Source organism: Rhinoderma darwinii, chromosome 4 (genome assembly GCF_050947455.1).
Source record: "Rhinoderma darwinii isolate aRhiDar2 chromosome 4, aRhiDar2.hap1, whole genome shotgun sequence".
In the NCBI taxonomy this organism is placed as follows: domain Eukaryota; kingdom Metazoa; phylum Chordata; class Amphibia; order Anura; family Rhinodermatidae; genus Rhinoderma; species Rhinoderma darwinii.
This window is the reverse complement of record NC_134690.1, coordinates 218,463,145-218,535,233: the sequence shown is the minus strand read 5'-3', so window position 1 is coordinate 218,535,233 and position 72,089 is coordinate 218,463,145. Positions and strand designations below refer to the sequence as shown.

Genomic DNA, 72,089 nt, shown 5'->3' with positions numbered 1-72,089 from the left:
AGTGTGCTTTGCGAAGGGCATATCTTTTTTTTTATCATTTTCAACTGTATTGATGCGCTAATCACACACCGCACACGCGTGTGCGGTGCATGGTTTTCACGCACCCATTGACTTCAATGGGCGAGTAGGTGCGTGATAACGCACCTTTATAGGACATGCAGTGAGTTTCACGCAGCGGACTTTCCCTGCGTTAAAAATCATGCATGTGTGAACGGCCCCATTAAAATCAATGGGTCCATGTGCTGTGCGTTGTTTCAACGCACAGCACACGGACATGATTCATGCTCCTGTGAATGGGGTCTAAGAAGGTAATGTGATGAGATGAAATGTATCCTTAGACTAGACTACAAGGGACCACAGGGAATGGGAAGGCATAGAACCCGGTTTGGAACTGCCCTTGTTATCATCATTCAAATGCAAATTGTATTTGTTAAATGGAAATTGCACTTTCAATAAACATTGGGGTAAACATTTTACAAGAAATGCTCCTGTTGACTCTGTCACGTTTTATGTTTTCATTTAGCAGTGTAGGGTCGTCTCATATTTGTTGGGTTTTTCATCAGAATTAGATTGAGCAGATTTTTTTTCCTACTAAAACTAATGGATTTCCAGGTTGTGTGATTAAATTCTTATACCTAGATTTCTAAGGGGAATTAAAATGCCGGGATGCTTGATATAGTAATATTCACATTGAATTCTGATTAAATATAGTCCGATCAGCCTAAAGGCACAGAGGAATTATGCAATTAGTGTCTAAATGCGCCACTAGAAAATAATTTAACTATAGTATATATACGGTAACACAATCTACAATTTATGTGTCATTTAAAGACCCTGCTAGTTCAATGTGTATCATAAGGGCACATCGATCGCTGAGTTGTATCTTTGTACTAGTTTTCTCTCTTTTCAACACTACGAGCCCAACTCTTCCTCATCTGCAGGTCAGCAAATTTGACATCCATTGTGAGAAAAGCCATTTACAATGAGTAATTCAAACCTGCTGACATTGATCATATTATTCAAGGCAGTGTGTACGATTGTATGCAAAATGCTCGTATCCACTACCCCACCCCCTCTAAAATGTTTTGCTTTGCAGTTAGATACAATGGAAGCAACCTCAAAAAGAGCACCCAATACAGTCCAGTTATATTTTGTCCAAAAGCGACTCCAAATCTGATTATTGAGACTTGGGGTGTGTCACTGCATAACTAGGCAGATTTGACAATCAGGACTTTAGGAAACCTGAATTGCAGCCTCTATGGGAGCTATAATGGTTGATAAACAGCTTTCCATGAATCGGATTTCGGAACTTGACAGAAAAGCACACATGACCTATGACACATGACTGGTGATGTTTTTAGTTTAGGGGAAATGCTTGGAAGACCTGGAGCAGCTGGAATGTTGACTCAGGAATTGCATGCAGACTACATTGTGTCCTCTGCTGGGGTGGTTCCTTGGCAGATGGATGCAATACAAATTGATAAATATTTGGATATGGACAGTTGTCATTCCTGTGTTAGTTCTGGACAGTTTATTATGTTATCGAATTAGTTGTTCCTGGTTTTAGTTATTAGTTAGAGACTCACAAGAGATTGAGGACCCTTGACGTGGGTTGTGAGCTTATGTAGTTCTGTTCAAATATCTTTTTTTTTTTTTATTTCAACTTTTTGTTTAATATTTTTAAACTGCTAAAGGTATTGTGTGCAGAAATCGTGTATTGTGTGCAGAAATATATACCAATACCTCACTGCATATGTGATATGAGAACTTTATTAATACTGAAATTTGGAACTTAATAAAAAATGCAAGAAGACTTTATAAAAATTGAGCAAAACAAGAAGAGATGATCAGAAAAACTGTAAATAAAATTCACGCATAAAATGACTGGTGTTAATAAAAAAAATGTACTGTGTAGTGTGCTTTTCATGTCTACATAAATTCCGCATAAAGTACACATACCCATATATTCCACATAGAGTTAATGTGCCTAATCATTACTTACAGATACCCTAGACATAAAAACAAATAAATAAAAAAAATTAAAAAATTACAAAATCAATAAATTCATGCGAGATGGCTCCAGGAACATTGACACCTAGATGTACCCTCACCCTGCCCTTGGCTGAGAGTAGGTGTAGTGGCCACCGAAGTACTGGCTGGGGACATGAAACATGGCCCTATCCTGTCCTGGGAGAAGAGTGGCTGGGAAGGGTGATAACCCCTGTATTGTGAGGTCAATGTTGTTGGTGGTGGTGGCGGCGTTGCAATAAGGGATGCTTGCACACCAAGCCTGCCCTATGGCATTGCAGAGTTCCACCGAAGCAAGATTGGAGACCATCACATCAAGGACCTCTAAAATCTCCATCTCGCACCTGAGTTGCCTTTCGCAGTACACTTGCCACAAATGCATGGCGACTGTCTTCCCAAAAATGTCCTCAACCGTCTGCTCATTCCATTGGATCAGATGGGCCAGCACCTGGGCATCAATCATTGCACCTGTATCTTCCTGCTGGAGTCTTTTTTTGCGCCCTCTTGTTCTGGGTGTTGGGATCTCCACAGGGTCTTTTTGGCCTGCTGGCTCCACTACAAGAGGCTGTGGGGCTGGCTCGGACGTTCCTGCAGATGGTGACTCAATAGTTGTTTTATCCAAGTATTCATCCTGCAGACTATTGCGTGATCTATGATTGTAAACATAAATTTAAAATAAAAAAAAATTCAAAAAAGAAATAAGTACTCCCAAAATAAAGATAAATAACACTAGCAACACACCTAGCAGCATCACATTGTGTGACTGATGGAGGTATGCTATGTCCCACAGCTATGTTGGGGACGTGGCATAGCCCGATGTGTCCAAATTAGGCCTAGCAACATCACATTTTGTGACGGATGAAGGTATACTATGTCCCACAGGTATCTGGGGGACATTGCAAACGGTTGAAAATTTTTTAAAAAAAATGACAAAGTGATATACTTACGGCTCAATCTCCATCACATCATTTAGGAACCGGAGATGTTGAGTGTACATGTAGGACTTCTTCTATGATCGCCCATCGTCGCTCCGGCCCTTCGCCATTAGTTCTCAACTGTACTGGTCGCGGCAGGTGTTCCACCGCGATTTTGCATCGTTGGCTGTGAAAAGAAGATAGAAAAATAATTTTAGTATTTTAAAAACTATACATATTTACAAGGGGGGACATTTTGTCCGGTGGGGACAACTTCCTATTATTTCTCTGCTGCTTTTATGACGCTGCTTACCACCACCACCTCCGTCCCCGCCTGCTCCTTTAGGATCTTGTCCTTATAGTCCTCCCTTCGCTTTTCCCATATGACTGGGTGGTCTTGGACACTCTGGATAAGGGTCTCTACCTGTAATCTCATCAGAGACATGTTTTACTGCTGTCATTTGAATAATCTGATGTCTAACTTTGATCTGCACCTTGGGGAAGCCCCTGACAAATCACATCCGTAGCTGTACGCAATTGCGTAACCACCCATAGACTACTATGGAGAGTCTGTGCTTGCGGACAAGAATCGGACATGTTCTATAATTTTCGGATCATTTCTACAGCCCAGTCACACATCCGTAAATATACGCAAAGGTGTCCGCAATTTCCTCCGTAATTACGGATCAGGAATTACAGATGAAAACTCAGGTCGTGTGTATGGGGCCTTAGCAGTCCCAGATCAGCTATGTAATGTTGGCAGGGGTGCTGAATTTGCTTCTGTAACTGGGGCTGATATGACAGTCCCACTTACAGGGGAAAACAGCTATTTCAAAATGAATGTAAATTCAGAACACCATGACCAGCTCAAACCTCAGCAATAAACCCACTCCAATGACAAAAAACATTACAACCCTATATCAAAATGATCATTAAATGAAAATAGAAAAAAAATATGAAAACCTCTTTTGAACATAACATGGACTGACAAATCCTCAGAAGTGGTTGACAGGAATGTAATAGGATAAAATTAGAAATGCATTATTAAAATGTACAATTTGATCCATTAAATATGGTCATAACATATCCTGACAAGGAAATGGCAATACATCTTGGTAAAGTAAATATAACTTAAAGGGAACCTGTCACTAGATTTTAGAGCACTTAACCACCATAATGTTGTAATATTGCTGGGGTTTAGAGCCCTAAATATGCCCCTCTCAAAACTCTCTGTTTTAGTATTTAGCAAGACGATGTAACTTATCGGACAAGAGACCTGAGATAAGTCCAGTGCAATCAGACTGCTAGAACTCCCACTGATTCTGAGTACAGGCTTACCTGGCCGTCCCTGTGGCCCCCCATATGTGTAGCTTTTTTTCATGCCGCATCAACAGAAAATTTGGAATAGTTATTTTATTTTTTACAGTGTTCACCATGCGGGTTAAATAACATAACTGCTTTATGGTTCGGTCGTTATTGATGGCACAATACCAATTATGTGTAGCTTTTTTTTTTTGCTTTTTTTCCATACTAAAGCATTTTGCAAGGGGAAAAGTGAGTTTTTTCATTATCTTACTTATTTCAAAAATATATATATTAATTCCCACTATGGGACTTTACTATGCATTAGTTTGATCGCTTTTATAATACACTGCAATACTTCTGCATTATTGTGTATTATGCCTGTCAGTGTAAATCTGACAGGCATCTTACTAGACAATGCCTCTAAGGGTTTAAATGGTGGGGATCGGAGGTAACTCCGATCCCGCCCAATAGAGCAGGAGCCAGGCTGTCTTTCGACGGCCCGACACCTGCTCTAAGCGACACAGGACATCCATGATGGGCTTATGACTCAGTGGCGTGAAAAGTTGGCGCTGTGGCGTAAGTGCCCTTAATGACCAACGTGAAAAGACATATGGGTGGTTATTAAAGGGCTTAATTGGCCTCTAGCCAAGATGTGAGGCAATGCTTTACGGTAGAAGGTCTCAATCTTTGCATTGTATAGTCTCCTATTCTGTTCATTAAAGTAACAGTAACAGTTGACACCATGAATACATACAAATCATGTTACACAGGGAAAGTAAATCCAGATTTTTTAATGTAAAAAATAAATACAAATATATATATATATATATATATATATATATATATATATATATATATATAAAACAAAGTTGTAGTAGTCTACTACCGGTGCCATATTTTGGAGTTTAGAAGACTCCGTTTTGAATTCTACTTTATGGCACACGGTTTTTACATTTGCATAACAATCTTCTTCGTATAAGCAGAGATCCATGCTAATTGTGCATTAATTCCTTGGACGCATAATTGAGATATTGAATGCAGCAACATAAAAATGGAATCTTGTTCTGCACTCGACGTAACATGTCCTAAGCAATGAGTGAATCATGACAACCATACATAAGTCTTCATTAATCAGCCTTAAAACCAGCAGGGCTATTAGAATCAGGAAAAGTGCACATTTTGTGCATGGTCCAATTTATTTCCAATTTACATACATTGAACCTATGGAAACATTAATTTGTAAGGTAAGACAAACACTACATTCTTTAAAACAAAAATGCCTGCTGACAAATATAAGTACTGCAACTGTATTCGAACATGGGTCAGTTTATTGTTAATTTTTACAAATATTAGTTTTTGGCTTTATTTATAAAAGTTATAGAATGGAATGAATAGAGATTTCTATTTGTTTGAATATGGTAACATGAAGATACACTTTTGGAGCCCATTTAACCCCTTTGTAACTCCAGTATATAAATACTTGTACATTTGCATATAGCCAATGCAGCAGGAACTTGAATATGGTGGGCTGTTAGTGTAATGTGACAGGAGGAAGTTCCAAGGCACTCAAACTCTTTATAGTGTGTCCCAAAAAAGATGATCTACAGGTAGGTAGCTCTATGTGTGCGTATTTCTGGACATACACGTGTATTTGTATGTACATACACCTAGGTAGATACAGACAAGTGAGTACACAAGCCCCTGGCTCTTGGTGTCTGTACAAGTGAGTGAGCACCCGAGACTTGGTGTCTCAGCAGGGGAGCAAGTGGCAGGCCCTCAATGCCTAACTCTGGATGGACATCTTAGTAAGTGAATGTCTGCCTCTCGGTGTTTGAATGAGAAAGTGGCCTTTTTGAGGAGCTTGGCTTATATAAAAGGGAGTAGTTAAATAGACCCACTACATTAATATCAGATCCCAAACCAGCCCCCTAAATATATTCAAATTCCTGATTTTAGTATCAGACCCCAGACCAGAACCCAAAATAATTTCAGACCCTCTAAATATATTCAGACCCTAGACTAGGCCCCCTAAATATTTTTAGACCTCAGACCAGGCCCCGTAAATATATTCAGACCCCAAAACTTAATTTAGACCACAGATCAGACCCTTAAATTAATTCAGACCCCAGATCAGACAAAAAAAAAATATTCAGACCCCAGACTATATACTTACCCGATATATCACCAGGTGACTGGATGAGGAAGTCTAAAAATAGGATGACTCCTGGTAAAACCAGGAAGGTTTACATGTCTGTATGTGGCCTTTGTATTTTCTCATTGTAAGGACATGTTTGGCTCTGGTTTTATGCTCTGTATGCCCATGTTGTGTGTGAATTGTGGGCCTCATTTATAACAAATAGGACAAACAAAACCTGAAGGTATTTCCCTTAGCAAGCAATCACACTTTTTAGCTGCCATAAAATCAGTTATCCACTTGATTGTTACAAGCAATGCTTAGTTCTGTCTGCACCTCACATTGTTTTTTGGGCACCGCATGGTAGTGATATAATGGCTCTGTATGACACTGTATGGCTCTGTGTAGCTCTTATGTAATCACAATGGTTTGAGCACTCAGCAAATATATTGATTATACAATAGTGGGTTGTATTGTGGCCAATGTTTTCAGAGGGGAATGTAGATGGGGTAAAAACATTTTGTAAATCAGATAAACATTGTGTGGCGTTATTATTTAAAGTGTAACTAAACTTTTAAAAAACTTTTCACATGTCATAGTGACATGTCAGACATTTTGATCGTTAGGGGTCTGAGTACGGAGACTCCCAACGACTGCTAAAATGGAGGGGCAGAAACGCTCAGGTTTGCAGCTGTGCTGCTTCATTTCTGATTGACTTTCCTCGGAGGGGTGTACGAGCTCAATAGAAATTACACGCGCACGCTCTCACTCACTCTTCAGCTCTCGGCAGACAAGGACGACAAGACTGTGTGATCCCACGAGAGAGATCACACAGCACAAGTCGCCCTGGCACTGTCCATAGCAGATTGGACAGTGTTATAGTGCTAAGTATCACCCCACCCCTGCCATTTACAATAAAAGAAACGCCCCATTGACAGTTCAGGAGGTTATTTACATATCGGGCACCAAATATGACGGCACCGATATATAAATAACGGAGGAGGATGGAGACCTAGTTTAAAGTGACACAAGGTTTGTGCAGCAGTGCCTAGTACATGGTGCACTCAGCTGCACATGTATGGGCTTGTAAAAGGTTCTCTTTAACTTTATTCTGCGGGTCAATAAGATTACGGCGATACCAAATATATATAGTTTTTTTTAATGATTTACTACTTTCATAAAGAAAAAACTTTTTATGAAAAAAAAATTATTTTGTGTTGTCGTATTCGGAGTGCCATAACTTTTTTTTTTCCTTCGATGGAAAGGTGTGAGGGCTTATTTTTTGCTTAGCGATCTGTAGTTTCTGAGCATTCCATTCCGATGGTGCAAGGATTGCTTTCATAGTCTCTCTCCTTACTGGCAAGGCCCTAGCATGGGCGAATCCAATCTGGGACCAGAGACCCGTGACTTCTTGTGTTTCCTACAGACTTTTCGTATGGTATTTGAGGAACCTGGACGAGTCTCGTCAGCAGCTGCATCTCTGCTGAGCCTTCGCCAGGGAGACATCTCCGTGGGCGATTACGCCCTTCAGTTCCTCATCCTGTCGGCAGAGCTGTCCTGGAACAACGAGGCCTTGGTGGTTACATTCTGGCAGGGACTGTCTTCTGAGATTAGGATTAAGGACGTACTTGCCCCTAGTGATCTGCCACCTACCCTGGATGACCTCATTCTTCTAGCCACCCGGATTAACATGAGGGTCCGGGAGCGATCCCAAGAGGTTCGTCAGGAGAGAAGATTCCCCAGGCTGGCTCCTACTTGGCAGCAATCTCTATTGCCCTCACCAGTTGTTCCACCAGAGGAGCCTATGCAGGTGGTCCGGCTCAAATTGTCAGCCCAGGAGAAACAACGCAGAAGCACTTTGGGACTTTGTCTGTATTGCGGCCTCGGAGGCCATGTTGTGCTTTTGTATCCCCAGAAGCCCAAAAACTCCAATGCCTAGGATTGGTTGGAGAGACAACCCTAGGCGGAACGGCGATAAATAAAAAATTCTCTTCTAAACTGTCCATCCCCGTGACAATAGTGTCCGGCGAAAAGACGTACCGGATCTCTGCCTATCTGGACGCGGCAAACTTCATCCAAAAAGACCTAGTGGATCATCTCCAGTTAGCCACAGTCCCTCTGGAGACGTCTTTGGCTGTTGCCTTGGTGAATGGACTGCCTCTGCCCGACCCGATCGTATTTGAGACTATGCCACTGAAGCTCCAAGTTGGAGCCCTCCATACTGAACTGATTTTGCTTCTTGTTTTGCCCAAAGCTGTTAATCCTGTCCTGCTGGGCCTGCCTTGGCTCCGGTTACATGCCCCAGTCCTGGACTGGAATTCCGGAGAAGTTCTCCAATGGGGCTCCAAATGTCTCAACCGCTATCTGTTACAGATCCATCCTGTCCAGCCTCCTCTGTCTCAGTCATTAGCAGGATTACCTCCCCATTTCTCTCAGTTTGCGAACGTCTTCAGCAAGAAGGAGGCTGAGATGCTTCCTCCACACCGGTTACGACTGTCCAATTGAACTGGTTCCAAATGTTTTCCCTTCCTGTGGACGGGGATATCCTCTATCCTTGCCAGAGACTCAGTTCATGTAGGCCTATATCAAGGAGAATCTGGAGATGGATTTCCTATGAAAATCCTCATCCCCGGCCGAGGGCCGAATTCTTCTTCGTTAAGAAAAAAGATGGATCTCTTCGACCCTGCATTGACTACCGTGGTCTCAACCAGATCACGGTCAAGAACAAATATCCGTTGCCACTAATTTCCGACCTATTTGACCGCATACGAGGAACCAGGATTTTCTCTAAGCTAGACTTGCTGGGGCTTACAATATGAGTCGAATCTGTCAGGGTGATGAGTGAAAGACGGCATTCAACACCCGAGACGGGCACTACGAATACCTGGTGATGCCATTCGGTCTGTGTAACGCTCCCGCGGTCTTCCAGGAATTCGTTCATGATATCTTCCAAGATCCCCTCTATGTCTGTGTTGTGGTCTATCTCGATGATATTTTGATCTTCTCTCCAGATCCGACGACTCATCGGAGGCATGTCCGTCAAGTTCTGCTACGATTAAGGGAGAATCATCTGTACGCCAAGCTGGATAAGTGCACTTTTGAAAATAATTCTCTGCCCTTCCTGGGCTACATCATCTTGGATCAAGGCCTCAAGATGGATCAGGAGAAAGTAAAGTCCGTCCTGGAATGGCCACATCCTCAGGGTCCGCGGTTCATACAGCGTTTTTTGGGATTCACCTTTCGGCAGTTTATCCCAAACTTCTCTTCACTGACGGCTCCCATCTCTACCCTTACCAAGAAGGGTGTGAACGACAAGTTGTGGACTCCGGAGGCAGAATCAGCAATTAATAGCCTTCAGAGTGCCTTCACTTCAGCCTCCATCTTCCATACGTGTCTCGACAGTTCTCATTGGAGGTGGACGCTGCCTCTATTGGTGCAGGTGCACTTCTGTTCCAGAGAAGCGTCAAAGGAAAGCCAGTAGTACTCTAGACTTTTTTCGCCCACAGAGTGCAATTACTCCATTGGGGATCAGGAGTTACTGGCCATCAAATTGGCTCTGGAGAAGTGGAGACATTACTAGAGGGCGCACCTCCCCCAATCCTGATATATACCGACCACAAGAACCTCACCTATCTTCAGTATGCTCAGCGGCTGAACCCCCGTCAAGCCAGGTGGTCGCTGTTCTTCACCCGGTTCCAATTTGTGCTCCACTAACGTCCCGCTGACAAAAATGTGAGGGCCGATGCCCTGTCCACATCATTTAAAACTGAGGACACTGTGGACTCCCTTCAATGTATCATAGACCCGTCCTGCATTATTTCTGGAAATCCCTTGCAAGTTAGAGACATTCCTCCGGGGATGACTTTTGTGCGATTGGCAGACAGGAGGAGAATTCTTCGCTGGGGACACAGTTCCAAACTGGCTGGGTACGCGTGTGTTCGTAAGACTCCTACCCTCCAGATCCCCAAATCCTTTCATGTGTCCCTCCTGAAGCCTGTGGTCCTGAACCGATACACTGAAACTCCTAGTCCTGCATTTGCTCCCAGCGGTTCTGCCGATGTGTTTGAGGTTAAGGAGTTCCTGCACTTCAAGAAAGTAGGAGGTATTTTTTTATTTGGTGGAATGGAAGTGGTTTGGTCCAGAGAGGTCCTGGTAGCCAGAAGAGAACCTCAATGCCCCTACTTATAATGAGTTTATAAGCTTTTTATGATCACATATACGATATTGTATAATGTGTCTATGGAATCGCACGTCTGCAAATGTCCATGCACACATCCACCATTTCATAATCGCAAAAAGTCCAAGTATTGGATTTTCGGTCACTATTATACCAATACAATAGTCCTGCCTCCTATTTGCTACGATCACGTGCATGAAGATTTGTGCTGTGATCTTGCATGAGATCGCATTGCAAACCCATTGCCTGTGATATGTTACCAGTCTTTAGCTGGCCGTATACATAAAAGTTGTCCGAAACGATGGTTCGCAATGGCCGACGGGAGACTAGTCTGCTAAAATTTTAATCTGTCAGGTTGTATTTTTTAGTCCGACTACAAACAAACGTGTACTGCATGATCGTCCAAATACGACCGATCATTTGCCACTTTGTGCAAACCCACTGTTTTTTTTCTTAAACTCCCTCCATGATCTGCCGGATTAGTCTGGCATGATGATACGCCGATCATTTATATCAACTATCCGACCAGCGACCGATCGCATTGAAAGCCACATCCCCTTTTACCGACACGATGGCGAATATTTGTATCAGTCAGGGTATGTTCACACGCTGAGTCAAAAACGTCTGAAAATACGGAGCTGTCTTCAAGGGAAAACAAATCCTGATTTTCAGACGTTTTTTTAAGCCACTTGCGATTTTCGCTGCGTTTTTCTCGCAGTGTTTTTTACGGCCGCTTTTTGAGCTGTTTTCAAAAGAGTCAACGAGAAAAGGCTCCAAAAACATCCCAAGAAATGACCTGTACTTCGTTTTCACGGCGGTTTTTTTTATGTGGCCATTTTGGAAAACGGCCACAAAAAAAACGACCCGTCATAACAGAACGCTGTTTTTCCCATTGAAATCAATGGGCAGATTTTTGGAGGCGTTCTGCTTCAGATTTTTTGGCTGTTTTTCGGCTGTTTACGGCCCAAAAAACAGTTGAAAATAAGCCATGTGAACATACCCTAATCGTGTAATGGGATCTAGTCTTTTTAATACAATTACACACAATCCTGTTCTAATTGTACTGGCTATATCCACACAACAATGAAAAAAATACGGCCGTTAAAAACGGATCCATTGACATGTATACACCCATAGGGTATGTTCACACGTACAAAAAGAAGGGGCTGAGAATTACACAGCTGTTTTCAAAGGAAAACAGCCTCTGATTTCAAGGCATTTATTGAAGCTGAAAATGAAGGCGTTTTTCATTTGAAGCTTCTTTTGAGGCATTTTTCATAGAGTATGTTCACATATAGGCCGGATTCACATGAGCGTGTTCAGTCCGTGATATACGGTCTGTATGTCGGCAGAATTTCCCGGACCAAACACACTTCAGGGAGCCGGGCTCTTATTGTCATAGTTATCTATGACGCTAGGAGTCCCTGCTTCGCTGCGGAAAAACGGTCCCGTACTGTAATCATGTTTTCAGTACGGGACAGTTTTCCCGCGAGGCAGGGACACCTGGTGTCAGAGAGAACTATGGCGCTAGGAGCCCGGCTCCCTGACGTGTGTTCGGTCCGGGAAATCCTGCCGACATACGGACCGTATACGCTCGTGTGAATCTGGCCATAGATTTTTCAGGCGTATTTCTGAGCGTAAACACCTTGAAATACGCCTGAAAAAACACTAGCAAAACGTCTAAAACAGCTTCCCATTGAATTAAATGGGAAATACACTGTGCTATTCTCATAGTATATTTTAATGCTGTTAAATTAAAAAAACGCCTTGTAAAAAGAAGCCTCGTCACTCCAAAAACGCCTCAAGCAGTGGCAAGCGACTTCTTTTTACGAGGTGTTTTTTTAATTCAGCGGCGTAAAAATACACTTTATGTGAGCAGCACAGTATATTTCTCACTGGAAACGAATGGGAAACTGTTTGCAGGCTTAGGGCCGGTTCACATCAGCGTTCGCTTTCCGTTCCGGGGTTCCCGTCGTGGAACCCCGCAAAGGAAAGTCAAACTAAAACAACAGCCGGAACGGTGACAAACTGAAACCATTTAGCAGTTTTTCCGTCACTATTGATATCAGTGGTGATGCAAACAGAAGCTGTGGTTTCCATTTGACTTTCTGTTGTGGGGTTCCACGACGGAAACCTCCGACGGAACCCCTGAACGGAGAGCAAACGGTGATGTGAACCGGCCCTTATTTCAAGTGTACTTTGGAGCATTAAGGTATGTTCAAACGGCTTATTTTTGGCTGTTTTTCGGGCCGCAAACGGCCAAAAAATTGGAAGCAGAACGCCTCCAAACATCTGCCCATTGATTTCAATGTGAAAAATGGCAATCTGTTCCAAAGGGCCGTTTTGAAAAACAGCCACGCAAAAAACGCCCGCAAAAAAGTGCATGTCACTTCTTCAGCCGTTTTTCATTGACTCTATAAAAAAACAGCTCCAAACACGACCGTAAAAACCGCTTCGAAAAATGCGAGTTGCTAAAAAAACGGCTGAAAACCGTATTTTCAGATGTTTTTTAATAAGTGTGTGAACATACCCTAAAACGTGGGTTTTCTGCTCCAAAATCAGCCAGAATATAAGCCGTGTAAGGGTATGTGCACAGACAAAATAAAAAACTTCTGAAAATACAGAGCTGTTTTCATGGGAAAACAGCTCCTGATTTTCAGCAACTCACATTTTTTGATGCGTTTTTTATGGCCGCTTTTGTAGGTGTTTTTATATAGTAAATGAAAAACGGCTGAAGCGACATGCACTTTTTCGCAGCCGTTTTGAAAAACGGCTGCGCGTCGGAACAGAGCACCGTATTTTTTGTAGGTGTTCTGCTTCCGATTTTTCATCCATTTTTCGGCCCGAAAACACTACGTGTGCACATACCCTAAACATACCACTAGAACTTCATAGTTCTGAAAACGGCCGTTTTTAACTGTCACGTGAATAGAGCCTATAAATCCAAAGCACAAGATGAGATACACAAAAGTGATCGACTCTATAACATTCCAGTGACCAATCACGACAAGTTGTCAGTAAAGCAGCCTCATCTCCGCAAACAACAGAGCCTGGAGACGGCTCCTTTAAATAAGATAAGCGAGCGCCATTCCCACGTCACTCAGAAGAGCGAACAGACACGCCCAAACATCAGTCATCACGTGCTTCCAGGAATGACCAATCATAGCCTCCCTCCTATGATCTAGTCACTTCTATTGCAAACCCCCTATTTGTACAGGTGCTCGGCATCCTGCACTGTCATTGGCTGCTGCTGAGTACGGTAGGCGGGCCTGGGAAATGTTTTGCAGGGTTAGTGCTTAAACTACTTCCGGTAGCCGGTGTGCTGTGCCGTTACTCAGCAGCTCTGTACCGGCTGGCTCGGTACAGCTGGAAGGTAACGGGAATAGGCAGTACGTCGTTGCTTAGTCCGGAAGCGGCAGCAGGCTTCCCGTGTAGTGTCAGTGGGAGAGGCTGTGTAAATAACTTGCTCTGTGCTTCTATTATTGCCGAGCAGGGCTTGTGATAAAGTCTTGTGAGTGGCGTGTGTTGTCGTTGGCTTCGTCCACGTATAGAGTTCTAGAAGGAAGAGTATGGCGTGGTAGAAGTACATATCATATGATAGTTTATAGAACTGCTGCAGTGACCCCATGGGTGGCACTCCTGGGTGACCGCTCATATGTGGGCTTCCTACAAGTACTCTGACTTCCATCTATTCCCCACAATAATAGGTTAATGACATCTATAAGATACCCCAACGAAGAGATATTAACGGGTCCAGCACACCTACTGGTTTACCCCACGTGCACCTACTTCTGTTATTTCTATGGGTGCCAACTACTAACACTCATCAAGGCAACCCCTTCTGTAAAGGTAACTGCCCGGGTGATCATCTGGTGGTGGCGCGCCTCCGACTCCAGACCATCAGCTGTCACCACCAGTGGACGTTCCCGAGAGGCCACGCGTGCCCCCTGTGGGTGGGTGGGTACAGCCTTGGCTTCATGGTGCAGATTACAGTAGACTAACTAGTATCATAATATTATTTATTTTTATAATGCCTTCAACTTCCAGTATTCAAGTAACACATTGTAACACTGACCAAGGACAGTTTGGTACAGCTTGCACTATGTTCACATGTTGCAGATTTTCAGTGCAGAATTTCACACTGTTTAATCTGGGAGAATTGACAGGATGATGCATGGGGGTAAGGTTCTCAAAACCACATCTAAATGTAGCGGGAAAGAAAAAAAATCCACAAGCAGTTCAGGGAATGAATCAGATTTATAAATCCACAGCATGTCAATTTTGTGGCAGGTCCACAGCAGATTTCACACTTTGCCGTTCACAGGGGGAGATCCGCAGCAAATCCACAGCAAAATCTGCTGCAAAATCCATCTGAATTTACCCTATAAGTAGCCTTAACGGTGGGAACACACAGCGTATACAGTGCGGATTTCTTTGCAGAAACTCCGCAGCCGAAAAAAACATCCATAAAGTGACCTGCGGTGCGTTTTTTTTTTTTTTTAAGCTGCTGTTCTGTTGCGGGTTTTCCCTAGTGAATTCAATGGGGAGGTAAGACACACAACAGAGCCACATATTGCAAATTTTGTGGTGAAAATGCTGCGATTCCCGGCCTCCTAGAATGATGTTTCATCCCACGTGACTGCTGCAAGTCCAATCAAAGGCTGCAGCAGTCACATGGATTACAGTCATCCCAGGAGGGTGGGCTGTGCGCAGAACAGAGGGATGCGTGACCATGACAATGCCTGGGTGGTAAGTATAAACTTTTCCTTCAGCATTTCCGCATCGGATATTCCGCCTGAAACACTGGACCACAACTCGGTGCGGTTTTTCTGGTGGAATTCCCTGCGTCTTCCAGGACGAATACGCGGTTTGCTTTTACGCAGTGTATGCGCCCTGTGTGTTCCTACTCCAATTGTTAATATGGTGGTTCTTATGTACTTGACACTTCATAGCTGCACATTAGGTGGTTTTAGCAGCAATACTTTAAGGTTTTAATCTAAACTCCGCTTCTTTTTCCGCAGGGATGCGTTTACCAGGTCATCTATCAGTTACTACAAGAAACAAGTTAGACCACTCCATTCACTGGTCCCGTCTGTTTGAGCTACATGTCGTCTTGGTTTCCCATGCTAACAGTCCTGAGCATGTTTTACTACATTTGCCTCCGCCGCCGAGCCCGGTTAGCTAATAGAGGGGAAATGATGAACAGTCGCAGAGCCATTGAATCCAACAGCCGCGCTTTGCCAATGTCCACTGAAGCTGTACAGTATTCCAAGGAGATTTTGGATTTCAGTTCCCACTATGGAAGTGAAAACAGCATGTCTTACACCATGTGGAATTTAGCAGGTGCTCCTAATGTCTATCCGAGTTCTGGAGATTTCACCCAGACGGCTGTATTTCGGACGTATGGAAAGTGGTGGCATCAAAGTGCAAACTCTGCCCTTCATTTCAAGAGAACATCACCAAGCTTCTTTAGTCAGGATTACGTAGAGCTTGCTTTTGAGGAGCCCGTTTATCCTATGGCGGTTCATATTCTTGAAACTTACCATCCGGGATCCGTTGTGAAGATTCTTGCTTGTTCTGCAAATCCCTACTCTCAGATCACTCCTACTGAAGTAAGGTAAGGTCGCTATGAGTTCCGACCATTGTTAATAAGCTATAAACGTCTGGATTCTAAATCGTTCTTTTTGTCGCAAAGGTTTTAGTAATGAATCCTATTGTTGATGCTAAGATTACTGCACAAAGTCTTGATACTGCAGTTTCTATGAGTTTCCTTTACTCATGGGAAACACTTGGGCTCGTATCAATTCTCATAGGACACAAAAATAAGGTAAATATATATGACTAGTTGATACCACTTATTGCTATTTTTATGTATCCAAGTCACTGGTATATAATAACATAGGTATAAACGTGTACATCATTTTGTTCCCCCCAACAAATTAATGGTGTACACATATAACCGACTAGAAGGAATTTCCAGTTTGTTTCCATAAGTTCACAAAGGCTCTTACCAAACAGTCATTATCATCAACATTATAAGTACAGTGTCCGCATAACCGAAAAATAAAAAAATTGGTGAAACGTACACAGAATGGCAACATCGCAAATGAACAATGCCCTGTACGCAACCTGGTTATGCAAATATAATGGCACCTTTTCAATGCTGCCGTCACTTGCTGGATGGCATGGAAATGGACAGCCACCGGCCTCTATTCTTAGTGGTCGCAGGATCGGTTGAGTCATGGAGGTACGTGCTGTTTTGCAGCTTGTACCACTGTGACAGGTTCCCTTTAACGTTCTGTTAATGTTGGCCACAAGGGGTATTTTGCCCCTGTGTAACCATTCTGGCATGGCTAATTTTGATGGTCCAGTAACTGGTGTTGTATGGGCCTGACCTACAGGACACCAGAGCGCTCATGCAGACTGTTTAGAATTAGTGCACGTTGTGACATGTCCAATATGCCAGCATTTTTGTAAAGCACTTTTTAAAATACAGATGTTTTTGACACTTTTTCGGCGTGTTTTTGAACTCCTTTTCTGGCGCCTATTTACGACTCCCATTAACTTTAAACTTCAATAATTAACTTGACCCATTTTTCTTTTAGCGGGAAGTCGTAATTTAAATACGCTAGCATAAAAAAAGAACTTGTATGTACTAATAGCGTGCTTGCCCGTTGATGTCATTGGAAGCTTAATCATCGTATTTTGGCGCTATACCAGTCAAATACACGCCGTGTCAACAGGTTCTTATAAAAACATTGTATTTTGCTTAACCACATCTATTTGTTGTGGTGTTTTTTTTTGTTTTTTTTTGCAAGACCTGTGTTCACATCTTTCTGAACCTCCGTCACATGCAGCGCTATTTTTCACGTCAAAACGACGGACACCTCAGCCGAATATGATGGACCGCATTGATGGTATCCGTCGTGTGACAGACTTGGCTATACTTTGTAGTTTCCTTTATAAACAAAAAACAAGATGCAAGTGTAAACACAGCCTAAATTGATCCAAACGAATGGGTATAAGTGTCTGTGCCAATTGTTACAACATTTTTTAAATATAATACCGAACATCTGGGATCTATTTTGTTTTTTTTCTTGCCTATAAATAACTGATCCTCCACCTATCAGGAGAATGGGGTTGCCCTAACCTCATTTCCATCAGTTGAGTTGACTAATGGCTGCTGCATAAATGGAGAGGTGGCTTGTGCATATTCAGAGCTTTTTCTGCATCGGAGACAGTTTAAGGAAACAGCTAAGCGAGTTTGCTTGGCTGTTTCCGCAACTTTTGTAGACGTCAGGCCACCGCTGTTCTCTTGATGCTGGACATTTATGGCATGTCCTGTAGAAATGCCATAATTATCTAAGATGGGAAAACCCCTTTAAGACACTTTAAACTACAACTTTCTCTATGAAAACTTCACCTGAGGTAGGATAGGGTCTGTACAGGAAGTTCATAACACATTGTCACTCATGAAGGCCCTTTAAAAAGTTGTTTTGAGCCTATACAGACGTTACTGATGCTATAATGCGCTAGCAATAGGTCGACCTTTTGGACACATTTTCACAGTTTAGAATTAATCTACATAAAAAGGTTGAGCAACTTAAATTCATTGTATTGCACCTGTTACAGCCTGTATTATAGTCTCACATTTCTGCACGCTTCAGAGCTGAAATCTAGCACTTCTTGCTGGTTCAGTGTCTGCACAGTATTCTAGCAGGTTTTATCTTTGCAGCAGATGCTGTACAGCAATCTGGTGTATGGAAAACCCACTCCCATTACATAATAGCATCTCCGCTAAACTGTTAGGCCCCATTCACACGACTGTAAAAAACTCTAACTGCGGATTGCAATCCGGTCCGCAATTACGGACCCGCCCGGTTCTATTGGCGGCGGACACCTTTTGGTCTCCCTACTGAAGGGTGTCCGTAGAACCATGCCGGGAATTATGGAGCATGTCTTACTTTTTCGATTTCTTATTTCTTTTTTTTACGGGGCCGTGCTACCATACTTTGTATGGGAGCATGGCACGAAAATGCAGTCGGCGGCTAACCGTGCTCCCAATCGCGGGACGTGATTACAGGCACGAGGCCTCAAAGAGTATCTTTCACCAATATTTGTGAGGTCACATGATCGACCAATCTGCTTCTAAATTAGGCGTAACCCATAATATTTAACAGAAGTCATTAAAGAGAACCTTTCACCTGCCCATACATGTGCAGCATGTAATAGGCAGGGATGCACAAGCCCTGTCTCACTTTACATTTTTTCCTATCCTCCTCCGTTATTTAGATATGGGTGCTGCATATGTAAATAACCCCCTAAATAACCCCCTGAATTGTCAATGGGGCGTGTAATTGGAAACGGGGCGTGTAACATCGCTGTGACACTGTCCAATCAGCTAAGGACAGTGTGACAGCTGCTTCTGCTGTGTGATCTCTCGAAAGATCACACAGTCTTGTCGTCCTTGTCTGCCGAGAGCTGAAGAGTGAGAGCATGCGCGCGCACAGCTCCGACGCTGCTGCCGACGATACTCCCGCCACCACGGAACAGAAGAATAACTCACATTTTTCTTCTTCTCTTCTGTTCCCTGGCAGGGGAGCGCGGCTACACGCTCTCCTCTCTCCAGCCCTTGTGAAGGAAAGACTAATCTCGCGCGAGAGATCACACAGCGCAAGCAGCTGTCACACTGTCAGTAGCTGATTGGACGGTGTCACAGCGATAGTAACACGCCCCCTTGCCATCTACATGCCCCATTGACAGTCCAGGGGGTTATTTACATTTCGGGCGCCAAATATTACGGCACCGATATCTCAATAACGGAGGGGGATAGGAAAATGGGAGACAGGGTTCGCAAATGTATGGGCAAGTGAAAGGTTCTCTTTAAATTCAGGACAGCAATGTAAATCACTGAAAGAAAATGGAGAATATATTCATCATATTGTTCAATGTTTGCTCCAAAGACACAGCATTAATGCCTTTTGGTAATAGATTCTCTTTTAATATGTCTGTGCCTGCTGACTGTTTCCAGTGACGACAGGGAGAATTGTAAATTCAGTTCTAGACTATAATTAATAAAGGCTTTGACTTCTAGATATTAAACACATATTGCATTGTATTTACAAAGTTGTTGAACTTTTTATGTAGTTAATAAAGGCGGAGATGCAGACTGTAAGGCCTCATGCACAAGACCGTATTTTTGCGACCACAATTTATCCACATTTTTGCGGATAAATTGCTGACCCGTTGTTTTGTATGGCCCCATACACACGACCGTGATTTACACGGATTGGTGCGGGGGCCGCAAATCCGGACCGCAAAAACTCAGGACAAGTCATTTTACGGTACGGATTTGCAGATTCACCAATACTAGTGAATTGTTGTGGATCCGTCAGTCCGGATGGCACACAGTAGCATGAAAGTTTTTTTGCTGTCCGACGGACTGCAAAACAAATACGGCCTTGTGCATGAGGCCTGAGGGATGGAAGCTGTCCGGTTACCATTTTTGACAGCATAGGTGGTCATTTCATTTGAGTAGTTTGTGCCCAGCAGTGAGATGACCGGGTTTAGAAAGGCCTGGTGTGATCTATAGTATGTATTGAAATCTATCAGTTATTATGAACAGGTGAAAGTGGTAATGTACTCTTCCTCGCTTCTAGATGGGAAACGATCTGGTCGGCAGAACCCACACGTGTTCATTCTCCTCAGGCTCGCCAGTTCACCCCCTGTATAAAAGAAATCGATTTCCCAACGAATCTCTTACGCCTGGAAACCAATAGCTCTCTTTTGGAATATTACACGGAGTTAGATGCTGTGGAATTACATGGTGTGAAAGAGAAGCCAATGCTTTCATTGAAAACCGTCACCATTGATATGAATGATTTGGATGAAGACGACTATGATGATAAAGATGGCTGCGGAATTGACTGCCTTACTAATCAGTTCAGTAGCGCCACCCTCAGGGATTGGACAAATAATGGCTATTTTGACAAGCTGCCTTATGAGGTAAGATTACAGGGAGTCTTTTTATCATGTATGTGGTGTTATGCCATTGACATTGTATTTAAAAATATTTCTACGGGGGAATGTGATGCTCATAAATCATACGTCAACAAAGCTACACTTGGGTTGCTGAAATAAAGGTAAGGGCTTTCTCGGAAGTTGATTTCAACTTTGCCAAAAAACATATTGTAAAATAATGGGTCATTTATAAAAAGTTTCCAGTGGAGAACTCATGTCATCGTATTCACCCCGCTGCCTCTACCTTCTGTTGCATGTGATTTGCCAGGGTGAACACAATTTAATGAAGACCTGTCACCAGGTTTCCCCTCTGGAAATAAAGACATTGTAGCACATTTGACCTGGAATCCAAACTATTCAATATCTTTTAAAGGGAATATATACTCAAGATTTTATTTCCTGATTAAAACGAGATAGTAAAACTTGTTTTTATTTTATTTTTTTATTTTTTTCTATTTTCTGTACATAATTATGGGGGCAGCCATCTTGCCTGAGCTGCTCTGTTAACAGCATTTAGAGATCTGCTTTACAACAGCCATGTGGACCATAGGAACCAGTGGGGGACCCATTGACTTCTGTGGGAGAATTTTCTAGGCATGCTCTGTGACCAGTTCAGAGGTCGTTGTGCATGGAGGGGGGGGGGGGGCGTGTCTATCACATGTTCTCAATGGTGGATCCTGTGTTATCTACACTTTATGGACAAAAGCATTGGGACACACCTAGGGCTGGGTGATTTTGCCAAAAACTAAAATCGAGATCTTTTTTTAACACTTTGGGCGTTTTCGATTTTGAATCTCGATTTTTTTTTTTTTTTTTTTTTTTTTTTTTTTTTTTTTTTTTTTTTCTTTTCTGTTTATCAAGAGATAATTTAATAAATTTTCTTTATATAAATAACTTTTTAATATATATTACTAGAATTGTAAGTAACTTCACAACTTTTAACCTTTGCAAATACTTTATCAGAGATACAATTGGAAAAATGTCTATATAATAGATTACAAATTCTGTGTTCCCCGACAGGGAACAAATTAACAGAATCTATAATCAATGATGCGCTGCGTGCACTAACATCCCTCTCTGCCCGTCACTACCTCAGCCGGTCTCCGACATTGCAGGCGAGAGCAGTGTAAATTGCTGCAGGGCCAGGCAGATAGTGCAGGCACTCTGGGGGCGAGATTACATTATCGTGTCTGAAGTGTGAGCGGGACCCTATACAGTATCGGCTACACTATGGGGTTTTAAATAAATGACGTTAAGGTCCGATTCACACGACCGTGGTTGGACCGTGAAAAACCGTTGGTCTGTCAGACGCCAGCCCGACCACGGTACGTGTGAAAGGGACTCTTGGCATCCTAGTCGTTTTGGGACATGACAGTGAAAATAGATGGCCATTAAAAACGGATCATTTGTCAGTTTTTCATGTCCATTTTGCATCAGTGTCTCCAAATTTTCATCCATTTGCCATCTGTTTTCATGGCTGCTAATAAAAAAATAAAATATGGATTTAATTGGTCAGGTTTTTTTTTTTTGGTCACAATCCCCTGAAAACACCAGTTTCCATGTAGATAGTGCCCACATATAGTGACTGCCCATGTAGATAGTGCCGCAATGTCCCTGTAGATAGCGCTCACATAGTGCCACACTGCCCACATATGGTGCCACAGCACCCACATCAGTACCACAACATCCACATGTATTGACAGTGCCACAGAGCTCACATGTAATGACAGTGCCCACTTAGTGTCACCCCCCCCCCCAATATAGTGCCACAGTGCCCATGTAGACAGTGCCACACCCCTAGCAGATAGCGCCCCACCCCCCTAGTAGATCGCTGCATCTCCTCCCTTTTTTGATCGAACCCTCCTTCCTTGTAGATTGCGCCGCTGTAGCTGCCACTACCAGCTGAATCCCCGGGCAGACGTGTTCGACTCTTTGGCCGGGGATTCCGCTCCTAGTGGGAGCTACAGCGGCGCAATCTACAAGAAGGGGTGGTGGTGGTGGGATATATACGAGGTGTCTCTGCTTCCCCACAGAACTGCTGTTCCAATGGAAAGCAGAGACAGGACAGGACGGGGCGGACCAGGCGGCGGGGCGGAGTTTCCACCTGCAGTACTACTCGACGGTGCCACTAAAGAATCATCGATTCTGTAGAATTGTGAATCCTTTGGGGCGAATAAATTGAATGAATTTGATCGCCCAGCCCTAGACACATCTCCTATATCCTTGTATTTAGGTGATTCATTCAGTCCCATTGTCACAGGTGTATAAAATCATGCAACCGTTTCTAATAGTCCATGATATTTCACGATCAACTGTAAGTGGTATTATTCCAAAGTGGAAGTGCTTCTGAACCACAGCAACTCCACCGTGAAGTGGACGACCACAATGTTATGGAATGGGGTTGCCGAGTGCTGAGGCGCACAGTGCATAAAAGTCGCCAACCCCCTGCTGACTCAACTGCAGAGTTCCAAATCTCCTCTAGCATTAACTTCTGTGCAAAAACTGTTTCATGGCATGGGTTTCCATTGCCAAGCCCTACATCACCAAGCCAATTGGCAAGCGTCGGATTGAGTGGTGTAAAGCACGCCGCCACTGGTCTCTAGAGCAGTGGAAACATGTTCTGTGGTGAATCACGCTTCTCTATCTGGCAGTCTGATGGATGAGTCCGGGTTTAGCGAATGCCAGGAGAATGTTACCTGCCTCACTGCAGTGTGCCAACTGTAAAGTTTTGTGGAGAGGGATAATGCTATGGGGTTGTTTTTCATGAGTTGGCTCCTCAGTTCCAGTTAAGGGAAATGCTTCAGCATACCAAGACATTTTGAACAATAGTATGCTTCCACCTTTGTGGGAACAGTTTGGGGAAGGCCCTTTTCTGTTCCAGCATGACTGTGCCCCAGTGCACAAAGCAAGGTCCATGAAGACATGGTTGGGTGAGTTTTTGGTGTGGAAGAACTTGACTGGTCCGCACAGAGCCCTGACCTCAACCCCATCAAACACCATTGGAATGAACTAGAACAGAGATTATGAGCCACCCAATGACCAAAAAGAATTTTCAGTTATTTTTAAACGTCGCATTTCAAAAGCCATAACTTTTGTTATTTTTCCATAGATATAGCAGTGTGAGGGTTTTTTTTGTGGGACCAGTTGTATTTTTTGACTGGTACCATTTTGGGGAACATACAATTTATTGACTTTTTTGGGGTGTAATGTCGTTTTTTAGTTTTATTTTTGACGGCGTTCACTGTGCGGGTTAAATTTTTTTTATGGTTTTATAATTCAGGTCGTTACAAACGCAGCGATACCAAATATGTGTAGTTTTTTTTCATCGTTGAGAAAAATGTGTTTTTTAATTTTATTATTGAAGTGTAGCTAAACGTTCGACAAACTTCTGACATGTCAGAAGTTTGTATTGGTGGGGGTCCGAGCACTGAGACCCCCATCAATCGCTAGAACGAAGCAGCTGAAGCGTTCGTGTGAGCACACTGCTGCTTCGTGTCTGTTCGGCTATTTCCAGAAATAAATGTATCATGTACGGACTCAATAGAAAGTCTATGAGCACGTGCTCCGCTACATCAGCTTTCCGGAAAAAGCCGGACAGAAACGAAGCAGCTGAGCGCTCACACGAACGATTCAGCTGCTTCGTTCTAGTGATTGGTGGGGGTCTCAGTGCTCGGACCCCCACCAACACAAACTTCTGACATGTCACTATGACATGCCTGAAGTTTGTTGAACGTTTAGCTACACTTTAATAATAAAATTAAAAAACTAATTTTTCTCCACTATGAAAAAAAACTACACACATTTGGTATTTGGTCTCCGTGCTCGGGCCCCCACCAATACAAACTTCTGACATGTCACTATGACATGTCAGAAGTTTGTCGAACATTTGGCTACACTTTAACTTTAGTAAACTATTTTTTTACTTTTCTTTTTTAATTTTTATTTTAGTCCCACTATGGGACGGTACTGAGCAATTATTTGATCGCTTTTATAATACACTGCAATACTTCTTTGTGGCAGTGTATTTTGCCTGTCAGTGCAAAACTGACAGCCATTCTATTAGGCCCTGCCTTTTGAGTTTTATTTTTTTATTCAACTTTTCCTTGTTTTACATTCGGGGCAACCGCTTTAAGCACTTATGTCATGCTCACCGGATGAAAGATACCAGTTCCAAATTTAGGACTTTCAGGAGAATATGAGGTTGATTCATTGCTGCCGCATTCTCTATTTACTTCAACGGATAGACGGCCGCTCCAATTGCATGTGCCATTTGGAAAATAAAAGTGGTGATCAAACTGTTTCCTATTGACCACTCCCTTTTCATGTAAAGCACACCATTTATTTATTTTAAATGAAAGTTGAACATATTGGTAGGAGATCTGTTAGTTTATATACATGGTACTCCCATGTTAGCAAGGTCCAATACTAAATATACCTGACCAGCAATGTCTAGCTTTAAAGCAGTTGTCTCGTGACAGATGTTTCTGGCATCTCGCAGTGCTACGCTGTTTCCGTACCTCCCATTCACTTCACAGTTCAGCTGTTTCTGGAATCCCGTCCTTCTCTGCACTGATTCTTCGACTGGATGAGGCGGCCACCTATACTAGGCGGAACTTGGTTGGGGGACCCCATTCGGGAGATAGATGTGGGTCCCACCTCCTGAGATTTATGCCTATCAAGACATTTATGGTATATTCTGTAAATATGCCATCAATGTCTGTCATAAGACAACCCCTTTCTAAAATAAGAAATTTGTTTGGTGTTTGCCATTTATTAGGAAGGAAAATGTTGCATGTTACCATTAAAAACCAAAAACGTTGGTCCTTTTTGACATATTTCTGGTTGGCACATGTAATCTAGCTGCCACTGTGTTCTGGAACTTGGCAACAATGGTTACAATACCAGAATGTAAATACTGTATACCACTGCAGCATTTAAAAGCTATTTTCTGCTAAGTTATTCAGCTGAATCTACTGAAGAACTGTTTAAATACGATCTGTCACCAGATTTTACAATACAAACTGCATACATTATAAGAAAGATCTCGAAGACCCACTGCACACGACCGTACCCATATTTGCGGCCGTCTTCCTGTAATCACGGACAGTGGACAGCCACCTGCATTTGCGGGCTGTGCTCAATATTAAAGTATGGCAGCACGGTCTGTAAAATGCAAAAAATAGTACATGGCCTATCTTTTGCGGAGCCTTTCTATGACACTGACACCTACCCGTAAATATATGGAAAAGTGTCCGTGGGCAATAGAAGTGAATGGGACCGTACGGATGAATTCTACGGTCGTGTGCATGGTGCCGAAGACCTGATACTTAATGTTTTCCTGCTTGATATTTAAATGCTGAAATCTCACATATACTTAGTAAAAGCTGCAGTCTCCTGGCTCTGCAGTAAAAAAGCATCAGAAACTGTAATTACACACGAAGGGCCAGTTCACATGGCGGATTTTGCGTGGCAGGTACTGCCGTAGAATCCGCTTGCGGAACTATTCCTGCCAGACGGCAGGAAGATTCCTCCCTCCCATTGACATAAATGAGAGGTTTGGGCGGAATCCGCCCGAAGATCGAGCAGGGCGCCTCTTTTTTTCCCGATAGCTGAAATAAGCCGCTAGCAGGAAAGTTAAGTGTCCAACTCTTATTGAAATGAATGGGAGCCGGAATCTGCCAAAATTCTTCCTTGAGAACATACATAGTTTCTCACTGCAGAGCCAGGGAAACTGCAGCTTGTACTCAGCAGGTGTGAGATCTCCGCATGGTGCGGGGGAGGGGGGGGGGTCACTGTTCGGAGCTTGTTAGCTTTAGGTGGGAGGAGATTGAGATTACATCGTTCATATGCTTGGTCTCCTAAAATGTTCATTTTAATATTAAGCAAAAAAATGTAGAAAATCTGTGTGGCTGTATAATCCTTAAATTAGGTACATCGACCTCATCCGGTCTAAGAAATCTATTTAATAATGTAAGCGGTTTGTATTGGGAAATTTGACAGATTTTTCTCTTTTTAAATGAAGCTATAAACCTTGTAGAAATTTAGCCTTAGGGCTCCTTCACATGAACGTAGCCCACCTCGGACGTGAAAAACTGCCTTTTCCACGTCGAAGGTGGACCCATGGGGGACGTGTTGCGCTGATTCCCTTTTGAGAGGTTACCTATAAAAATCTTTCGATATTAAAGGGACACTCCGGCCCTAACTAGACTTTCCCATGTGTACCATTATGATATTCCATGTGTCCGTCTCTCACCTATTATTTTTTGTGCTGCTTCTATCTCTATATATCAGTTGGTTGCTTAGCAGCAGTGTGAATCAGGCTCGGTGATACTCTTTCTCTACTTGAGTCTATGTGGAGCTATGAGTCACCCATCACAGGCTTCAGCAGTTCCTGTACCACACTAGTTTTGCACGGGTGGGGAGGTCATAAACTTTTATGATCAGCCACCACTGATACTTACACACCTGTATAATGTAGAAGAATATAGTGTAGCCTTTCTGTATACTTATGGTTTTTCATCTTATTTAGGAGAATAAAGAGAGAATGATAATACGTGTCCTCCAGCATGCAGAAATGGTATGTTCTTTAGCTGGTCATGTGATGTTGTGCTGAAGCACCATGGGATTGATAGCAAAGCAGAGCGGAAGAGAAAGCTGGGGAAAACTAAGAATTAACATGGAGGTATTTTTAAAGCACAGACAAGGCAGCAGTTCAATAAATAAGTACAGAATATATAAAAGAAGTGTAGAATGTGGTGGTAGGGAATGCAGACATGGAAAGTTATGTTACCACTGGAGGTCTTCTTTAAAGGAGATCTGCAAACACTGATGGCTGGTAGAATAGAGCTCTATTTGGCTAACAAATCCCATATACCATACACCGTGCAGTGTCTACTGAGAAATGTACTTTAACACCTGTACTTTTTTTTTTTTTATTATATTTTTTTCCTTGTAGCTAATCCAGTTGATCATTAGCCACTTATCACTTCCAGACTTGTGTCGGCTGGCACAGACTTGCAAGCTCCTGTACCAGCATTGCTGTGATCCTCTTCAGTACACCCACTTAAGTTTACAGCCTTATTGGGCCACTCTGACTGATGCTTCTTTGGAGTATCTCTTGCCTCGATGCACACTAGTCCAATGGCTGAATCTGTCCTGGACTGGAAACAGAGGCTTTATCACTACCTCAGGATTTAGCAGGTAATTGAAGTTAACTTCTTAATGTACTTCAGAAAAATCTATGGCTGGTGATACAAAGGCAGGGCTACAACTTTTTATCTAGAAATTGGATACATGGTTTCAGGGTATAACTAGATAAGATGACTAAGACAATTCAAGAAAGATGTTAAGTTGGGACAGTATTTCCGCACTCTCCATGCAAATGACATTGACCCTGCCACACACCGTTAAGTGGGCAAGTTGTACTCCTAGAGTTTTATTATCTAAGTGTTTAACAATGGGACACAAATAGATCATAGGAATTACTTCCACTGTGTTAATATCTGGTGTACGTTCCCTCCTCTTCAGCAGCCATCTTTGAAAATGTGCATAACGGAGATGACTTACAGGTGGGAAGAAGGACGACGTTGCTTGCTGTGGTTTCCGTATCTGCTCTGTGTGATCACCAGCTTCCTCTCGCTGTCATTATTCTTGCTGTTTCTCATTTTTCAAGAGGGTTACAGCTGCGCTCACTCATCTGTGGAACAACATTTTTACAATAATACAATAGTAGGTGGGCACCTTTGTGGGTTCAGAACAGAGAACCTTGAAGGATATATGTACTGCAGAGAGAGCACGGTGTCAATTACTTTACATCATTATCTATGGTATAACCCTTAATTACTTTAGCTAGAGTAACCCGCGCTGGAAGGATTGGTTTTATTTTCAGTAATAGAATTTCGGGGTTGGCAGCAGGTCTTTACAATCCGGTCTGGTCGGAACTTGTCTCGGTATATAGAGAAATACAGAAAAGGGGGTAAGAACAGCGCCTGTAGTTTATGCTATTAGCCATATAAAGAGTTAGTACTTACACAATCCCGTATTGGAAAATCTGCTCGTCTGGTTTTCCTGGACCTCGCTGTTTCATCTTCTCCTCTGGGTGTGGTTGAGATTACCAGAAAGATATCCAAAGTATCTCCATAGTAAATTACGTTTTTTTTTATTTTAAACTTTTTAAAAGATATAAAAGAGCTCGATGTTTTGCAATACACTGATTGCATCCTCAGGAGTCTGACCGCAAGTTGAAATGGTGGTCTCTTAAATAGTACAAAGGAAAAGAGGGAGGAGTTAACATAATCCCACCGTTTTTTTGCATATAAACCGTATAAAACACTATATAAAGAACTATAAAAAGCATAAAACTATCATAGGATCAGAGAAATGGGTATAGTCCCCTCCATGTAATGAAATTATACATAATATACAGATTGCAAACTGTAATGTAAAGCCATTCATGTATTGGCTCATGTGCTGTCGGCGCGTGCGCCAACTTTATCGCACTTCCCTTTACAGGCCACAAGTTGTATTACCTATGATCCCTGTAACATGCTGGATAAGGGATCTACCTACAGTTTTTATACTGTTTTTACTCTATTTTGATACAAATTTATACTCCTTTTAGATGGTGTATAAATTTTGTATTAAAAAATAGTATAATACCTGGAGGTAGATACCTTATCTAGCATATTACAGGGATCGTAGGAAATATAAGTTATGTGGACCGTAAAGAGAAGTCTAATATATTCGGCGTATCCTTTTATACATATTCTATCTTCCTCTGAGAAGCTGGAAAGTAGTAACTTCTTATTGGTAGAGCAGTGGGTCTGTGCCTAAACATATTAGGTTATCAGACCAATCAGGGCTGCGGTGTAAAGCATGGGAAAAACAAGTGGAGAAAGAACCTTTTAACCTCCAATAGAAGTCATTCTAGATTCAATAAACGAAATAAAATAGGATCCGTGATCTTAGACACCTTTTATATCACGTATCAGGAGACTAAAAGAGAAAATAGACACAGCACTCCATAGCATAATACTGTGCGAGAAGGGTATATCAATAGCTCTCATCTGCGGTTATAGTGCCAGTTGGACACAATAACGTGAAAAGTGGATTAGTGCCAAAGCAACTCTGCTGCTGCTCTACCTGTTCTGGATCTGTACTGGCTGTACGTCCATAGAAGTTTGTAGATAAAATAGTACAGGTTTTTAATGTGCTGCAGATCCAAGAAAATACGGTCACTGGTGTAGTTAAAAGTGCTTTATTCAGGTACTACGTGTTGCAGCTCCGGACCAAAGCCTTCATCAGGTAAAAGCAGCAAAAATGTTTGCAGAGTGGTGGATTGTCTTTGTGATTTTTGGTCTACTCGGCAAGGAGTTCTGAAGAATGGGGCCATTTAGTAAAATGGGCCAGTGACGGTTCAGGATGTCCGTGATAGTTTTGTGTCCCGCATTGTAGGTGGTGATAAAGTTGTGATTACGGTCTGTACTGGACTGAGATTTCTTGGTTTGGGGCAGGCACTTCTCTTGCGTAAGTTTACTAGATTTTTAATAGGCTTGTTTAAATTTCTTTGTCGGGAAATTTATATCCGCAAATGGTCAAAGATCATTTTGGCCTGCTCCCTAAAGACCCGGATGATGGAACCGTTCTTTCATATTCTCTTAAATTGCCCAAAGGGGACATTTTCTGTCTATACTGGGTAATGGGCGCTTTGGAAGTCCCAAATAGCTATTGATGTCCACTGTCTTGAAATAGGTACGGTGCTCGTATGGACCTTCCCCTTGAATTTTTAGTTACATTTATGTCCAGATAGTCAATACTACTAGATGCGTGTTTGTGTGTAAAAGAAAAAGCTGAAATCAGTGTCGTTCAGGGTTTGGATGAATACTTCTGCATCCAATGCGCTACCAGTCCATATAAAGAAAAGGTTGTTAATGTGTCAACTGTAAAGGGCAATGTACTTCATATATTTATGTATGTTTGAGTATGTGCTTGTCCTCAATCAGGCCCGTATGTAGATTTGCATAAGCGGGAGCCCATGGCGCATCCTCTTGTTTGCGTGAATGGAGTTGAATTGACAGAAAAAATATTATGGTGCAGGATGTATGAAATGCCCACCAGAATCTGTTAGTGTAGGCGGTATAGATTCTAAGGAAAGAAAATGTTCTATAGCTGCAAGGCCGTTTTGTTGGGGAATGTTGGAATATAGAGCAGATACATCTGCTGTGCGGAAAGAAATTGTAGAAAAATTGATGGGTTTTGTTAAGATTGCGGAGGCCATTAATCAGCTGTGTTGTATCTTTGAGGTATGATGGTAGCGGTAACCGTACGACTAGTTTCTGCCGGTGCGGGTCTATAAAGTGCAATCCGGTCCGTACATGATGAAGGCTCCGGTCCGGACCAGCAACGCATATTACCTGAATATAGCACTAACATGGATCTGTTTACTATTTAATCTATTTTATATCACATATGGAAGATTTGTTCTCCCATACATCTTTTTAAATCAAAAGGAGGATAGGAGCACGGCTCAAGGGAGAGGGGAAGCATTTCCTTAAATTTCGGTAGGAAATTTTCCCCCTTTCCTGTTTACCTCAATTTTGATCTTCCCTTTGACCTAAATAGACTAATGGGAGAATGGAACCCCCTTAATGAAGCAGAGGTAAAGTGTTACCAGCACTGAATTAAATGCATAGCATGGAAACATAACCTTGAGATGGTCATTTCTGTATAATTACACTTTCTTTAGGGCAGGGTCACACACACCGTTTTGGTCAAAAGTGGATCCAAAAGGAAGGAGACTGATACATCCCCTTTCTTTTGTGTGTGGCTTAAAAAACGAACCCAATAACTGCGTCAAATCTGTGTGCGTGTGTACCTGGCCCAAAAAATGAATTCTGATGAGGTACAGGGTAGGTCACCATGACGCCTCCATGCTACTTTGACGTTTTGGATTAAGTAAGAGACCCTTATTCTCTAGGCCTCTCTCTTTTTATTTATTTTTTTGCTAAGCCCTTAATTCTGTTTCTCATTGACATGCTAAATATAGCCATATTCTGTTTCACATATGTGCATTACAACAAGTGGCTAATTGGTCACAAAAGAACTTGTTAACCATTTCATGTTACGTGTGAAAATATCCTTCTTCCTATTTAATTAAACCCTCTGGGCTGCATGTAAAAAGGCTGGCTCCATTTTTTAATAGTTTTGTGCAGACACCAAATTTGCTTCAATGACCGTTTAGAGTACAGCATCATTCCGGGCATGTATCACTGGCAAAGCTCCTGGACTCCGCCAGAGGCAATGACATAATAATTAAAAATCACATCACTCTTAACAAAATGTGCAACAGCGATTATAATTTAATAGACTTTCTAGAAGATTTTGTAAAAGTTTAACCACCTTGCTATTTTCAAACCCCCTCATCCTCCAGCTAAATAATTTGACACACATTTTTTCCACTAGATTTGCAGTGTGCATACACAGTACACTGCTTCGGGCATGTAAATATCCAGAGGCTAGGCTGAAGGTAATTTAACTTATTGATGATGTTATTTATTGGTGAGCTATATGTCATTTGGCATAAATATATACCCAGCTGTATTTATTTTTTTTGAACATTTATAATCTAGAACATCAAACTTCTATGAGGGAGACTTAATAATACCATTATCGCAGGTTTCTGGTGTAATTGCATTAAAATGACATTCCTTCCACTCCACGTTTTTGATGGGCCACTTTCACTCGAACCTTGTTCAGCCGATAGTTATTACTTACGTTTCTGTTTTATTTCTAATGTTACAATTAAATCACATGTTCGTTTTTTTTTGTTTTTTTTTAAAGCACATTTTACCATTAAGATCTAGAATTAATCTACATTAACAGTTAAAGGCGTTATCCCATGTCAGACATTTACAACATATCCACAGGATATGCCATAATTGTCTGATAGATGCAAGTCCCAGCTCTGGGACCCGCACCAATCTCAAGATTGTGATTTCCCCGTCCTTGCCTGGTGAGATTGTCACTGGCCACCGCTTTCAGCGGAATCGGTGCAGAGGTGGTCAAGCTCGCTGAGCTACGCTGTTTTTGTATCTCACATAGAAGTAAATAGGGGATACGGAAACTGCCTAACACAGCGAGCTCGGCTGTTTCCGTAATGCCGGCCACTTTGCCACTAAGTGCCCGTCTGGGTGCGGTAGCCAGCGGCCATATTACTAGGCAGGGTTGGGGATAGCATACATATCCTTTGCATATGCCACAAATGTTTGAGATGGGAATACCCCTTTAAGTAATGCAATCTGTTTGTAAAGTTACTCACATTATATAGAACTGTCGGTATCAATAAAAATAATTGAAGGCGACATTACACTGATCATTGTTGCTCCATTTTCCTTCTTTTCCTATACCCACAATTTATATATCCTGAGTTACAGCATGTAAATTCAAAGCTCAAATGTCAGGCATTCCCTGCAGGCTTATTATCTGCACAAAGCTTGCTCTGGTGATTTGCATTTTGGGAAGTCTGATCCTCACACCAGGCGCTCTACAGGAATCTGATGTACTGTAGGAAAATGTAATGGTATGTTCACACGGAGTGTTTTTGGCTGTTTTTTGGGCCGAAATCACGAGTGGCTTAAAAAAACAGCTGAAAATCAGGAGCTGTTTTCCCTCAAGCAGCTTCCGTATTTTGAGACGTTTTTTTATTTTGTGTGCAAGAGCTTGGCTAAAATGTTAGGGATAGGCCTGACAACAAGGTCGTTGATTTTAGCAGGAGTGATTCGGTTAATAGCTCATACTTGGTGTTCTGTTTTGTTTTTTTGCTTTTTATTAGTTTTTTTAATTTAATTTGAGAAAAAAAAGAAAAGATCACAATGCCTATTCAACAAAAAGTACATGATTAAGTAGATGTTTCAACAAAGGATTCACAATACTCATGATCGCTTTATACTCGGATCTCATTTCGTGTTGTGTAACAAGTCACATAGTGGCCTCAATGATCAGCAGAACTGGTATTTTAAATTCGATGTATATGATAATGAAAAATTGAAACCGTAGAGGGGAGACCAATCGTTGCAGCCACTTTGCTGCCAAAAACCGCAATAGCATGCGATTTAGCAATGCTCATTTATGTTTGCGTGGTATCTACAGTTAAGGATGGAATCACACATGCCGTTTTTAACCCCTTAAAGACCAGGTCAATTTGAGAGTTTCATTTTAGGTTTTTCCTTCCTGCCTTCCAAAAGCCATAACTTTTCTATTTCTTTGTCGACCCAGCCATATTAGGGCTTGTTTTGTGTGGGACAAGTTGTAGTTTTTCATGGCACCATTTATTGTACCGCACAATGTACTGGGAATCTGTAAAAAAAAATATTTGTGGGGTGAAATGGGCAAAAAACAGCGATTACACCATTTTTTGGGGGGTTTTGTTTTTACGACGTCCATCAGGTGGTAAAAACTACATATTTACCTTATTCTACAGGTTGATACGATTACGGCAATACCAAATTTGTTTTGTTTTATGTTTTACCACTTTTAAAAATAAAACTATTTGCTAAAAAAAAAATGGTTTTCGGTCACCATATTCTGAGAGGCAGAACTTTTTTTTATTTTTCCATCAATTTAGAGATGTGAGGGCTTAAATTTTGCGGGGCAAGCGGAAGTTTTCACCGATACAATTTTGGGGTACATGTGGCTTTTTGATCACTTTTTACTCCTTTTTTTTTTTATTGGAGAGCTGAGCTGACCAAAAAACTGCAATTTGCATTATATATATATATATTTATTTTGTGTCGTTCACCGAGCGGGTTAAATAATGCTATATTGTGATAGTTCGGACTTTTACAGACACGGCAATACCGGTTATGTTAACTTGTTTATTTTTATTTTTTTACATTGATTTTTTTTTTTTACATTGATTTAGGGAAAAAATTGGAAAAAGGATTGTTTTTTTTTAAACTTTTAATATTTCATTTTTTTTGGAATGTTATTAAAATCTTTATTTACATTTTAACTTTTTCTTTTTTATTAGTCCCCCTAGGGAACTTGAAGCAGCGTTGGATCGCTTGCATGTATATATATATGTATTGCAGTATATCGTGATACTGCAATTCTGCCAGAGTCAGGGCTTCAAAGGAATATAAAGATGGCAGACCTGGGGGCCTTTATTAGGCCCCCAGGCTGCTATAACAACCACTGTAACCAGCCAATTGTGCCGCGGGGGGCGCGATGGCGTGTTTGAGGGGGCGCCCCCCTGATTCTAACAATTTAAATGCCGCGGTCGCGATTGACCTCAGCATTTAAGGAGTTAAACGGTCGGAATCAAAGTGATCTTTGATTCCGCCCGGTGCAGTGTGGTGTCAGCGGTGTAACGCAACAGTCACTCGCTGTGTATGGAGCAAGCTCCGCACGTGAGCCCGCTCCATACTTCCCCTTAACGGCTGCCGCATACCAGTACGTGACATGTCGTTAAGGGTTAATACAGTTTGAGAAGCTTTTTTTATTTAGCAAAAAACAGTGGATCCAACGAATTCCTTCCTTTAGCCCTTATGCACACGACAGGGTTTCCCGGCAGTGTGACGGCTGTCACGCGGCTGCAGTAGGAACAATAAAACCCTAATAGGGCTACTTACAAGACCAATTTTTTTGACGGCCTGGGAAACCCGGCCGTCAAAAAATGGGACATGCCCTATTTTCGGCCGTTCTCCCGGCCCCCATAGAAGTCTTTGGGGCCGGGTAATACACGGCCATCACTTGAATGTGCTCCAAGTGACGGCTGTGTCTTCCGTCGCTCGCTCGCTCTCCTCACAGTGCATGTGAGGAGGAGGAGGGTATTTTTTTGCTCCCTGTAGGAGCGGAATCCCCAATCCCTGGCCACAGTTTCGGCAATGCTGTGGCCGGGGATTGGGGATTCCGCTCCAGCAGAAGTCCCTGCCTTCACTGTCCATATATGGACACCGTGACGTCAGGGACTTCTGAGGCGGAATCCCCGCCGCTGTGGCCGGAGATTCCGATCCAGGAGAAGTCCCTCACTTCACTGTCCATATATGGGATAGGGGGTGACTGTACAAGGGATCTGTGTAGCACTACCTACAGGGTGGCTGTGGCATTGCCTACAGGGTGGCTGTGGCATTGCCTACAGGGGGGCTGTGTGGCATTGCCTACAGGGGGGCTGTGTGGCATTGCCTACAGTGGGGCTGTGTGGCATTGCCTACAGTGGGGCTGTGTGGCATTGCCTACAGTGGGGCTGTGTGGCATTGCCTACAGTGGGGCTGTGTGGCATTGCCTACAAGGGGGGCTGTGTGGCATTACCTACAAGGGGGGCTGTGTGGCATTACCTACAAGGGGACTGTGTCCACTACCTTCAGGGGAGTTGTGGCAGTAGCTACAGAGACCAGTGTGTGGCATTCTCTACAGAGGGAAGTGTGTGGCAAAAAAATGTACAAATTAAATTCATCCGATTTTAAAACGGAGAAGGGAAAAAACGGGTCAAAATCGGCCCTTTAAAAACGGCAACACGGCCCGGAATGGATGCAAAACGGTCAGGAAAAACGGCCGTTTTTATCGGCCGACACTCACACCCTGTCGTGTGAATAAGGCCTTAGGTTAGAATCATACACGTGCTTTTTATTGCAGTTTTTGGCCCAGTATTTTTAGACAAACACAGAAGTGGACACAAAAAAAAGGAGACGTATGAGTCTTTTCTTTATACCTTCACTTCCTCCTTCCCTTTTGGATCCACTTCTGGCATTGGTTAAAAAAAAATTGCATCAAAACAGTATGAGATCCTGGCCTTAGGATAAATTCACAAGGGCCGGATTAGCTGCGTGAAAACTGCAGTAAATCTGGCCCAAATTCGGCAGAAAATTCCAACTGAAAGTCTGCACCAAATAATGTTTTGATTCAATGCATATTTTCGGCCAGATTTGCCGCTACAGAGAAGAGGTAATTAAAAATAAAATTAAAAAAAAACTACTCTCTTCCCCTGGCACTTCTGTAGAGACGCATCCCTGTTCCCCCGGCTGGTCTGTGATTGGCTGCATCAGTTACCTGGGATGAAACGTCATCCTAGGCGGCTGGATTAACAGACCTGTGATGCAGATTTAAAATTCATAGCATGTTACTTTATCTTGCGTTTCCGTCTCAGAATTGTTTCTGACAAATGTTTTTTTTTTGTTTTTTTTAAAACACACCAAAATCTGCAACATAAAATCTGCACAGCATAAGTTTTGAATCAAAATGTAAAATCTGCATCTAGAAACCCATAAAAACCCCACAATATTAAGTGCAGAATTTAACTGCGGAATTACCTGCGGTTATATGCGGTTTTGATGCATATTTTGTGTGTCGAATTCTGCAACGTGTGCACATAACCTTTAATGTGCATAGTTCCTGGATTATCCAGTCTCTTCCATATCTTTTATTTTTTTTTAAAGGTATGTGCACCTAACAACTGTTTATCGGAGGACTTCTGTTGGTTTCAATTTATAATTGGTCAGTCAGATAGAATTTATTTTTTTTCACTGCACTATTCCTCCTGCCATGGGCACCAGAAACAAGACGGAAAAGATCTACAAGGCCAGTGTGAACAGAGCCTTATTTTTTAAAGGGGTTGTCCCAAGTTGACTCAAATTTTTTTTTTTATACATTCTAAGCAGGAAATGAATTTTAAAACATTTGGTGTTAAAAAAAAATTAAAATTCATTTCCTGAGTGCCTTTTTTTTACACTTGATAACTCAGCAAGTGCTGGTTATCTTTTCTAAAAAGGGGCGTGAGCGGCTCGATGTCAATCAAGCCGCTCCGCTCTGCAGTGTGCGCGCTCCCGATGTTGCTAGATACTGTAGTTCTAACCACATCGGGAGAATGTTCGTCTCAAGCGGGCATGGTAAGCCCGATTGAGACGAACTTACCGTGAATGTACTGTACACTACACTACACTACATTCACCCCGTTTCGGCAAGCCACTTTTCCCTCCCCCACCCTGTCACTACATTTTTGTACCCGCCGCATCGGTGCTGCATCAGCACCCGGCGAACAACTAAAAATATATAAAATAATAATCACCTAAGACGTTCTAACGGCGCTCTGAACGGTCCCGTCACTTGCCATCTTCCTTCTTCTTGGCGCCGCTCGCATTCATAGTAACAATGCGTTGTGGCGCAGATGACGTAATCATATCAGGCCCACGTGATTACTTCATCTGCGCCCACCGCTCTGTTATTGTGAATGGGAGAAGAAAAGTGACGGGACCGTTCAGCTCTTCGTGGGAACGTCTTAGGTGAGTTTATTTTTGTATGTATGTTGTTATGTATGTTGGTATGTATGTATGTATGTATATGTTTTCTTGTATGTATGTTGTCATGTTTGTATGTGTATATGTGCATGTATGTGTATATGTGTTTGCATATATGTATGTTTGCTTGTATGTATGTTTGTATGTGTATATGTGCATGTATGTGTATATGTGCATGTATTTTTGCTTGTATGTATGTATGTTTGCTTGTATGTTTGCTTGTATGTATGTTTGCTTGTATGTATGTTTGCTTGTATGTATGTTTGCTTGTAGGTATGTATGTTTGCTTGTATGTATGTATGTATGTTTGCATGTATGTATGTTTGCTTGTATGTATGTTTGCTTGTATGTATGTTTGCTTGTATGTATGTTTGCATGTACGTATGTTTGCTTGTATGTTTGCTTGTATGTATGTTTGCTTGTATGTATGTATGCATGTTTGCATGTGTATGTATGTGTATATGTGCATGTATGTTTGCTTGTATGTATGTTTGCTTGTATGTATGTATGTATGTATGTATGCTTGCTTGTATGTATGTTTGCATGTATGTATGTTTGCTTGTATGTATGTTTGCATGTATGTATGTTTGCATGTATGTATGTTTTCTTGTATGTATGTTGTCATGTTTGTGTATGTTTTCATGTATGTGTTTTCATGTAGGTATGTTTGCATGTATGTATGTTTGTATGTATGTTTTCATGTATGTATGTTGTCATGTTTGTATGTGTATACGTGCATGTATGTTTGCATGTATGTATGTATGTATGTTTGTATATATGTCTGTATGGCCATGTATGATACTGTCTGCTGGAGCCCTGTATCTAAGCCAACTTTGCCGCAGGCTTCTATACATGGTATAACAGTCAGTATCACACATGAAAGTGAAAGTAAGCCTATGACATGTTTTATTTCATTTTTTTTTTTATATTTTTGATTTTTTTACAGGTTTGGTGTTTGGACTACGTCGGTTTCGAGGACTACTTAGATGACGCTTTTTTTTCTACAATAAAATGGTTAATGAGGGTTGTGTTGGGGGTGCTTTATTTCAATAAAATATTTTATCTATATCTTTGTCTTTTCTTTTCAAGTTTTATTACTACCACTTTAGTAATGGCCGCTGTCTGAGTGACAACATCCATTACTAAGGCGAGGCTTAGTGTTAGCCGGTGCAGAGGCTAACACTAAACACCATTATTACCCCGGTACCCACCACCACTAGGGGTGCCGGGAAGAGCTTGGTACGATCCAGTACCCGACCATCTGTTTTGATGGTCGGGCTCTGGGGCGGCCGCAGGCTGGTATTATGAGGCTGGGAAGGGCCAAAAACAGTGGACCTTCCCACCCTTGTAATGCTAGGCTGCTGCTGTTGTGTTGTATCTGGCTGGTTATAAAAATGGGGGGGACCCCACGTCATTTTTTTTTATTATTTATTTATTATTTTTATTAAAAAGACATGGGGTTCCACCCAATTTATCATAACCAGCCACAAACACAGTGTTATTAGCCTGGGAATGTACTAAACCAGTGGCCCTTCCCACCCATGTAATGCCAGACTGCTGCGGCCTTGTATATGGCTGGTTATTAAAAATGTGGGGGACCCAATGTCTATTGTTAAATTTTACAAAAAAACGACGTGGGGTCCCCCCCATTTTTATAACCAGCCTGATACAACACAGCAGCAGCAGCCTAGCATTACATGGGTGGGAAGGTCCACTGTTTTTGGCCCTTCCCAGCCTCATAATACCAGCCTACGGCCGCCCCAGTACCCGACCATCACAACAGATGGTCGGGTACTGGATCGTACCAAGCTCTTCCCGGCATCCCTGGTGGTGGTGGGTACCGGGGTAATAATGGGTGGTTAGTGCTAGCCTCTGCACCGGCTAACACTAAGTACCGCCTTAATAATGGACGCTGTCAATCAGCCAACTGCCATTATCTAGGCACTAATAAAGTTTGAAAAAAAAACACAAAGACAATTTTTTTTTATTGAAATAAGAAATCCCCAACAAAACCCTCGTTAACCATTTTATTAAAATTTTCAAAAAACGTCGATCTACGCAGTAGTCCAAAGAATCAAAGATGTAGTCCAATCGGTACATCAAAATCTGCAACAACATAAAAAAAAAGTTAGCAATGTGAACAATACCGATACTTATACTCACCTACACACACACAAACAACCACACACAAACATATACACAAACACATATAAACACACACCCATATATTACACAAACACACACATAAACACACACACATATACACACACACACATATACACACACACATATACACAAACACATGTACACAAACACACCCATATATACACAAACATACACAAACATATATACACACACACACACACACATATATACACAAACACACACACACAAACACACACGTATACAAAAACACACACAAACATATACACACAAACATACACATATGCACAAACACACCCATATATACACAAACACACACATATACACACACACACACACACATATACATATACAAAAACACACAAACATATACACACAAACATATGCACAAACACACCCACATACACAAACACACACACAAACATATACACAAACACACATATACACACAAACATATACACAAACACATGTACACAAACAAACCCACATATACACAAACCTATACATATATACACAAACACACATATACACAAACACACCCATATATACACACACACACACACACACACACACACATATACACAAACACACCCATATATACACAAACACACACACATAAACACACCAAAAAAGCACACACACATACACACAAACATATACACATATACACACAAACATATGTACACAAACACACCCATATATACACAAACCCACACATATACAAAAACACACACACACACAAACATATACACAAACACACCCATATATACACACACACAAATATACACAAACACAAAAATATACACAAACATATACACACAAATACACCCATATATACACTCACACATAAACACACACACATATACACAAACACACCCATATATACACAAACACAGACACACACACACACTTACCTTTAGCGGAGCGCAGACTTCTCGCGACGGGTGCCTTCCACTTCATCTCCTTGCATCTCCTGCGCATGCGCCGAGATGCGCGTTCATGAGTAAATGACATCCTCTGCTCCGGACGCAAAGGATGTCATTACGCATGCGCGGCCACCGCTAAAGGTAAATAGCGGTGGCCGGGAACCTAGGCAACGAGCAGGATACGAAGAGGGACCGACCGCAACTTCAATCAACGATATCAAGAAAACGACATCGTTGGACGACGGACAGGTAATTAGAATTCTTCTTATTTTTACATGGGGGAGCTTTATAGCTCCATTTATCAACTTGGGACAACCCCTTTAAGGTCTCCTTCACACAGGGTTTTTTTGTCTGGCGTTTTTTAAATTTAGTATTACTTTATACATGAGTGTTTTTCATTGTCTTCTCTACCGGTCTTGAAAAACGCCTGAAAAAAACCGAACACCAGAAACAGCAGCTTCCCTAGAGCATACAGCATTTTGAAAAAAATAAAGCTCTGTATGTAGCCTTTTCAATAATTCACTATAGACTTTAAAGAGGCTCTGTCACCAGATTTTGCAACCCCTATCTGCTATTGCAGCAGATCGGCGCTGCAATGTAGATTACAGTAACGTTTTTTGTTTTTTTTTTTAAAACGAGCATTTTTGGCCAAGTTATGACCATTTTTATATTTATGTAAATGAGGCTTTCTAAAGTCCAAGTGGGCGTGTATTATGTGCGTACATCGGGGTGTTTTTACTACTTTTACTAGCTGGGCGTTGTGTATAGAAGTATCATCCACTTCTCTTGACAACGCCCAGCTTCTGGCAGTGCAGACACACAGCGTGTTCTCGAGAGATCACGCTGTGACGTCACTCACTTCCTGTCCCAGGTCCTGCATCGTGTCGGCCACATCGGCACCAGAGGCTACAGTTGATTCTGCAGCAGCATCAGCGTTTGCAGGTAAGTAGCTACATCGACTTACCTGCAAACGCTGATGCTGCTGCAGAATCAACTGTAGCCTCTGGTGCCGATGTGTCCTCGCTCGTCCGACACGATGCAGGACCTGGGGCAGGAAGTGATGTCACAGCGTGATCTCTCGAGAACACGCTGTGTCTGCACTGCCAGAAGCTGGGCGTTGTGAAGAGAAGTGGATGATACTTCTCGTCAGAACGCCCAGCTAGTAAAAGAAGTAAACACGCCCCGATGTAACACACCTAATACACGCCCAGTTGTACTTTTACTTTAAACACACCCAGTTGTACTTTAGAAAGCCTCATTTACATAAATATAAAAATGGTCATAACTTGGCCAAAAATGCTCGTTTAAAAAAAAAAAAAAAAAAAAAGTTACTCATCTACATTGTAGCGCCTATCTGCTGCAATAGGAGATAGGGGTTGCAAAATCTGGTGACAGAGCCTCTTTTAAAGTAATGTCTGACCACAGCGTCTTTTGACATAAAAGAAAAAGCCGTAAAAGAAATGTTACCGAAAACGCCACGAAAAATGCAGCAAAACACTGTGTGTGATCCAACCTTAGTTCTAAGGGTATGTTCACACGGCAGCCTCCGTTACGGCTGAAATTACGGTGCTGTTTTCAGGAGAAAACAGCTCCGTTATTTCAGCCAGAATGGCATGTGCAGGCGCTTTTCGCTTCGTCCATTATGGATGTAATTGGAGCTGTTTTTCCATGGAGGCAATGGAAAACGGCTCCATTTACATCTGAAGAAGTGACATGTACTTCTATTACGCGGGCGTCTTTTTTACACGCCGCCTTTTGACAGCGGTGTGTAAAAAAATTACCGTCGGCACAGAACATCGTAAGACCCATTCAAATGAATGGGCAGATGTTTGCCGACGCTTTGGAGTCGCATTTTCGGACGTAATTCGGGGCTAAAACGCCCGAATTACGTCCGTAAATAGGGTGTGTGAACTTACCCTTATAGTCATGAAACTGGAGGGAAATTTTGCTGTTTCTCAATCTTTCTTTCATGGTGGGGCATAAATGTTTCGAACAGAGCACTAAAAGCGCTTGAAATAAAACCGTATATTGCTGCTGTTAAGTAAATGCTGTGAGACTTCATGAATACTGATGGCAGGTGTTTACATTTGACAAATATGATAAAATAGCTGACCGGGCAAACAAATGTAAATGCAAGTCCGAAAAAATGATCTTATGCCATCCTGGAATAATATGAGGTGTTTAGAGCAAAATATCGCCAAGCCTGTCCTTTTTTTCTATTATGCTTGAGACTAAAATCTCCTGATCTGAATGTATAAGCATAGTTATGAGAGCCACTAGTGCTGTAATTCTCAACACCAAGCTGAGCTGTGCTTAGCAAGTCAAAACTGTATGTAGGAAGCGCAGTGAAAATGTGCCATTGTCAGCCTTGTCTAGAGATCCAGAAGGTCTAGAAGGTGCGATCACACCACGAGTGTCTCCATGTCAGGAGCCAGCGAAGGTAAGCATTACACCTTTCCTAATTAATTCTTTCACACTGTTGTATAAGATGTTGGCTTTTAGCAATGATTTTCTCATCCATATATTTCCATGTTTACCTATTGACCCCACAGCAAATGACTGTTCCTTTTAACAAATTAACAATGTAGTATATGTAAGCTACTGTCCTTGCTTTCACAGTGGAGGCTTCACACCTCTTCTTCATTAGAATAGATGTACAGTTGAAGAAGCTGCACGTATATTTTTATACCAGCTCTTTTTATTTCTATGAAATAAGGGACGGGTACACCCATTGTGTTGTACATTTCAACTGTGCAGTTATAATTTCAATACATTCAATTTTGTATCCAGTCTATATACACTATAAAGATTATGTTAAGAATCCCCCAACATCCTTCAGATCTAGCTAGACTTCAACGGTAATCAGAACTTGATCATTGTGTGGCGTATCAGTTTGGGAAGATTCACTTTTGACTAGTCATTGGTGTGGCTGTGACTCCCACAGCTCACTGCAATGAAGGTGCCTATGACACTCAGCCAAGTGCTGAACGTATATGCCTTTTTAGCTTCAAGATCTTTGGATCTCCTATCTATTGATTGGTGTCCCATTCAAATCAATGGGATTGTACTGGGATTTGTAATTACTAGGAGTGCGCTAGAGAGACGGCTGAGCAGGACAAGTGTTCTTTCTACAGAGCCTGCCCAATAGGCAAATCGTTAAGTGATGCCACCCAGTGTATATTTGCTATAGGCATCAAAAATTACAATAACCCGCAACGTGGTAAATGTTTTGTCTATTTTCTCTGGCTCCAAACAAAGCCCTGCAGTGCAGCTGAAAACGATGTATTCTTATGGTCACCGCCCTTCTGATTTTACAGACCAGTTTAGTCAGTCAATACTGCAACCGTACGGCACACCGGAAAAAATCCATCTGTACTTAAAATGTTACCTACTCAGCATGCTGGGATACAAATCTGTTTACATTATAAAAGCAGACATGTTAAGTTCCCAGCTGTTAGGAGATATAAAGCTAGAATGTGTGAATATAGCGTTCGGCTAGGCTTGCGTTCATCTCACCGGTAATTTCCTTTTGTTTGTGAACCATCAATTGCCTACTCTGTTCAATATATTTTATACTATGACAAGATAACATCTGTTCAGGTCTAAATGTTCTATAGGTTTCAACATTGTACTCACTATTTTATGTTTCTGTAGGGATCCACGGTTTTCTGTAGTAGATGTTTAAAAGCATCTGCATTCAAATCCTTGGGGTGTTATCAGAAGCGTTCTAGATAGATTTAGTTATGCAAGCTCCCCGGTTTTTATTTTATGTCATTAATGCTATTTTCACACTTGGTCCAGTCATCATGATCTGTCAAACATACCACCTACCCGTCCTTAGCACGAAGTATATGGCTCATTCTACTGGTTAAAACAACAGTTTGTGCTCCAGAGCTGCTCTTCCTACTGTAACTATGGCGCATGGATTTAAGACAACTGTCAGCCATTTTTCATTTATGAACACTTGTGTTTTGCCAATAAAAACTCTTACTGCTCTCCATCCATATTGTGTGTGTGTGTGTGTGTGTGTGTGTGTGTGTGTGTGTGTGTGTGTGTTTCCATTTGTAAATAAGGGGAAGACAATCCTAGGAACCCTGTATGACCGCCTGAACTTTTTTAATGCAACCCTCTTCTCTGAGGTTTCATACATTTTAATAGAACATAGTTCAACAATATGGTAAGACATTCAGGTTTTCAACAATCATGAGAACAGGGCTCCCAAAATACTGTTACTTCTCACCGAACTCCAACAAATAGGAGGAGCTTGAATGGAGTGACTGTCAAGTATGTGCCCACCACTCCATTCAAATGTCTATTGGACTGACGGAAACGCTCAAGCCCTATTTCCGTCATTCCTATAGTCTTTGAATGGAGCAGCAGATTCTGGGAATACCCGTTTAAACTATTGGCTGCATGTTTTTTGTGCCAGCTGGCAGATTTGCCTAATGGATCTGTACTTCTAATATGACCATAATTAAGACAGCATATTTAGGCAAACAGATCTGCTTTAAGTGGGAGAAGAATCAGAGATTTACTTAAAAGTATGAAGAAAAATTGTATGTTCTTTCTGTCCATTATATTAAAATGAATCTATTAAAGGCTCGTGTACCATACAAAAAGTGACGTTTTTCTTTGGACATTCAAGCATTGTCACTCCTGGTTACAAATACTCCCTGCATATATGAGCCCATCCGTAATATAAACTAATAGAAAACCGATTATTGCATATGTAACAGAACATGTATAGTAAGACTAATACAACCTCAAGGTCATTTTTGTTGTACTATCATCTGTAAAACTTTTCTGTCTTTACAGTCTGTCCCTTTTTTTTTTTTTTTCTTCCATTTTCAGACTCTTAAAAGTGAGTGGCGCTGAGCTTGTGCGTCTGGAGCTGGCCTGTGGCCATTTTTTAAATGAAGCATGTCTGGAAGTCATAGCCGAGATGTGTCCAAACCTACAGGAACTAAATCTCTCCTCTTGTGATAAGCTGCCACCCCAGGCTTTCAACCATGTCTCCAAACTCTGTGGATTGAAACGCCTTGTGCTCTACCGCACAAAGATTGAGGTGAGGACAGCCTGAAGTTTTTGGGTTTTATGTGTGTAATTTTTAATATGGCATAAACGGAGTGCAAATGAAAAAGTTTAATGAAAATGATGATTAGAGAAATAAATGTATTTTACGATAAAACTGTATTCAAAGAAAAAAAATATTCTTTATCCATCTAGCAAGGCACTCACCTGTACCAGAAGTGCCAGCCCCTTCACATTGGTAAACTATGCAGAAATCTTACTGCTATGTTTATAGTGTGTTTTATCCTTTAAGTGAATCTTCTCCTTTGAACACCATGTAGCTTTAGGTCCAACGTTTTGTCCTGTTGGAGCACTTTTTTTAGTGCAAAATCTTCTGAATAGACATTAAGGTAAATTATAAAATTCTGTCTATCTACAGCCACCAACAGTGGGGGCTTACTGCATATTGTTTTATTACTGAGTTTAATGTATACATTGTATGCAGTAAGCTCCTAAACAGCAGGATTGAGCATGCCTCATTAAAAGGATATTCCCATCTTAGACATTTATGGCGCATCCACAGGACCCCCCCATTTTGCATGGTTCTTCGACGGCAAGCTGCTGATTCCAGACTGGGAGTAGTTGAGAGGGGGCCATGCTTGTGGCTCTATCCATTCTGTTGTATGGGAGTTACAGAAACAGCCCAGCAAGTGCTACTCGGCTGTTTCCGTGATTCCCATTGAATAGAATGTGCGTGACAACCCCTCTCCACTAATTCCCTCCTGGAATGTGCAACTTGCGGCCGCCGCACCAAACTTCTATAATGTCATAGTGACGTGTCAGAAGTTTTGATTGTGGGGGTCCAAGCACTGAGGGCCCCACCGATCGCTAAAACGAAGCGGCAGAAGCGCTCGCTAAGCGATATGCTGCTTCTTTTCAGATCGGCTTTCCTCCGAGCAGTGTAAGGGCTCAATAGAAAGTCTATGGGTCTGTACACTATTTGCTCGGCTTTCTGAGGAAAGGCGATCAGAAACTAAGTGGCACAGCGCTCGTCCCGAGCGCTTCTGCTGCTTCGTTTTAGCGATTGCTGGGGGTCTCTGCGCAGAATCCCACCGATCAAAACTTATGACAGGCCACTATGAAATGTCAGAAGTTTTTTAAGGGTTTAGTTACCACTTTTTTTTTCACTTCTGAAATCAACGTGGGCAAGGATAAGTGTCTTCTAAACTATGCTTTTATTTTTTTTTTTAGACCTTTTATTATACAGGGGTTTAGAGCCCTAAAATCTATCTTTCTGCCAATGCAGAGGAGAGTGCCAGTGTACAGGTCATGTGCAGTGTTTTATCACATGACAAGTAAGCAATCCTACTTATGTGATTAGTTACTGAGCTTCACATGACCAGTCCCCTTATATCCCTACTCGCTCGCTCTAAAATTCCAACCTAAAACATCTTTGTATAAGTGCGTAGGATCGAATTCATAATTACAAACAAGCAGAACTCCATTTCATATATGCACTCAATTCTGTTTAAACAGGACTAAATCACTATGTAATTTCTTCTGTCCCACAATCCCAAACAATTATTTAACTCCCTACTCCGTACCCCATCGCACATATCTCCTTTCAGCTAAGACCCTTGCCACTTATTTCAAACACAAGATCTACAACATTCGAGAAAGCTTTAACTTACACTCCCTGCAACCCCTCTACACAACTGCTCAGTGCTCTTCCCCCTATAATCTGCTTCTCCACCATTACTGATAAAAAGCTTTCAGTCCTACTCTCCAAATTCTACCTTACTGCCTGTGCACTTGACCCAATTCCATCATCCCCAACCTAACTACTGTGGTTTTTCCAGCCCTAACCCATCTCTTCAACCTATCACTAACCACTGGCGTCTTACCTTCTTCACTTAAACATGCAACCATCACACCAACAGTTAAGAAGCCATCCCTTGACCTATCCTCTTTGTCCAACTACTGTCCATCTACTTCCCTTTGCTTTAAAACTACCTTTGATTCGGCCCTGTCTTTCAAACCGCACATCCAAGCCCGTACCGCCTCCTGCGGCCTCCACCTCCAAAAAAAATTCTCAAATCCGCTTTTTCCTTAACTAAGCAAAAATGCTAGCACATGCCATCATCATCTTCAGTCTAGACTGCTGCAACATCCTTCACTGTGGATTCCCAACACCCCTCCATTTCACCCTCCACTCTGTTGCCCGGTTAATCTACCTCTCCCCTTGTTTCACCTCTGCCTATCCCTATTGCCAATTCCTTCACTCGCTACCCATTGCCCAGCAAATTCAGTTCAAAATATTAACAATGACATGCAAGGCTTTCCACAACCTGTCCCCTTTATACATCTCTGACCTCCTTTACGGATACCTCCCCACACATACTCTTGAGTCCATTTACATAACCACCTCCTTTGCTCTCCTCTAATCTGCTTCCTTACATCATCGTCTCTAAAATTTCTCCCGTACAACCTCCATACTCGATACCACAGAACATCCGACTCTCTCACACCATCGAAAACTTTTAAAAGTAACCTGAAAGCCCACCTTTTCAGAAAAGCTTACAACCTGCAATAACACGGACACCTGCTACCAAGTAAATAGCTTCTGTCTTTTTCTCCCTGGCAGGGTCCTCTGTCCTTATGTACCAGTCTGCCATTCAGTAAGCGTATGTTTATTGTACTTGTTTTTATTGTCTCATTTTATGTACTTCAATCCTATTTTCATATGTACAGCACTCTTGACTTCATAGCGCTTTAAAATAATAATCGTAAAATAATTGCAATTATGTGGCTGATGGAAGGATGACGAGGGGAGCCTGTTGGCTCTGCAATTGCTACTGATCGTTTGTATTTCACGGGATAAACAACTGGGATCTGAGATTTTTCCGATCCCAGCCATTTACGCAGGGAGGCCTCTCGCAGGCGATTGCACAAGCGCAACTGCTGTAAATGTATGGTTTTTATGTTAATCCCCAGCTGCCCTACATCTTTTGCACAAAGTGGAAAGGGGTTAATAGGTGAAATTGTTTATTAATGTCTGTGTGCATAAGATATTTTTTGTGTATGCATATGTTTGTGTCTATTCACACTGCGTTTACAGTGTACGTCAGAGTTATAAGTCACACGTATTTCCTGAAGTTAAAAAAAAAAAAACTGTATACCGATTACCGACATACACCAGCCTGACAGAGACCAAAAGGACACTCTTTTGGACTCTGCAGGTTAAATAGGTGCCTATGGATACGTTTGACATACGCTCTGGAAAAGCTCCAAGCGGACACTGCAATTACAGTATCAATTCAGCCTAATTTATATGTTATAACCTCTGGTATAATAGATTTTATATTAAAGGGGTTTTCCCATCTGGGACATTTATGGCATATCCACAGGATATGCCATAAACATAAGATGGATGCGGGTCCCACCTCTGGGATCCGCACCTATCTCTAGAATGTAGGGCTTCCTAAAACCCGTTCTACCTTTATTGGTTCCTGCTGCCCCCCGGGCCACTTCGTAATTTTCGACCATGTAGTCAGGAAGAGGCCTGGGAGGCGGCGGGAACTGAGAAAGTTAGGTAGAATGGGGTTTAGGGGCCCCCGTTCTAGAGACAGGTGTGGGACCCGCCCCTATTTGACATTTATGGCATCCCCTTTAATGATAAGATCTCTACTCTAGAAACACTATAAATACTTAATATAAAATAATAAATATAAAATACATGTTTGTAAACGGTTTTGGGCAGTCTTAGGCCCTGTTCACACTGAGTTTTTTTTACCGCGTCGGAAAATGCCTCCCATTGATTTCAATGGGAGGCGGATGCGTTTTTTACCGCGAGCCGTCGGCATGAAAAATGGTGACTGTTTCTCCCTACAAGCACTTCTATGGAGAAATTAATTATCACACGCTATTGTATCCCTCCATTCAGACTTCCTAGACCAATTAAATAATGCCCTCAGATAGGGGACTATATTCCTACTGTCAAATTTCCCTTAAAGAATAGTCCCACTTTAGTTACTTCATACAAATAGTATCGTTAGTATTACATACCTTTACTTCTAGTTCGCATTACATACCTTTTGTTCTTTAGGCTGTAGTATTTAATGTTGGCCTGCAGCCACTTGACTTTCTATCTTGGTGGCCATCAGTTGATTCCAGGTAACTATAATTACAGTGGTCATAGGAAGTTGTGTTATAACATACATTCCGACTCTGTATTACACAAGCATGCATTAGGTTGCCCTTCCATCCCCTAAACACCAGTTATGAGCATTGTGCGGAGAGGTAAAATAAGGGCATGACCACACGTGGCGGATTTCCTCCGCAACTGTCCGCATCAATGCCGCACAGAATCTGCGTTGCAGATTCTGCTGTGGATCTGCACAAAATGTGCAGTAAATTGATGCGGACTAGCTGCTGCGGACTGCGGGAAAAGTGCTTCCCTTCTCCCTATCAGTGCAGGATAGAGAGAAGGGACAGCACTTTCCCTAGTGAAAGTAAAAGAATTTCATACTTACCGGCCGTTGTCTTGGTGACGCGTCCCTCTTTCGGCATCCAGCCCGACCTCCCTGGATGACGCGCCAGTCCATGTGACCGCTGCAGCCTGTGCTTGGCCTGTGATTGGCTGCAGCCGTCACTTACACTGAATCGTCATCCTGGGAGGCCGGACTGGAGACAGACGCAGGGAGTTCTCGGTAAGTATGAACTTATATGTTTTTTTACAGATACATGTATATTGAGATCGGTAGTCACTGTCCCGGGTGCAGAAACAGTTACTGCCGATCGCTTAACTCTTTCAGCACCCTGGACAGTGACTATTTACAGACGTCTCCTAGCAACGCTCCCGTCATTACGGGAGCCCCATTGACTTCCTCAGTCTGGCTGTAGACCTAGAAATACATAGGTCCAGCCAGAATGAAGAAATGTCATGGTAGTAAAACCAATACGCAACGCAACACACATAAGATCTGCGGACTTCATTGCGGAATTTTGACTCTCCATTGAAGTCAATGGAGAAATTCCGCCATGAGTCCGCCACTGCTCCGCAACAGACAGACAGCATGCTGCGGACACCAAATTCCGCTCCGCAGCCTATGCTCCGCAGCGGAATTTTACGCCTCGTCTAAACGAACACTGCTAAATTAAAGTGTAAGTCAATGGACAAACGGCACCGCTGCGGATTAACGCTGCGGAGTGTCCGCAGCGGAATTTAAGTGAAATTCCGCCACGTGTGAACCCGCCCTAACAAGGAAGACCTAGACCAAGCCGGGCGTCGGGTTCTAATTTTTACACTCTAATTGTCAGAGTATTTAGTGTAAAATTAAAAGTCAGATTGACTTTTTGGCATCTTTTAAGATTCTTCAGCTAGTTTTGAACATCATCTAGATAGTGTTAATATTAAACCACTCTCTTTTATATTGAATATTTCTAAATAAAGATGAATTTTAGGTGAGATCCATACATATAAACTGCTCTATAGCACATCTGGACCACTGCGCTCCGAGTAATGCTGCTTTTGATGGTTTTGTATGACTGGGTAGATTCTTGGTAGTAACCTTGTCAGCTCAGTGAATCCTGTGACACTGAGGTCAGAAATTCAATGCTGATTCTCTTCAGCTCTATTGGCATTTCTATCAGTCTGGATGGAGATGTCAGAGATTCCATTGCCCACCTTTATAAGATGCTCTTAGGTCTCTGTGCTTATGACCCAGCTTCCCTACATCTTTGAACTTAACTATTCTTTCAAACAGAAACCCTTTGGGAGAATGCCTGCCAAAGTTAAAGAATATATCCCTCCAGGGGATAAGAAATCACATCCAAAGTGACAGACATTTAGACCTGTAATGATTTTTAGACTATAAACTAATCAATGTTTTGGATACCTAGGGACTCATTAAATGGCATTTGTAATGTTTGTATAGGAAGCCTAAAGCTGCATTTTGAGCAAGGGAGGTGATGACCCAATTGACCCCCTTTTTTTTTCTCTTCCTCTCAAATCTGCTTTTGACATATTTCCAATGGCAGCAAACAGCTCTACTTAGCATTCTGAACTTCTGTCCAGAACTACAGCACCTTAACCTTGGCAGCTGTGTCCTGGTAAGTATCCAAAGCTCTGAAGTTATCATTTTCTTTTTTGTTTTCAGATATTCTAACTGTTCTAATGTTTTTTGTGTATATACTATCTTAGTATAGTTTTATTGTAAATTTATCTTTATTTTTGCAGCATAAATTAGGAAGGAAATACCCCTTCGGATAGCGTTAGAGTACACACAATTTATTAGTAAGATATTTAATTAGTGCTAAACTTGGTTATTCCCTCCTGCTTTCACTGTAAACCTATTCAAAGAGGTTTTCTGGGACTATAAAAAAAAATTGGTATTTTTTTTTTGTAAAAAAACAGCACCACACGTACCCGTAGGCTGTTTCCAGTATCTCCTCTAAGCATAGTTCATCTGATTGAGGCTGAGTTGCAATACCAGGCACAGCCCATGGGCAAGGTGGCATCGGGAAAAGAAAGCAGATCCTTTTTTCTAATCCCAGATAACCCAGATTGACAAAGGTATCCTATCATGTTGTTTCTTCAAGGGAACCTGTCATCCACATTATGCTGCCCTCACTGAGGGCATCATAATTGAATGACACGCTCTGATTTTAGCGGTCTCTTACTTATTTGCTTAAGTAAAGCCGTTTCTGAGAACTTACATGCAGAGCCTGGGCAGCACCACCAGAGAGGAGTCCAGCATATTCATGAGTTGCTGCTAGCTCCGCCCACTCTCCCGATAGGGAAAAATGTGCCAATAGGCGGGAGTTGGCGGCAGGTCATGAATACGCCGGACACCTCTCTGGTGGTGCTGCCCTGGCTCTGCATGTAAGTTTTTTGAAACTGCACCACTTAAGCATATAAATGGCAGACCACTGATTTCAGTGTGTCTGGCACTACGTTATGCTGCCCTTAGGCTGGGCAACATAATGTGGCTGACCGGTTCCCTTTAATGATGATTTATGAAAGCCTTTAATACTGAGAGGATTTTTATTTTGACAGATTGAAGACTGTGATCTAATAGCTGGAGTTATAGGTGCCAAGTGCAAAAAGTTACGCTCTTTAGACTTGTGGAGATGTAAAAACATTACAGAAAAAGGTATAATGGAGCTTGCTTCTGGTTGTCCCCTTCTTGAAGAGCTTGACCTTGGTTGGTGTCCTACACTTCACAGCGTTACCGGATGCTTTGCAAATGTTGCCCGTAAACTCCCAGATCTGCGAAAGCTCTTTCTTACTGCTAATCGCTCTGTGTGTGACTCTGATATAGAAGAATTAGCGGCAAATTGTCAACATCTTCAATATCTTGACATATTAGGTAAGTATTGTTAAAGAATGTTGATTTTCTGTTAACAAGCTTTATTGTTTTGATATATTTTAGCACCTGGCTTGTGCCATGCATATCTATATCAATATAGAGATTTTTAACAAAATGTGTTGACTTAAAGGGGTTGTCCGAGATTTAATGACTTTGTTAATGATTGTAATTTATAAATGTAAATACATTTGTAATACACTTACATTTTCCAAAGTGGCCCCGTTTCCAGATCCTGCCGTGGGGAACTTGACGGGCGACGTCACTCTCTGCTCTGGGTCTGGCCGCTTTGTTGATCTTGAATTCTTTTCCGGGTTTACGACACGACACGTCACTTTTGACGTGGTGTATATCGGCTTGTTCTCTTGTAACGCGCATGCGCCGCCCCTGCTGTTATCTCGAGAAGAGCAGGGACCGCGAGAACAGCAGTGACAGCGCATGCGCGTTACGGGCTGTGAAGCAGAACAGCCCATACTATAGCCGGCAAAGAATTCAAGATAAACAAAGCGGCCAGAGCAGAGAGTGACGTCACCCGTCAAGTTCCCCACGGCAGGATCTGGAAACGGGGCCACTTTGGAAAATTTAAGTATATTACAAATGTATTTACACTTATAAATTACAATCATTAACACAAAGTAATTAAATCTCGAACAACCCCTTTAAGTCAAGACTGCAAATACTTGCCAATGATTGGGGGAAAAAAGTACATTACTATACTCAAATCTAAGCATAGAGATGAACGTCACTGTTCCGTCACATGGTCTGCTGCTATGCAATGGCTTTCAGCTTGTTGAAATGCATGTTGTTCCAAAAGGCTAATAATGCAATAAAGGTAAAACTAACAATGTATACTGCATGTTGAAGATGCAAAATGTGTTTCCTGTTAATTGGTAAAACTCCATTAATTCTGCACCAGTTGGGTCTCTAAATCCTGTTAGGTGATGGCTACCAATGTGTATAGACCTCGTGTGGGGTTTAGATTACATTTAAGGACCTATATTACGCAATCAATTGACCAGATACTGAAGTTGTGATACCGGTGTGCGTAATTAGGATCCCTAAAGTGTAATCTAGGGCCTGGTATGAGTCTGAGGGATATTTAATGACATGACATTTTCTCGTAGCAATTTTCAGACTCGTACTTTTCAATACCCTAGTCATGTAGTTGTCTGAAGTATTCTCTTGTCTACATGGTGTCATTTTTGGCAGAAATGTGGCCTTGAAGAATTGTTTGTAAAGATTTTTTTTCACTTTGACGTTAAATGTTTTTCTGTTAAACGGTGTAAAAAATAAAATCTTTTGTAATTGTTTTTATACAATAAAACGTTAAGTCTGGGGAATTAGGACTTTATTTTTCATAGTGTTTCCTTTATTGTAGAATGGGTCACACCATGGGCAATAATAGCATAGTTGCTGGAATCATAATAATCATTATTACATTGAATACAATAGTGTTCACTTTATCTACCGCAACAGAAAAAACACCAATAAAAACTAGGGAGGAAGCAGTAGGCAAAAAAATGCCCCACACATTAAATATGTTAAGCATCTGTTTGCAAAAGTGGATTTTTGAATTACAATTCTTGCACTTGTGTTGGATCTAAGACACTATTAGGCGTATTATAGACTTCTGGATTGTACACAGTTTATAGTTCAATGATGTCTGGGATTTTTAAGTGACTTCATTGTGGCTGTATCTGTGTAATCCAACATTCTACGCTAGTTTTATGGCATATAAAAGTCTCAAAGGGCCCAAAAGTCGCAATTTCCCCCTGATCAGACTACAACCTTACCCCCTGTTGAACAATAAAAAAAGAAAAGAATGAATGAGTGCTCATCTCACCGATCCTCTTCAGCCCTCGGGTTCCCTAGGCAGGCTGCGCTCATACAAGGTCCTGACTCCGGCAGCTTCAGGACATTATATGTGATGCAGCACGGATGACGTTGAGTGCTGCGTCGCATATAATGCCATGAAGCTGCCGGAGTCAGGACCTTGTATGACCCGCAGCATGCTGTGGGAGCCTAAGGGGACCTGGAGTGTAAATGAGGCGCAGTATACTTATTTAATATTTTACAGTATGTCTGAATAAAAAGGGGTGAATGGATGGCTGCAATCATTGCACAACAATTGTGGCACACAGTTGGCTGAAAGATGAGACATGGTTCTTAAAAGGCATTCGCCTCTTAATAGAAATAGAATAAAAACACTTTATTCATCCCCAGCAGGAAATTATTGTTTTAATCTTCTGTTAATATGTAGCTTCTTACTCCAACTTTCTTTATATCAAGACTGGCGTCCATCATAAATTCCCCCCAAGCTGTTCTAGGGCATTCATCAGAAATATGTTTTTGAATGTGGAGTACATCAATGCAATTGATGGGAAATGGAGATTTCCATTATAAGTTGCTGACATGGGAACAATGTATGAGGTAATGAATCTATAGCCGTTTCTCCGATTTATCAATCTCACTGCCCCTTGGTTATTTATGTCTACATTTTAGGACCCCTATCATATAACATCTTTAAGTTTTATTTCAGTTACCCTCTATCCGTAAGGGACGGGGTAACTTGCTGATCGGTGGGTGTCGAACAGCTCGGACCCCCACAGTTTACGAGAACGGGGGTCCTGAACCCCTCGTTTGAACCGAGTGGCAGGTCGCTCATGCGCACTGCCGCTCCATTCTTTCTCTATGGGAGTGCCGGAGATAGCCGAACACTGCACTCTGCTATCTCCGGCGCTCCTATAGAGAATGAATGGAGCGGCAGTGCGGATTAGTGACCTGCCGCTCAGTTCAAACTAGGAGTTCGGGGTCCCCGTTGTAAAAGGTGGGGGTCCAAGCTGTCGTACACCCACTGATCAGCAAGTTACCCCTTACCCTACGGATAGGGGTTAACTTGTTGTATCCGGAATACCCCTTTAAGGTAGATTAAAGGAATAAAGCACACACAATGAAAACCACATTTCGGACTATTTACAGCTGTAATTGTGGTAAAATGAAAAACCTCTATTGTGTTCAGAGTTGACATTCCCTGTATGTTTTTTTTTTTTCTAGGTACCAGACTGGTAAGTCCACCATCTTTACGAAAGTTGCTGGAATGCTGTAAGGAGCTTGTCCTTCTAGATGTCTCCTTTTGTTCACAGATTGACAGCCGCATAGTTCAGGAATTTACCTCCAGATTTCCAAATGTGTCCATCAAAAAAAGTTTTACTCAGTAAACAGAAATACTGCACTGTTCAAAAAAAACTTTTTTATGTAAATCTACTTGCTTTTTTCTTTTTTTTTTAACCCTAGCTCTTCCAGCTATCATAATTTACTCTATAGATATGTTTGCAGAGCTAAGTTAGAATATAAATAGAAAACAATTTTATGCTTAAAGCCAATTTTGTTCTTTGTGTTTTTTTTTAGATAAATTATATTTTTGCCTTGTTCTTAAGGCCTCATTTACACGAGCGTATTATACGCGCGTGCTTTTCACGCGTGTCGTACGCACCTATAATAGTCTATGGGGCTGTTTAGACGATGCGTGAATTTTGCGCTGCGTGAGTGCGTTGCGTAAAACTCACGACATGTTCTATATTCTTGCGTTTTTCACGCAACACGCACCCATTGACTTCAATGGGTGCGTGAAAACAACGCATGCCACACGGACGGTCCTGCGTTGCTTGCGCGAAAATCACGCAAGAGCTGTCAAAAGGATGAATGTAAACAGAAAAGCACCACGTGCTTTTCTGGTTACAAACATCCAAACAGAGTGTCAAATTAGAGAAGAGCGCACCTAACTTCACCGGGTTCGGCCGAACTCGTTTTGACAGAACCCGGCAAAAAATGTTCGGGTACGCGACGTCAGGAGACAGTCACTGCCCACGGTGCTCAAAGACTTAAACTGTTTCAGCACCATGGACAGTGACTTTCGATCACAATATACATATACGTGTAAAAAAAAACAGAAGTTCGGACTTACCGATAAGTCCCGGCTCCTTCCTCCAGTCCGACCTCCCGGGATGACAATTAAGGCCAAGTGACAGCTGCAGCCAATCACAGGCCAAGCACAGGCTGCAGCCAATCACAGGCTGCAGCGGTCTCATGGCCTGCTGCGTCATCCTGGGAGGTGGGGCCGGATGACAAGAGAGGGACGCGTCACCAAGGCAACGGCCGGGAGACCGGACTGGAGGAAGCAGGCAGTTCATGGTAAGTTTGAACGTCTTTTTTTATTCACAGGTTGGTGTATATTGTGATCGGCATTCACTGTCGAGGGTGCTGAAAGAGTTACTGCCGATCAGTTAGCTCTTTCAGCACCTTGGACAGTGACGGGCGTTGACTAGCCTCATCTCTATGATGGCGGCTGCGCGAAAATCACGCAGCCGCGCATCATACACGGATGACACACGGAGCTGTCAATTGCCTTTTGCGCACGCAAAACGCAGCGTTTTTTTGCGCGCGCAAAACGCACACGCTCGTGTAAATGAGGCCTAAAATACACCTTTATATTGAAAACTTATTTAAGGCCTCCAGGGCAGATATACATACAAAAAAAAAATCCAAATATTTAGTAGGTTTAATGTTAATGTGTTGTATTTATTACTCTGGCGACAGAGATCCTGAAAATATCCTTATAAGAAAAAGTTTGTGTTGTGATAAATATTGATCACTAAAGGAAAAAAAAGACAACAATCCTATTTTACCTATATCAAATAAAATTCTTGGAAACGTTTACATATACCTACAAATGATAGATAGTGTATTTCTTCATCATATGCATCTATTATTACATGAACTATGATAAGGGATTTTACTGTGTTGGCATTATGGGTTTGTAACAAGTTATTGTTTATGGAGTTAAAAAATGTAAAATATATTGCTGGCCAACAGCAAAATTGTTCACACAGTTTTTAGCCACGGAAACCATTGCAAAAAACGCGGCAAGAAACTGCCGAAATTGACTCCCATTGAGTTCAATGGGAGGTGGAGGCATTTTATTTTTTTATTTTTACCGCGAGCAAAGAAAAAGCTTGCGTTAAAAAGAAGCGACATGCCCTATCTTGAGGTGTTTTCCGCCTCAAAAACCCCATTGAAATCAATGGGAGATGGAAATAAACGAGTTTTTTTCACCCCGATTTTCGGCAAAAAACGCTTGCGGTTATTCCATCTTTCTGTTGAAGAGATAGCTGGAAAAAAAAAAGCGTCAAATCAAGTAAAAAAAAAACGCATCAAACGTGTGTGGTGCAAAACCACTTTAAAAAACTGGAGCTGATTTTTCCAGGTAGAACATACCAAAGGTGACTGTCATTGCTCTGAGCCAAAAATATGTTTTTATTTGTGCCTGCTTATCAAACAAGTCAGACAGATTAAAGGGCCTTTTACATGAGCCAATTAACCGACAACTATCAGCCAATTATCGGGAACGATCGGCCGATGAACGAGCAAACACTTTTCATCGGCTGATTGTATCGTTCTTGCTGTAAGAAGTATTATCGTTGTCAGAACATCTGCCTGTGTAAACAGGGAGACGTGCTGCCGACATGATAGAAAAGTATGAGGACAAGCGATTGTAGTAACGATCCCTCCTTCCCATACATTACTGGTCATTTTCTCCTAGTTGATCGGCGCTCGTTTACACTGCCTGTGTTGGGGCGTGTAAGAGGAGCATTTGCACTATGCAGGTGTCCTTCTCGAATGGGGTAGTTTTGTTCCTCCGATTTCAGCGGGTTACACTCACTATCTCATGTGCATGTTGGCTGTTAGGCTAACAGCTATCTTATGTGTATGGCTAGCTTAAAGTAGATGCCATTTTATCAAAAGGATCAACCATCTTTTACTTTAAACACCTTAAATACAATTTGCATAATATATATATATTTTTTTTTTTTGTGGTCTTTAGTGTCCTTGTTGCTTTTCCATCGCTAAATTAGAGGCAAAACTGTGACTCATTAATCATCTCATTATTTTATAGCCATCCAATTTAGTGGCGGAAGGACTTGGACAATGTTCATGCTAGCATCACTCTTTAATTTTACTGAATTGCAACAGATCGCTTGTAATGTCCATGGTCGCTGACCACAAACTCCTTCCATCCAGTCGACGCCCTTCTCTCAAGAGATGTTTGCACATACGGCCGTCCTGCTCCTCAGTGACCACCAGGGTGCGCTCACGAGCTCAGTCCAGACTTGAGAAGCCAGAGTGCAAGCATGTTTGTGATTGAGCTAATTGGTCCAGGGTACCCTGGGCTATAAGAAGGTCCTAGCCCCATCCTCCCACGCCTGAGCTTTGTTGTTGTATTCCTAGTCTGTCTTGCAAATGGTACCCTAGTGTTTCCTGTAACCTGTATCCTGATCTAGTGCCGTGCTTAGCTGTAGCCGTGCTGTTCTGTGTACTACGCCTGTCCTGCTTCTCCACGCCTGCCATCTACCTGCTGCCTAGTTCCTGCCAAGCCTGCCTTGCTACTGTCCGAGCTGCCACAGTTACCCTATATAAACTATAGACTCTGACCTGCGCCCTGTTGGCCAGCTTCCATACCTCCAAGGTGGTACGGCCCAGTGGGTCCACGAACCCTACGTGACCTCGCTAAACCTCCGTTTTAACCTGTAGCCTACTTCGCGTCAATTGCAAAAGGCTGGCTGCGCAGTCCTGCCTGCCAAAAGTTTCCTTACAGGCTGCTAGCAACTAATGGAATTTGCCAAGTTAAAAATCCATTTAAGACTAGTGGGGCTATTAACCCCTTCCCGACACTTGCCGTATGGATACGTCATGGCAAGCTAGATCCCGCATTTTTCCGTATCCATACGACAAATGGTGGACACCGGCTCAGAAGCTGAGTCGGTGCCATCATCGCCCGATGTCAGCGGTGTATTACAGCTGACATCTGGCTGTAATGGCGGGGACTGAAATTAGCTTCGATCCCTGCCATTAACCCCTTAAATGCAGCGGTCAAAAGCGATCGTTGCATTTTAAGTTGTTTGCAGCTCATCGGAACCCCAGCTATCAAATATTGGAATAAAAAGTGATCAAAAAGTCGCATGTATCCAAAAATGGTACCTATATAAAATATAGCTCATCTCGCAAAAACCAAGCTTTCTACAAAAGTAATTTTATTGTGCAAGGAGTTGTAAAACATAAAAAGTGCTATAAATTAGGTATCGCCGGAATAGTTCTAACCCGCAGAATAAAGTTAACATGTAATTTATAACGCGTGGTGAACGCTGTATAAAAAAAAAAAACTTTGCCAGAATTGCTGTTTTTTGGTCACCTTGCCTATAAAAAGTGATCAAATAGTCGCATGTACCCCAAAATTGTACCAATAATAACTACAGCTCGTCCCGCAAAAAAACAGCCCTCATATCACTGTCTATGAAAAAATAAAATTAGTTATGGCTCGAATAAGTCAGGAAATAAAAAATATGCAGAACATTTCTTCTATTTCAAGAGGCGATTTATCGGGTCCCTAAAATTAGGGAACCAGGAAGGGTAGGGCCCAAATATATCTCCTGAAAGCGAGGATGCCCGTATTATTCCAGGACAACACTTTCCCAGCAAAATTCCCCGAACTGCAAAGGTGCGGAGTGTGTACGAGAAGGGGGATAAGGAAGGACATTTATCAGAGCGACACTGGCCTGTGCACAAAGGATTGTCACAGCGTAACACACATTTATGGATTTTACTGTTTTTTTTGTAACCCAATTATACCACCTGACTATGCCTCTGATGTACTCTGCCCAGCTTACATATGCTCCCTCATTATAAACGGAAATATCAGCAATACTTAAAATTAATACCAGGCAAATCCACGCTCCAAAAGCCAAATGGCGCTCCCTGTCCTCTGAACCCTACAGTGTGCCCAAACAGCTGTTTACATCGCCATACCTGGGAGAACTCTTAACAATTTTTGGGATGGGTGTCTCCAGTGGCATAAGCTGGGCACTACAGATTTGCCATTGAAATGGCATATCTAGGGAAAAAAATTCATTTGTACTGTGCACCATCTGCAGCGCAATCATTTATGGAAAAGTCCTGTAGGGTGAAAATCCTCACTGCACCTCTTAATAAATGCCTTGAGGGGTGCAGTTCCCAAAATGGAGTCACTTCTCAGGGGTTTCTTTTGTTATTTTACATCAGAGGCTCTGCAATTGTGAACCAATACTTTGTAAATCGCCACATTAGGCCTCAATTTTGCATGGTACTCCTTCACTCCTGAGCACTGTCAAATGTCCAGGCTAAAGATTAGGGCCACATGTAGGGTGTTTATAAAACCAGGAAACACAGCATAATAATTAGAGAGCTGTCTTGTTATGGTGGCACAAGCTGGGCACCACATATTGGCATATATATGGAAAAAATCCCATTTTCACTCTGCAACATCGAGGGCACACTATTTTCTGCAAAACACCTGCGGGGTTAACATGCCCGCTACACCCCTAGGTGAATACCCTGAGGGGTGTAGTTTCCAAAATGTGGTCACCGCTGGGGGGTTTCCACTTTTTTGGTCCCACAGGGGCTTTGCAAATGCGACATAGCGACCAGAAACCAATCCAGCTAAATCTGCATGCCAAATGCTGCTCCTTCCCTACTGTGTGCCCAAACAGCAGTTCATGACCACATATGGGGTATTGCCGTACTCTGGAGAAATTGCTTTAAAAATGTTGGGGTTCTTTTTGTCCTTTATTTGCTGAGAAAATGAAAAATTGTGAGCTAAAGCTACATCCTATTGAAGAAAAGGAATTGTTTTTATTTTTACTGCCCAATTCTAATAAATTCTATGAGACACCTCTGGGGTCAAAATGCTCACTACACCCCTTCATGAATTCCTCAATTGGTGTAGTGTCCAAAATGGGGTTACTTGTAAGGGCTTCCACTGTTTTGTCCTCTCAGGCTTTGCAATTACGATATGGCCTCCGCAAACCATTCCTGCTAAATTTGAGCTCCAAAAGCCAAATGGCTCTCTTTCCCTTCTACGCTGTTTATAACCACATGTGGGGTATTGTTTTACTTGGGAGAAATTGCTTTACAAATTTTGTGGTGGATTTTCTCCTTTAGTGCTTGTGGAAATGAGAAAAAATTAGCTAAACCTGTTTTCTTTGAAAAAATTTAGATTTTCATTTTCACAGCCTACTTCCAATAATGTCTGCAAAAAACCTGTGTGGTCAAATTGCTTACTATACACATAGATAATTTCCTCAATGGGTGTAGTTTCCAAAATGGGGTCACTTGTGGGGGGTTTCCACTGTTTTGTCCCCTCAGGGGCTTTGTAAATGTGACATGGCCTCCGCAAACCATTTGAGCTCCAAAAGCCAAGTGGTGCTCTTTCCCTTCTAAGCCCTGCCGTGTGTCGAAACAGCAATTTATGATGACATGTGGGGTATTGTTTTACTTGGGAGAAATTTCTTTACAAATTCTGTGGTGGTTTTTCTCCTTTAATCTTTTTGGAAATGAGAAAAAATTAGCTAAACCTACATTTTCTTTGAAAACATTTAGATTTTAATTTTTATGGCCTACTTGCAATAATTTCTGCAAAAAACCTGCGGGGTCAGTTTCCCAAGTGGGGTCACTTTTAGGGGATTTCCACTGTTTTGGCACCGCAAGAGCCCGTCAAACCTCACATGGTGCCTAAATTATATTTTAATAAAAAGAAGGCCCCAAAATCCTCTAGGTGCTCTTTGCTTCTGAGGCTGGTGCTTCAGTATATTACCACACTAGGGCCACATGTGGGATGTTTCCTAAATCTGCAGAATCTGGGCAATTAATATTGAGTTGCGTTTCTCTGGTAAAACTTTGTGTTACAAAACAATTTGTTTAAAAATGAATTTCTGCAAAACAAAATAAAAAAAAATGTAATTTGTAAACTTCAACTCTACTTTGCTTTAATTCCTGTGAAACATCTAAAGAAACTTTCTAAATGCTGTTTTGAATACTTTGAGGGATAAAGTTTTTAAAATGAGGTGACTTATTGGTGGGTTTCTAATATATAAGGCCCTCAAAGCCACTTCACAACTGAACTGGCCCCTTCAAAAATAGCCTTTTAAAATTTTCTTGAAAATTGTAGAAATTGCAGCTAAAGTTCTAAGCCTTGTAACGTCCTAGAAAAATAAAAGGATGTTCAAAAAACGATGCCAATCTAACGGAGACATATGGGGATGTTAATTGGCAACAATTTTGTGCGGTATAACTGCCTGTCTTACAAGCAGATACATTTACATTTCGAAAAATGCAAATTTTTGCTAAATTTTTGCTAAATTTTGGTGTTTTTCACAATTTAAATACTGAATGTATCGAGCAAATTTTTCCAGTAACAAAGTCCAATGTTTCACGAGAAAATCTCAGTATCGCTTAGATAGGTAAAAGCTTTCCAAATTTATTACCACATAAAGTGAAACATGTCAGATTTGAAAAATGAGGCTCTGTCAGGAAGGCCAAAAGTGGCCAAAGAGGGAAGGGGTTAATGGAGACATTTCTCGGTTTATCTGTAAACAGAACAATGTACAAATGTTAATGTCGACATATCCTTAGCCTAGGGTAGCGGAGTTGATCTGGGTGTTGGTGTTAACAAAGATGTCTTTCAGGCAACTGCTCTAAATATTTCAAGCATCCAGGTCCTTCCAAGGTTGGTCAGAAGGTAACTAGTTTGAAACGTTTCCCTTGTTTGGAATCTGCTCGCAGTCACTTTTGGAGATTGTCTTTGAGTACTGGTTGATCAACGTTTGTAGTCGTTTTTTGTTTTTTTTCTACAAGTAACTTTAGGTTCTTTCAATGAGTGATGTTTTTCCTTCCCTTCGGGCACGCTGCTGCCTCCCCTGAGAATCTGCATTCGTTTTAGATGTGCCACATGGATGCTGCAGGATGAGTTGCTATTGGTGAATGTAACAAATACTTGTCCAAGCAGTTCATATGTTTTTTGATACAAGGGGTCAGTTTTGTTCAAAATGTATCCTGGAGAAAAGTGGGGGCGTTGTCCTCCTCAACCACTTCCAAAAAGTATCTGAATGAAAGCTGATGGGATTGATTGCTATGGGAAACTTCTCCATGTTTCTCCTGCACTAGTTTTGATAAATCTCCCCCACTGCGATTCCTTTGCAAATGTAGATGGTTCTGATCTTCATCATCATTCTTCATCATTATTGCTTTCCAGCTTATGTGGAACAGCGATTTCAAGGATTCTAACGAATTTTACCTAGATGTTTTCTTTGTATTCTTTAAAGCTGGATATTAAAAAACAGAAGTAAATTTTATTTCCACTCACGTATCCCATGGCACGCTATGATAAACTAATAAACAGTTTCCCTTTTTAAAGGGAAGATGCAATTCTATATATGGTTCCTGCACAGGGCTGTAATAAAACTTGTGCTTTTTTTTTGTGTTTAAAGAATAGACTTTTAGGCTACTGGTACTATTGATGATAGGACTGTTCACATGTTGCAGTAATAGTACTGTAGAAAGGAGACCTCTGAGCAAATCTTCCCTTGCGCAGCAGGCATCTTACTCAGCGACCGAGACACTGTACATGGTTTTCATAGTGTCACACAGCCGGTGAGAGATACTGCTGCAGGTGCACCCCCCTCTAGTTATTTTTAGGTGAATAAGGAGGTTTCTGAGAATTTAACGAGAGCTTACAGGCAGGAAAAGGGAAACTATGGGCTGCTGGACTATTAGAAAGATGTGGTACACTAATGACATACACTCTATTGCCAAACGTATGTGCGGACCTCTCCTAATTATTCAGTTCAGATGGCAGCCGCAACCATTGCAAACGGGTACATAAAATTAAGCACATGGACATGTAATCTTCATAGACAAACATTGGGAGTATGGGTGATACTGAGGCGTTCTGTGACTTTAAATGTGGAACTTCCATAGGATGACGCTAGTCCGTTCAGGAAATTTCTTGTCTGCCCTGGTCAACTGTAAATTATAATATTGTAAAGTGGAAGTACAGTTTCTAGGAATGATAAAAGCTCAGCCACAAAGCAGTAGACCACACAAACTCACAGAGCAGGGCTTCCTAATGCTGAAGCCAGTGGCATGTAAAAATCACTTAACCTCTCGATCACTCACTACAGAATTTCAAACTACCTCTGGAAGTGACATCAGCACAAGAACCGTGCGTGCTTTGGGACCTTCAGGATTAAATGGGCTTCCATGGTCAAGCACCTACACACAAGCCTAAGATCACCATGCACAATGCCAAGCGTCTGAAGTGATGTAAAGCACGCTGCCACTAGACTCCTAGCGGAATGCATAGTGCCTACTGTAACATTTAGCGGATGGAGCATAATAGTTTGGGCCTGGTTTTCAGGGTTTGTGCTCTGATTCAATACAGACAAATGGACCTAGAACTTGGCCAGAGCCACGATCTTAGTCTTGTAATAAAGCAGCTCCCACTTTAGGCTGTGTGAAGGAGCAGGGGTCAGGACGTGCTGGATCTTGGACCAGTTGCTTATCTAATTAACCCACTGTGAATAATTAGGCTGATTTTTGACTCCACGACCCGGTTGTTTACCAGTGTCCGGACCGCAGCATCAAGTAAGTCACACCAAGCACTCGCACCACCGAAACAAACATCAATAAAGTTGATCAATCTTACACTGTCCTTATCTCTGTAAATACATTTTAGAATAAAATCCTCTGACTGCTTCTCTAGCCATTACGAGCTACAGTCATAATGATAACGATTAACGCTAGAGAAGGAAGTGTAATAAATTTCTGAATGATGGAACAGATTCTGTCAGTCAGAAAATGAAATTTTCACCCACTGACTGTCGCCATAAGCGATCCTTTTCAACTAGTTCCACACATTTTTTTTATTAGATGACGCATTCTTTTAGGTTTAGGGAATTGCAATTATTCATTAGGGTTAGTGTTCTTATAGGGGGATTGAAAGTTGTATACATATATAATCTCTTATTCAATTCCGGTTAGTAAATTCCTGCGGTTTTGTCCTTTTATTTTTTTTAATTTTTTTTACAGGTTTACCTTGCCGTTCCTGGAAGCCCCATATAAATTGAGTGTAACTGCGCATGCTCAGCCACCGCTCCATTCATTTTTATGGGGCTGCTGAGCGCTATCTTCGACAACCCTGTAGAAATAAATGGAGCGATGGCCGAGTATGTGAAAATGTCAAGCGTCAGATGGGGTGGTGTAAAGCACGCCGCAACTGGACTCTGGTGCTGTGGAAACGTGTTCTGTGGAGTGACGCTTCTCTATCTGGCAGTCTGATGGATGAGTCTGGGTTTGACATGCCAGGGGAACGTTACCTGCCTGAGTTTGGTGTGGAGGAACTGGAGTAGCCCGCACAGAGCGCTGTCCTCAACCCCATCGAATACCTTTGAGATGACCTAGAACAGAGATTGTGGACCATACCTTCTCATTCAACATCTGTGTCTGACCTTACAAATGATCTTCTGGATGAATGGGCAGAAATTCCCACGATCCAAAATCTTGTAGAAAGCCTTCCCAGAAAAGTGAAAGTTGTTTTTGCTGCAAAGGAGGGTGCAACTAAATAATAATGCCTAAGGATTGTCCTAAAAGCGCCTGTAGGTGTAACGTGTATGTGTCCAAATACTTTTCCCATATAGTGTACTATATGGTCTACACAAAGCTCTTTGAGATGTCAGTCATGGTGGTGCGGTTTGCATGTAGCACTGGATGTGACTGATTATTGGATATACAGCTTCAGTTTACATACATGATATCTATTGTACATAATCAGGTTTAGTTTTGGTGTTGCAATGGTGAGCACGCAGCATCAGGAGTCCAAAGTAAATAGCTGATGACATTATTTGTTATTGTGATCGGGATAACTATAGATTTATTTGTAAGCACTGTTAATGATTTACAGACAATGACTGAATGAGTAGCTAAAATTATAGATTTTAGGTAATGAGTGCATTGTGTACGGGGGTTTGGCGCAGTATGACCGTTCTGTATTACTATGTACATTAGACGTTATATTGAGCTCACGTTTCCCCCAATCCAATAGGAGAAGGGAAAAATTGTATATCTCTTGGTCTCAGCAGGCTGCTCCTATGGTCCATGGCGTTTTTCCTCTATTATTGGCCAATATGTACTAACAGTGTTGCACTAAAAGTATTTAGCAATGAACACCTACAAGGTTTAGTGATCTATTTTAGCTGCATCTATTATTCCTTCCTTCATTTTCCTGTCCCCATTTATAGGTTATACTTAAGCAAAGTGTTAATTTGAGAACCATCTTTTTTTTACCAGAATTTTCTAAAATTGTCTTAAATTTAAATCAATAAATAAAAATAACAACTATTAACCATCTGCAGCCGCATGACATAGTATCACATTTCTATCTGAGATATAAATATCAATAAATGATTGTCTGCCTTAAATTTAATTCTGCACTTCTGGTTATTCTTCTGTAATGGATTGGCAATAAAAATGTATGCCCGATTTATTTATTCTTTAGCAACAAATGAGAACTTGTGGTTATGTTCTGTCAATAATAGGCCGGCGGATCAATCTTTCATTTTCCAATCCCTGTGTATTCCCCTTATACTTTTGAAATTACAAGAGTGGTTTTGAAGTAGAGGTTAGAGCATTTAATTTCACTACATAACACTACAAAGTAATGACTTCATCTCTTCTGTATGCCTGTGGTATTATGGGATGATTACACAGCATATTTAAACCGCTGGTTATCTAAAAAAAAAGTAAAACTAAAAAAAAAATCTTAATGTTAATATTTTTTCTTGGCCGGCTTGAGAAATGTTAGTTTCTGCTATGCTAATTTGGCATTTTCACGGAGTAATAAGTCATATATCATTGTTGGAAATGTGTTCTAGCTACGGTTTTGTTTTTTAAATAAAAGTTTTCGATAATTTTGACATTGAATTCGGTCATAGGAAAGATGTAGTTTTTAATTCAAATATATATCTCTGATCACATCATGAATCTAAAAATAAGAATATAATCGTAATACGCAAATAACTTTCTTTAAATGTATAACTATCCTCAATTTAAAGAAATGGAAATCCCACTTAGCTTTTATTTTTGGAAAATCTTTAGGCCTGGATTAGCATTTAAAAAATATTCATAATGGTTGCCTGTTAAATTTAGAAAATATGTATAAAGCTATTGGGAGGGGGTCATCCTCTTGGGACTATCCCCATTAGTTGAAGCAGAGCATAACATGAAGACAAGACTTGATTGACCATGGATGGACTGTTGCTTTGTTTTCCCCCACAGGGTTGCTGCAGGGGAAACACGCATAATCAGTATTGCATGTGATACACAAAAATCTAATACAGGAGCCCCTCATATCACTCTAGTCAGAGGGATGCCGAGTCTGAAAGGGTATAAAAAAAGTGGGTAAATTTAAAGAAAGGGGCATGTACATCATTTTTTATTATATTAACAACTGCTATATCAATTGTCATCAAGTAGATCTTCTAATAATATAATGAATATATCTGGACAAACTGCTCTGAAAACGAATTGCTTTTTGTACAATGCCAGGTTGGCAAGCCTGTATTTATGGCTTTAGTAAGATGCCCATAATAGACATACAAGTGGAAAAAAGCATACAACTTTCTAAAGATGTTATTAAATGTAAACATCATAGGTCTGAAGCTCCCCATTTATAGTGAGGCACTTCAACAAGCTTTACATGGGAAGGAGAGAAGCTTGTCAGAAGAGTAATACCACTGAAATTTGGATCTTGGTGATTCAACAAAGGTCAGTTGTGTTCAGTTCTCTTTTAATCCTAGATTTACGCTGTCAAAGTGGAGGGAGACGGATACTTGAGGTCTGAAATAGCTAAATATAATATAAAACATTTTACAGAAGAGGACACTTTAGGGAGATATTTTCAGGAAATTATTTTATTTAAAAAAAAAATGTTCCTAAGGGATTTGTATACAATTCCTTTAAATGCTTAAATATTTATAGGGAAGATGAATGCGCTTGTTCTCTGAACTTCCTTCTTCACCCAACTCACCTGTTCACGTGAGTCGCTTGTCCTATGTCTCCATAGTTGAGGCCATGTTTCATTGTTGATTTCCAGTAGACCGCTTTCCTTGAGACACGCATGTCCTTTAAAAGTCTGGAGAATTTTATTATAGACTGTACTGGGAGGTAAGTGATAGATTTTTATGATGCGTTAGACCAGCAGAACGTCACGTGTTGTGTCAAAAGAAGCCAGTTCTAATATTTGAGGCTTACCCACAGTGCTTTAATTCAGAATTCAGGCATCACCCATAGTATCTTTTAGACCATATTTTATATTATGATTTACAGCCAAGAAAGCATTTCTACTTTTAGATGGATAGTCGACGAAATCTTAAAAAATCAATATAAACTGGATTTTAAAAAAAACAATAAAAGATTTGCAACCATTTTTATTTCTCCATTGCATCTAAAATATAAAGCCGCTTTGTAAATAATATCCTACCAACCTATCCTCCCATTTTGTGTATACAGTTCCCATGTAGATCTATGAGTCTCCATGGTTAAAGACTACACATAATCGTGTGCATGGCTTTTTATGATTCCTATAATAAAATATTGTGTTGGCAACTCGTTTATGACAAGCTTTTAAGACCAATCTGTATTTCTGTAATTGAAATAACAGTGATTGATATAAAGTTCATCAGTAATTTATTTTGTTCAGTTGCGAATGCATGGAATAATTTCAAACCTAAAATAATTGGAAGCTTTACAATATAAGCTCGGTTTAATCATTTCTATGAAAATCCAAAAGTATTTCAAATATAAAATTGTTTAGGTTTATGTGACTGTTATAAATTATAGAAATAGCTAGTACCTCTGATTTTATTGCTGATATATTATGAGACATGTTAGAAGGTGGCATCGGTGGGGGTCCATGAGATGGGACCAAAGATTACTAAAGGCGCCCTCCAGATCTCCAAGCTAAAAGTGCTGCCTTAAAAATAAAGGGAACTAGTGATCAGTGGGTGCCCAAGATCCACCACTAATGTTGTCTCTGAGACTTGGGTAAAATTTCTTTTATCTAGCATACATTTGTATAGAATTTGCTGTTTTTGATTTTTAAGAACAGACCCAGGTTGTTAACATTTGTCTGCAAATTTTTGTCTCTGAAAATATCCCTATCACCAAAATTACATTTCTCCTTTTGTAAATGTTTGATGCATGTCTTAAGCTCTGGGCAGAGTTGTACCTGCCTTTGGTCCCTTGCATAATATGATTAGAAGATCAATTCTCCAGAATGCTGGTTATGATCAAAAGTAGGATCAGATTACTGCAGAAGGGAGAGAGGAAACATCCCTACCTTTTGATCCAACAAAATATACAGGAGAGCAGATCTCCTAAATGTAATGGGCGAGAAGCCTTATAGGATGCAGAAAGCATGGACACAAACGTCTACTCTGCTAAACAAAAATCAGAAGAGGGTGATGCTTAAATTGGATTTTTCTCTTTTCCAAACAATAATGGAACTGCAATGGTTTCATATTATACAGACCCACCAGTCTTATAGATCTTGGGTGTGTGGTCCAGGTGGGAACCAGCATTTTTCGTGGGAGGGTGGGCTTATTTTGATGTTGCTATGGGGCAACCCCAACTCTGTTGAAAATCCACATTAATATTTATCTTCCAGTGATGTACAGTAAAGCGCCAACACAACATGGTAGAAGTCACTTAAAATCAATTTTAAAGGAGTTGTACAGGATTAGAAAAACATGGCTGCTTTCTTTCAAACACGCGCCACACCTGTTCACAGGTTGTCTGTGGTATTGCAGCTCATCCCTTTTTTTCTTCAATAAAGCTGAGTTGCAATACTAGACACAACCCATGGACAGGTGTGGTGCTGTTTTTGGAAGAAAGGAGCCATGTTTTTCAAATCCTGGATAACTTCTTTAATCATATTGGCTATACAGTCATAATTTTGAAACATTTTTATAACCGAAATAAGTTCGTTTTGTGCGCCAAGACAAAATAATTGTTCTTAATATTATAAATTACATATTGCGGTATTTAGAACACCAATTGATGATTGATTCAAAAGTACCTGCTCAGTGGTCAAATGCCCCTGGTAATTATATAAAATAATGGGCAGCCGTACTTGTGCTAGGGCTACTTGTAAAATATAGGCTTTACCAGACTGGTTCTTATAGTCATCCTGTGTTATTGCCCTTTGTGTATATTTATATTGTCACCAGTTCTATTTATTGATAGAAAGTAACCAGTAAAGCAAGTAGCAACTGCTCACAGTGAAGATCAGATACTAGAAGATGCATGTTCCTGTTCCCTATGAAGTGAGCTCTACTGATCACACAGTAAACATTGCCGCTCTGCTGCATGCTGTTTATGTCCTACTTTGACTATTACTATAACTTGTTGAACTCTGCATGCATCCACAAAGATTATATCTGACAGCCTCTGTCTAATGGTTTGAAAATAAATGGAAACCGCAGTAACAACCGCCCAGAGACTCTTTGCTAATGAAGTCTCAATTAATAATTGAGTTAGGCTAAGCTTAATTTATGATTTCTAGAATGTGAGTCTATTTAATTTTATTTTATGAAGCATCAGGAGCATTTACTGCTGTCAATACTTACTTCCCGCAGCAATGTTATAACTATCTATATTGAGGACACTGATAAATGGGCTAGCTTTATATTGCAACCATGGGAATCTACTATACAGAAGACACTGGATTCCTAGTTTGTTCACAGTATATACAACGCATTCGGAAAGACTTCAGACCTTTTCAATTTTTTCACATTTTGTTACGTTGAGGTCTTGTAATAAAATAAAAAAATTCACA

General features: G+C 41.4%; 2 protein-coding genes across 5 annotated transcripts; one reads left to right on the top strand and one right to left on the bottom strand.

Moving 5' to 3' along the window:
• Positions 1–2,088: 2,088 nt before the first annotated feature.
• Positions 2,089–3,096, bottom strand: LOC142761015 (uncharacterized). Its single transcript, XM_075864197.1, has 2 exons — positions 2,976–3,096; positions 2,089–2,678 (listed from the first exon to the last, which is right to left on the bottom strand). The coding sequence occupies exons 1-2, from the start codon at positions 3,023–3,025 to the stop codon at positions 2,108–2,110; spliced, it is 621 nt and encodes a 206-aa protein (XP_075720312.1). The 5' UTR covers positions 3,026–3,096; the 3' UTR covers positions 2,089–2,107.
• Positions 3,097–13,602: 10,506 nt separating this feature from the next.
• Positions 13,603–56,757, top strand: FBXL4 (F-box and leucine rich repeat protein 4). Of its 4 annotated transcripts, none has more exons than XM_075864194.1 (9): positions 13,603–13,817; positions 15,580–16,175; positions 20,218–20,563; positions 27,108–27,155; positions 27,534–27,778; positions 45,807–46,020; positions 52,005–52,076; positions 53,023–53,335; positions 56,387–56,757. In XM_075864194.1, the coding sequence occupies exons 2-9, from the start codon at positions 15,664–15,666 to the stop codon at positions 56,548–56,550; spliced, it is 1,914 nt and encodes a 637-aa protein (XP_075720309.1). In that variant the 5' UTR covers positions 13,603–13,817; positions 15,580–15,663; the 3' UTR covers positions 56,551–56,757. The 4 variants fall into 4 exon arrangements, with proteins under 4 accessions (XP_075720309.1, XP_075720308.1, XP_075720310.1 ...); XM_075864193.1 differs by lacking the exon at positions 13,603–13,817 and adding an exon at positions 13,835–13,931; XM_075864195.1 differs by lacking the exons at positions 13,603–13,817; positions 27,108–27,155 and adding an exon at positions 13,835–13,931 and having other exon boundaries at positions 56,387–56,755.
• The last annotated feature ends 15,332 nt before the right edge of the window (positions 56,758–72,089 follow it).

Excerpts from the sequence above, each read along its gene's own strand:
- LOC142761015 (XM_075864197.1), bottom strand. The coding sequence starts at position 3,025 with ATGTACACTCAACATCTCCGGTTCCTAAATGATGTGATGGAGATTGAG. Across the intron at positions 2,679-2,975 it reads GATGTGATGGAGATTGAGCC|ATCACGCAATAGTCTGCAGG; the intron begins GTAAGTATATCA and ends TTACAATCATAG.
- FBXL4 (XM_075864194.1), top strand. The coding sequence starts at position 15,664 with ATGTCGTCTTGGTTTCCCATGCTAACAGTCCTGAGCATGTTTTACTAC. Across the intron at positions 27,779-45,806 it reads ACTACCTCAGGATTTAGCAG|ACTCTTAAAAGTGAGTGGCG; the intron begins GTAATTGAAGTT and ends TTCCATTTTCAG. Across the intron at positions 46,021-52,004 it reads TCTACCGCACAAAGATTGAG|CAAACAGCTCTACTTAGCAT; the intron begins GTGAGGACAGCC and ends TTCCAATGGCAG.